A 60948-nucleotide genomic window follows, 5' to 3' on the forward strand; every position below is an offset into this window, starting at 1 on the left:
GGACTCTGTTTTGGATTGTTTGTCCTGGACTCAGCCCCCTGAACACCTGCGCACTATGGACATGCCCCCTGTTTTCATTCCCAACTCCTGCATGCTTTTTTTCCCCTTGTTTTCCTCACTCATCCCTGGATTGTGTCATCTGCATAGGGTCCGGAAAGAACGCTTCGTAACAGGTGGCTCGTTTGAAGGCCCTTAGAAATAAATGTCTGTCTCCAAAGTGGCTTATCTGATAAAGGACAAGTCAGAGAACAAGATCAATGTTTGTGTGGTGTTATAGGTTTTATAGCAATACCCCCATAAAAGTCCATTATACAGAATATATTGTGATACAGTGGAGATCTTCCGAGCCTAAACTCTGCTAGTCACCACTAGAGGGCCCAAAAATAGGGAATGCCGCTCTGCTCTCACCTCTGTGACAGCCAAGTGGGAAAGCGATAACAACATCATTGCAAGCAGCTGTTCCCAGTCAGAGGAGCAGCAATATCAGATGCCTATGAGGATGTCCTAGAGCCTCGCTGGCAGTGAACCAGCTAAGGTGCTATCCTTCATTAGATCAGAAGCTTCCCTAACTGAGCCTTCAAGCTCACCCTTAAATATAAAGCTTTTATTAAAGTGATTCTACGCCGATAGGATCCCCCGGAGATATCGAAAGACAAATTGTTGAGAGACCCAGCGAGAATAAACCCATTTAATTACACTGTGGTGCCCATTCAAAGAAGGGATCACTATGGCTGAGAGAATTGATATACTGGAGGACGCGGTCTGAGCCCTCGCCAAGTCAGTCACTGCACAAATAGAGGCCAATGGATGGCAGGGTCAGGCCCGGGACACTCTTCATCTCTATATTCAAAGACGAAGCCTCAGCACAAACCCGCTACCTGCAGGAACAGGTTGAGGCTACCCACAATCTATGGTGGAATAAATGGAATAAATTAACCCACAATTTGCGAACCGGGCAGCTCCACTTTCTGACATGATGCATCACTGTCCAGCGTGATGCATCACCAACCCGAGGATGGTGCGCTGGACAACTTTGGAGTTGCTATAAACTTAAAGGGAGCCCACTGTGAGAATCCAGATTTTAAACGGCGACTTTTCCTCCAGATGGATGTGTCCAAGATAGGACTCGGCACTGTACTATTCCAGGTATGTGACAGGACTGAGCATCCCGTCGTGCACCTCGGCACCAAGCTCCTCCATGGAGAGAGAAACTACGTAGTCATGGAGAAGGAGCGTCTAGCAGTGAAATGGGCTATTGAGACTCTGCCTGCTTGGTAGGTAATTCACCCTAGTGACAGACCATGCACTGTTCTCCTGTCTGAAGGCTAATAAGGACAAGAACGCCAGGGTAACTCAATGGTTTCTTGCTCTTCAGCCTTACAGGTTTGGGGTAGAATACCGAGCAGGGACTGCACATGGGAATACCGATGCCTTCTCCAGAGTCCGCTACTTGGCCACTCAAAGACAACCTGTTTGAACTGGGGGGAGAGATATGTGACACAGCGGAGATCTTCCAAAAACTTCACTAGTCACCATTTAAGGGCCTGAAAGACAAGGAATGTGGCTCGGCTCTCTGAGAGGCACAAATGACACAACAAATGTTATTGCTTCCAATAATGCTGTGTGGTTGTTTTAAAGGGGAATTGCAGTCCAAATTTCTCAGACTGGTTATTATACTGTATCTTAGTACGAAAACAAATCCATTGACGGTATAGAAAATAAATTACAAATTTCGTATTCAGCACAGAAATTGGGAACTTTGTGAAAGTACCGTAAGTTGCCATGTTGTCGCAAAGCCCTGGTCTTGCCATGGGTGAGAGACAGAGAATTCAGGAGAATTGTGGAGTGACACTGCCTTTCCTGCTCACTAGTCACTATAATGACTGTAATGTGCTGTACAAGCGAATAAGTACAGGCTGTGCAGCAGACTTTTCACCATAGAAAGTTTCCAACATGATCTGCACGCAGAACTAACAAGTAAGTTCCATTTATCAGATAAATTGTCTTGAAGTAAAGAGCAATATTTCTATTGGTTTAAAAGTGGTGTATTTACAAGCCTACATGCTTAAAATGTCATAGGGCCACATCATGTCATCTGAAGTTTTGTTGCCTCATTCTGAATCTCAGAATAAGGCAATCCGCATCCTTGGATTTTTTTTTCTAAAAATGGAGATTTTACAAGTTACTGTGTACATTTTACTTTTGTTGTAGATTCGAAACGTCTTGAAATGCCCCTTTAATGCCTAACAATAGTTTAGCAAACTCTTTATTTTGAAATGTGTTTAAAAATCCTGTTCTGATTTCAACCATCTGGAAGGTTGTCCTCTACTCAATACAGTACTTTCTTTTAAATGTTTCTTGTCATTCAGGAAGCTTGGGGAACTCATCTCTTATAAAGAAATCTGGAAGATACTGTAGCTGCTTGCTGTTTAGCACACAAGGATGAGTCAATTCTTCCTTGAGCTCTGTGCTCACAGGGAGCTTACTGATTAGCCTGTACATGTCGTGAACCAACAGCAGGAATCAAGTTGAAAGATCTGAATCCATTTGTCCACTCTCTATTGACCAAAGACCAAGGGGAGTGAGAGGGTATCCTGCAGGGCTGAAAGATTACCCTCCTGAGCTCACTGGCCCAGCAACATTTATCGATGAACATTAAAGAGTGAGAACACACACCAAAGGTAAAACCAAAGGTAGCAGAATATTTTCGGGCACTCTGTCATATGGAATCTGTGCTGCACGCTGTACAGTCTGGAGTCACCCCAGCTAAAATGAGGTTGAATATATTTCCATGAGCAGAATGAGAAAGTCAACAAAAAAAACACTGCTGTGAGTGAGAACTGTTTTAGCACAGGCAGTGCGGTGCTGAACTCGGTCAAAAGGATTCAATAAAAGTTATTGCTCAGAGGAGGCCATCCATCCTTCTAGTTCAGTGAAGTTACGAGCTCCCTGCTCCCTTGCTGTGAGAGTGAAAGATGTCTGAAGTTCAGACACACAGGGAAGGGATGGGAGTCAATGTTTTTGAGATTAAACCTGGAAATGCCCGAGCACACTGAACCGGAAAACTGTAACCTTGAAGATGTTTTTATATAACACTGCTTGCAAGGTACTTCAGTGTTTTCAGGACACTTAAATAATGCTTCTGTGTAACTTGAATGAAAAGTTTACTTTCACGTTTCTTAGCTTTATGGAAGGGAACACATCAACATATCAGATAAATAGGCACCACATGGCTCCATCATTTGTGAATATATCAATACTTTACAGTATGCAGATTTATTCATACCCCTGATGAAATAGGAACACAAACCTTCATATACCAGAATGAGTTATAGACTGAATAGTACAGTATGTCTCACATAAAAATTCCAATAATGTCTAATCATTATGGCATTACATGGAATGTCATATTTATTATAAATAAGTAATTGAAGTCCAGAAAACAAGAGGGTCCCATTTATTCACACCTTTAAGCATTTCTTTAAATAAAATTGAACAAACACAAATCTACAATAATAGTCAGCGCTTTTGAAGAGCAATAGAAGCCTCTGGCACTATATAGAGGTATCCAAAGGTTTTGTGTTTCCCAGGGATATAGAAGGGGGTTATACAGTAAACTAGTAACATTCAGAAGTAGGAGTATCATTATAGTTAAGGTCAGAGAGCTTCTCTATGACTGTGGGCAAATGGTCACTGAACTCCACTGGTTGTGGGGTAGCTGCAAAGGAATTCATAAAAAGCTGAATCCACTACTTTCTGCTATGGTGTCTATTTTAAGAAATTTAGGGCTACTGGTATAGTGACACCTCACCAAAAATAGGACACAAGTATATCTTGCCTCCTTGAGGTGTGAGACAAGTGGTTTGCAAGACCACCCTAAATTCAATGGCAAAAGTTAGAGATGCCCGCTGGCATCTTCAGGTTACAAAGTGCCATAATACCATTCATAATCACCATTGCCTCATGAATTTATCATTCATAACTAGGTTGCATATAAGAAGCCTATTCTGAGGGTGAACCACGAAAATATGTGAATCAAACTTGCCAAACATAAGTTTTTTGAATGACAACTGAAACAATATCTTGTGATCCAATGAAATGAAAAGTGAGCTTTTGGACATGGTCACCGGTGTTATGTTTGGTGTTATAAAAGATAAAACCAATGTTGAGAGAACACTCACGCCCACAAAACACAGATGCAAGACAATTTCAAATCATCATTATGGTTATTATGTTTTGGGTTTGTTTTGCATCTACAGGTCTTGTCAGGCTAGGGGAAATCATGAATGTACCAGGACATTTTGGCCAAATACCAGGTTTTTCTGCCAAGATGCTTATGTTTCTTTGGATTGTCCATCAGGACAATGATCCAAAGCTACATTCAAATCTACAGGAATGGCTAACTGCACACAAAATAAAATAAACACAAAGTAAATAATCTAATATATAAAGTAATAAATCTCAAATTAGATAGCAGTTCACTAACAGAACCCAGAAGGTTTGAAGAACTCAAAGAAATTCTACATGGAGGAATGTTCACAAGTTTCCCCTCTGAAGTCCCAGAATTTCAGAAGGCATCTAGTCAGTGTAATCTCTGCCAGAGGAGGATTTACAAAATATTAACTACAGGAGTGTGATTAGAAGTCATTCTTGTATTTTCAACATCACAATAATTCCAATAAATATAACTTTTCTTTGCAATTTAGATTTTTAAAGGAAGAACTATTATCAAATCTGTGCTCCTTCCTGTTATTTTTTCTCTGATGATCTTTATTGTTCCTATTTCTTCGGGGGCATGAATACATTTGGAGGGAACTGTACTGTATATATTTAAATCTTTCAACTTGAGATGGGTGAGTAGCAAATCTCTTGCTAACAGTGATCCCAGGCTTTGCCATTCTTTCAAACTGACCAGAAGACTCCACAGGCAATGGAGCTGTCTAAGAAAGACAGGGAAAGAAAGAAGGGAAATTGATGTGTTACAGCAGCCCAGCCCAAGACAAGCAAAAACAGACGTCACAATAGACGAAAAATTAAAATACGTACAGTAATACAAAATAAATATAAAATAAATACATTGGTGTGTGCAAAATATGCTCATAGTCACTGTAAAAACAACAAAATATGTGCACAATGTTCATAGGTATATACAGATTGAGTGTCCAAAAAAAGTACAATGGTGCAACATACTGTCCATAGACGAGCAGATGAAGGGCTAACAGTCCTAGCCTAGGGCAGCGTTATACACCCTGACAGCTGCCAGGAGGAGAGACCTGCGGAAACATTCCCTTAAACACCATAGCTGGAGCAGACTGTTGATAAAAGTGCTCCGCTGCCTAATAACAGTGAAGAGGATGAGAGGTGTTGTTCATGATGGCTGTGAGCTTGGTCAGCATTCTCCTCTCAGCCGCCACCTCCAGGGGGTCAAGGCTCAGCCCCAACACAGAGCCAGCCTTCTTGATAAGGTCACTGAGCCTATTTGTCCTATTTCTCTATTTCTCCTATCCAAGAAATGGATTTCTGTGATATTTTAACTCCAACTGAACTCCTGGGAAGCTTTTTTTCCCCCAGTTTTGTTTGCTATTGCTGTAATAAAATATTGCTGAACAACCTTTTTAGTCTTGATTGTGTTTTTCAACATCTTGCAAGGCATCCAAGATTTCTTCAAGATCACGTGTATTATTAGGACTGGGGATACAAGTAGACAGGAGACACTTCTTTACACAGATAATCGTGTGAATCTGTATCAAGCTCCCTAACTGTGTTGTGGAAGCTGACACTACAAAATCCTTTCAGAAACAGCTTGATGTGATTCTTAATTAATTGAGCCAACCAAACAAGCACGATGAGTCAAACTGTTTCCGAGTGTGCATTATTAGTTCCCCAGGATTAGGGGAGATATAATGGTATTTTGGAAAAATTCTCATTAATTTTGTAGCTCACCCCTCATATTCTGAAAATCGTGGCATTGTCCCTTTATCAGGTTAGTTCAAGTTGATCAAGTTTTGATAAATATTCAGGTCCATAAATACGACAGCATGTGTGCCATTAAATGGCTGTCAGTTTGATTTCTACTGTCAGTCAAAGATGGAAAAGTGGATACCATGTAATTTCCTGTGGCTACACCAACTGCCTTAATTATAGGGTTTGATCAAGTGGCTGCATTAAAATGTTTCACTATTGGGAGAGGAACGTAATGCATTATAGAAAATTGCCCAGGCTGCGGGTGATGAATACATTTGAATGTGAGCAGAAAATTGACAATGGTACATTTTACTGTTCTATGAAGTTTTATATACTGCGCAATGCTCTGTTGCATTTCCCTACCTACAGTACGTGAGCCTTTTAAGTGCGATCCGTTAACCCAGTTTTCTGCTTTTTATTTTTTAATGCGCCGCAGAATTAACCTGGTCTTTCTAATTTCTGTTCATTATTATTAATTGTCTTCACGGTACAAGTGCACTAACTACAGTCATGTCATCCACTTCCCATTTTCGGAACGTCAATGTTGCAAGTTTATTTTTTTAATAAAGAACACAGCCTCTCAAATCATGCAAAAAAAGAACAGCTGTACCCTAGGTCTGTAATTAGTTATGGAAATTAAGCTGATGCTGATTTGATTTTTTATGAACCAATTAAGGCAAATAGTGTTTCAAATCAAAGGTCCAGTTTTTTTGCCCGAAGCTCTATGAACATATGAAAAGTACTTGCATGAATAGAAATAGAAAGTAAATAGAAAGCGATTTACTCGAGTTTGTGTACTTTACAGTTTCCCCATAGTGTACAGTTTCAGTCACGCAGAACAGCATTTTCAGTATAGAATATCCATATACAAAAAAATTATCTAAGATTCAAATGATGGATGTGGTACAGTCTAATGCTTTTGATACCACTTGGGAAAACACAGAGATAAGCACCGTTGAGAACTTAGCAATCGCAGCTCTGTGTTCCTGTATCCATTAATTCACAGCTAACACACTCACACATAGACCTATGTTTATACAAGTTGCATTTTTGATTTTATTAACTTTCTTCTCATGCTTGTTATGGACCTAAGGCAAATTTCATATATGTACTACAAGTTGCTTTTGAAAGGGGCGTCTGCTAAACAGTAAAAATGGCATTTACACCATTTCCCCCACACACATGCTGAAGTGATTTTTCACCAGTGAATCGGCCTCACTGTGTCTACTGGACATTCGGTGCCTCAGGATATCAATGCTGCTTTAGGACAGCGACTGGGTTTGGTGTCTGCTTGAATCTTCAGTACACTACTTCACTTTTGTCAAACAAGTGCTTTGAGGCTGATGATGATTGAATTTCCCTTCATTTTATTTGTTGTTTTTGACGCAAGTCTCACGCGTCACATGCTGCAGTTTAGATCTGATTTTAAAAGTCAGGAAACATTGTTCTTAAAGGTGAGTGGATACTGTATTTTACCTTGTACAACCCAATACGTACAGTACCTTGCAAGATTGATGAAGTTAAATTAGATGAGAACATCTTAAATTCTTATTTCAGATGTTTGACAGTAGGTTTTGCTAAAAGTTATTGTTCATCTCTTAAATGTCAGCAACAGTGAATGCTCATTACAGCACAGAATGCACTGCAGCATTTTATGTAACAAAGGGTGAAATGAAGCAATCAGTTGAAATGTCAATATTACCATTGCATCAGGGCTGTTTTATATCTCCATGTTTATGTTTAACACATTAAATACCAAACTATGCGAAAATAATGTTACTGACATCATGATGTTTTGTACTAAGGGCAAACTGAACTAATGTGAATTAATGAATTTGGGCAAGATACATTTTGTATTGTTGTGGAAAAAATGGTCCTACACCATTAGAGTAAACTGGTTGCAATGTTTGTGACTTTGATGTTAAAAACAAAGGTCAATAGAATTAATTTTACAGACAGATGCACAATTATGAAAAATAACGACATCGCTGATTGCACGTTTGAGCATTTCTCATTAGTAAACCTCAACAAACCCTGTTTCAGTAGCAACAGAAACTCTTAGGCTGCAAACCTGGGGAGAGGAGTTGTACCTTTTTCTAAAGAAACAGATACATAAAATATTGTTACCCCTAAAAAGCAAATGGCTCTTTTAATGAAAATATTTACGAGTCAAATTAGCATTAAAATCATAAATTAGGCAGAGTGCCACTTAATATTCTTTTAATCCAAATTCAAACACAGTATTTTTTACATTTCAGAAAATGTTTTGGTAAAATAATTGAATGCTGACCACAAACATGCCTTATGTACAAATGGAGCTAATTATGACAGAGCTCCACTGGTATTAGATTTTTAAAGAAATTAATTATTTATGTTTTAATATAGACTATGTAAGAAATACAAAGCGCTTAACTGCTGGGATTTGATTCCTCCTCTCATTTGCACCTGGTACTAATAACATTTTAATGACTATACCAACAGATTAAGCATGCAGGATTTAAAATACAGTAGTTTACTAGCTACCCTAAGCTTCTAAACCATGTGTATCAATATATATATCAGATTACGCCTCTTTTTTTCTAACAAAACAGTCATTATTTCCCTGTGCTCCATAATTTCAAATTGCTTTTTTAAAGAAGATTGGTTGATTCACAAAATATCTACAGGCATTTTAAAACAAATGAAACAGACAAATTCTATTGATGTGAACGCCACTGAAATGCTCATTAGAATCAACAAAATAGTCCGCTAAAATTCTAAATAACCAAGTTAGGTCAAAAACAGCACAGTAAAAATATGTTTTTGACAGGATGTACTGTGTAGTCTGCAATACATTACAGACCTTTATTCACATTCTTAACAGGATACAGAGGCTTGTTTATTTAGATGCTTATTAAGTGAAACAGATTACAGATAAGAAGCAACACGTTTCAAGACCGAGTTCCACTCAGTGAGTCTCTTATAAAACAGCTCATTCAAATGGCTCAGGAGGCTTCATTTTTCCCATCACTATTGTGTTAATAAAACCTGCCCACAGGGTGTAGCAGAAATATGTCAATATAGATCGATATCATCATCTCAATCTATCGATATTTTACAGGTTCTATCATGAATGGCAGCTGTGACTATCATTTGGGCTTCTGTTCCCTGCACATCTCATTCTGGCTGCAGTTTGCGGTTTGGAGTTTTCCTGTGGTACTTGTAACTGGGTGACCTGCTGGACCATGTGCCAGTTCGTCACTGGGTCCATCACTCTGTCGTCTGTCCGGGAGGCACCTCTGGCATTTGAATGTGGCAGAGACAGCTGCTGGCAGAGGGTTTAATCTGGGGCCAAAAGAAAGCCGAGCAGCAGGAAGCTCTGTGAACCTTTGCTTTTATTAGTCTGTATCTGTTAAGGGTCAGAGATGATTATCTTTTAATAAACCCACTGTTTACACCTAGAAAGTTGTCAGTGTTCACAGCTCTCTCCCCACCTCCGCTTGCTCAGGGTATGGAAAAGCTTTAAATATGACACAGCTGGATTTTTCTCTTAACTTAATTTTTCAGGCAGGGCTTTTATCAAGTCAGGATATTTGCAAAAATACATGTACCTGTACCACAATCAAGAGCAGAGTCTTAAAATACTGGTGGTAGTACGGAGTACTGGTGAGGATTCTGGAGCTCTGACCTTGTGGATTCAAGCCCCTGTGGACACAGCAGTTTTACTCTTGAGCACAATACTTAATCCAGTTGGCTACAAATCTCAACCAGCTGTACGTGCTGGTGCCAAATTGCACATGTAATAAGAGATGATAATATCTTCTTTAAGCTGTTTTTGGATAATTGCATTAGCCAAATGAGGTAATCAGAACTAAGGATTCATCTGCCTTGAGAGAGTGGGCTCCAGGCATTCCCAGTTTTAGTATTAAACCCATTGGTCATTTCTACATCTCGGCTAGTTAGTTCTCTGTTAGTTTTAAAGATGAATCAAAGAGCAAAAGTAAATTTCCCACTGGAAAGAGATAATGATAATAAACTTGTAAGTGTAATTTCTAGCACACATTTTTCTGGAAAGCTCACTGCTGCCTGAGGCCAGAGGACCTGTTGTTGTTTACTAGCACACACTGAGAATACAGACGCTAGCCCTCCCCTGCAGCACTTCAAGACCTTGCTGGAAAGGGTGAGCTCCTAATCATCTTCTATAAAACTCAAAAGCCATTCCTCCAGCAAAGAGCTGGTGAGTCAGTACAGACTGTAATTCTGCAAGAATCCCGCACACTTTCCCCTGTCCAACCCAGATGGACCGAAGCAGTCTGGTCAACACAGTGGCAGAAGTGACAGTAGAAGTCCCCATTGTCCCTGGGTCACCGTGTCCACACTGGACTCCTCTGATACAAGGTCTTAGTGTGACGTCAGTGACAAGGCACTTGTCCATCAGTGATGATAGCTTTCTGTATGGCACCATTCTTCTGCTGTCACATTTTACACCAAGTCCTCCTGTTTCTGCTCATTGAACACCTGTGACTAGATATTCCTTCTGAAAAAGGTTTGCTTTTGGTGCATGTTTTAAAATTAAACCCTACCTCGTTAATGCGTTCAATAAATGCTGTACGTGTTCAGGCCTATCAATCATTTATTAATTCTGCCCACATTACATGGCAACAAAAGTATATATCCATCCTCTGACTAATGAAAAATGCATTTTTAAGAAAAAATAGATTATTTTTTAGTTATCAGCTAAACAGTGAAAAGAGTTGTCTATCTCCAATAAATAGTTCTGTTTTATTGGCAAACTCCAAACAATAAAATGGGTTTAGTGGCAGAAGAGGAACATGGTTTTTAAACACATAAGATTTATTTTCTCCATTAAAGGATAACTCTTACAAAGAATTTTCTCAAATAAATGACAAAGAGTGTAAACCAATATATCTCCTCATTAATAGGAAGACGTGTTGCCAAACCAATAACAAAGAAGTAACAATTGCAGCAATATTCACATACGGATGGCATCTGGATAGAGATGGAAAAAATAACCCAAATCTAAAAGGCAGAGGGTAGTGTGCGAACAACACAATCTTAACAAAAAAACACTAACCAGACACACCCCCATATAGCCCAAAAATAGTCAGCAAAGGAGTCTTCTTTGGTCTCCCAAAAATACTGTGTTTAGGGCCATTTAGTGAAAGTATTGGTCTCAGGGAAAAACCAAAGATAAAGTCCTGTTCTCAGGTCTTTGTAGTGTTGTACAAAGGAGATCTTCCTCCTTTTGTCTGCATGTCTCTGTTCTCACAGATGTCTTTTTAAAGTTTTGGTTTTGCATCACACTAATGCCATGGGCACAGCTGGTTGCAGTCTTCAGACGCGGTTATCGATACGCTAATGGTGATGCAGTGCGAGGTGGATGTCAGACAGAAAGAAAATAAATGAGGAAGGAAAAAAGACAACACCTTCACGCAGGCCTATGGATTGCCGATTGCCATGCTAATTAAATTAAAATTTCCACAGACTCCTGCCATATCCAGGCACAATGGATGTCCCATTCCATCCTTCCCTGTTTGAAAAAGTCATGTCCCCAAAACTTCAATAAAACTCCAATAAAACATGAATCCCTTAATCTAGTAGGTCACTGACCTTTAGTGTTGCCGGCACACATTCTCCATGTACACCTGGTGGTTCAGGCTGTTCAGGTACAGGTGGATCATTAGTGGTTACCTGTAACAGTGCAGTTGTCTCTTTGAGGAGTTTTGTAAGTTTAGGCATCTGCAGAATGGTGTTAAGGTCATGGTATGAGGGACTTAAAGTTAAGACATTTACACGTTGAATAGCATGCATGTATTTTCACCACGGGTGCAACAGAGCACTTTGGTGCAGCTGTGTCTTATTAGTTGTCTCTTTAAATGGGGTTAAACTCTCAGTGATTAACTTTAATTAGGTTAAGAACGGGCAGTCTCTTGGTTAGAGGACTGGATTGGGGTTAGTCAAAGCAAGCAGTGAAGAGAGTGAGGAACCTTTAGTGCTCACAACTTGATAGGTTAAAATGGGTCTCTCGGTTCAGATTAATATTATGGTTGCTGCTTAATGGACTTCAGAGCAAGACAGAGGACTCCAGAGCAGGGGTAAAATAAACAATGTATCATTACACCTGGCCACCAGTGCAAGGCAGTTGTTTAATCAGTCCCAAGCTGTAAGCTTTGCCCACACTCAAGAAAAATACCCTAGTCATGGGGACTCACGCAGCACACAGAGACAGAAGTAATTGGAAGAAACACAGTTTGCACCACAGCACCCAGGAGAGGACTCATACACAAGGGAGTTGGCAAAGGGCAGTAGAGGAAGGCTCCAGCATTGTCTTCCTTCCCCCTGCCCGAAGCTGGACTTGGAGAAAAATAGGGTAGGGGAGGCACATAAGGGACCACATCGTTCAGGACAGCCAGCGCTGTGGAGGAAGAAGGCAGAAGGAGGCACGCCGGGTCACCAGCTGGTTTTAGAGAATGGAAATGCTAGCCTGCTCCTTTTGAACATTTGGGCTTTGGTAACTTGGGTCCAAATAGTTCTTGTGTTGGTTTGTGAGATCCGTCCCTACATACATGAATAGGCAATCTCAGTGGCAGTTGGTCACCTTCTTTTGCCAGAACAATCCATGAATATTAGACTTACTGAAGACTGGATGTCCATGCAGTACAAGCCTGTCCTTCGCTATCCTCATTACAATCTCAACTAAAAGCAATCCTGCAGAAAGGGTAGAATGGGGTTTGGTTGCAAAGACTCTACCGGATATATGATGGTGGAGTAGTCAGCAAGTTGATAGTAACAGAACACATAAAAAGTCACCTGGTGTTCTGGTGAACAGTGTGCAGTAGTCATCATCTCAGTGTCAGCCTGGGCACTTGAAGGACCTCAGGTGCACTTAAAACATTAATCCGGTTTTGTATTCACTGCATATCTCATCATGAGTGCTTTTCATTTTTCATTCAATTTTCCATTAAAACTTGGTGTTATAATTACCTTCCATTTTTTACATAGCTCCCGAAAAGGCCAGAAATTGTGCAGCAGAATCAGATCAGTACAAAGGAGGGCTGGAAAGAGTGCAGCTAGTTTCTGAAACAATCTGACAAATGGAGGATGAATTGGATCTGTAAATTACAGCGGCACAGTCTCTACAATTTCAGTTACTTTCAGTGGGCTTTTCATCTGTGTGCTTGGAACATCTTTCACACTAATGATGGGGGGGTGGGTGTCACAAAGTGACTAAAGTGGGTGTAAGGCTTTGGCTTTGAGGAATTAAATGATAATTATGTGGTCTAACTGTCTTGTGCTGATCTGTGGTGGTTTTGGGAGACCTGTTGCAGCTGGGAGAAGGGTCCTAGCAGGCTGGAAAATTGGCTACTGCTCCTGCTTATCATGTTTACTATTATGATGTACAGTATGCAGCAAGTATGAAGCAAGGACTGTTCCTATCTGATTTCTGTTGCTAATCAGAGGAGCTAGCTGCTTTGACTGATTTCCATAGTATTGGCAGTTGGGCCTTAAACCGTTGTCTGAGGTGCCAGTCAGCACAAACAAAATGTGGTGTGTACAGGCAGATTTCAGTTTTACGTGTATTTTGGTATTTAACAATTTGGTCGTTCTGAGCAAGAGCAAGAGGTTCTACTGTACTGCCTTTACCTGATAAGAAAGACACAATGTGCAACACAGCGTGATTAGTTTCTGCTTTAATTTGACAAATGGCTCGATTCAAAATCACATGACTCCCACAGGCATGTATTGACAGTTAATTCAAGAGATACAAAACTCCCTTTGAGAAATACACAAATATCATCAAGCTTTGAAGCTACCAACCTCAGATTCCTTTTTCAAAGATTGGTGGTTTAAATAGGATTTTGACAGCTTTCTGGGAGATCATCTCCACAGGCAACATGAAGGTGTCAGACACTGTGGACTGCTACAGGTGCTTCTAAATCACAACTTCAGAAAAGTACGATTCAAACTTTGTCATCACAACAGCAGCTGCAGCAGTCCCAGCTGTTTCCATGGTTACAGAGGGAAATAATCTCTGCATGTGAGGAAAGCAACAGGTTTCATTTTCCAGTTAAAAAAAAGCCCTCGATCCTTTGCGGACAGGATATATATAGTTTTTTTTTTTTGTGCTAATAAATGATGTATGAGTATGGAACATGAACTTGTACACTGACACATTACCAGTATGAATCAAACATAAAAAGTGTTTTAACATTCATAGCTCTGAAAGCAACAAAAATATATTTTGAAATTCCATGTAAGTTGCAGAGTGTATTTTTTTCTACAGTCCGTGAAAGATATTGCTAATGTGGAGCTTATATTGTATATAGCTGTTTACATACTGTACATGTTGAGTTTCTAATTATGAGAATTTATTTAGGAACTTTTGGAACTTTTAATATTTAAGGCTCTTATAGCGACTTGGAGTCTTAATTAAACTTCTTTACCTACAAGGCTGTGCAAGTGTGGAACAACTTCATGTCTCTGAAGCTCATACCCTGGCCTCTTCCAAGAAAAGGTTTGATCAGATCCTCCACTCAGTTAGCTACTAATAACTAAACAGGCAAGGCTGTCCGAATGGCCTCCTCTTTGTTACTTGTGTTTTTAACAATTATAAAGCTGTGACATGTCCTGGTAAAAACATATCAGAGTACAATGCACAGCTGAAAGGGGCAAAAACATTTTCTAACAGTTGGTAAAACATCTAGCAAATGCAAAGATCGATCGGATCCGTAAATTACAACAGTCTAACAATAGTATTAAAATGCAGAGAAATTAAGCTAATAGTATTTAGAATCAGAAGAAGGCATACAGTATTACACGCTGAAATGCAAAAACACATGGTAGCAGACACAGGGCACGTCCTGGACAGGATGACAGTCCGTCACAGGGCACATACACAATTTAAAGATACAAATTAACCTAATTAAGTTAAGCTTTGGAGGAAGGTGGTGTAACATAACATAACATCACTTTATTAGCCCTATACAATTTCTTGCATTAGGGATTCATCTTTTCGCATACCCCAGCTTGCTCTCCATGAGACACAGACACACAGACAGGGAGAGAGAAGCTTGGGGTCAGAGCATAGGGTCAGCCATTGTATAGTGCTCCTGGAGCAGTTGGGGTTAAGGGCCTTGCTTAGGGGCCCAACGGAGTAGGATTCCTCTGCCGGCTGCGGGATTTGAACCGGCAACCTTCCAGCCACAGGTGCAGATCCTTAGCCACCGCTCCATACCATGCAGACTCCACCCCACATCTGCACTCGGCAAAATGTCCAGCTGTGAGGCAGCAACGCTAATTAACCGCACCACCATGCCTCCCTCAAGACACATATCATTCACCTACTGTAATTTGCCCCCTTCACCAGGAGGTACAAAAATCACCCTACAGCTCGGAATTTCAGGATTTACCCCAGCATGATGCACATGTTTCAAAACACCAATATGTCTCCAGTTGTAATGGTACAAGCTAGCCTTTGCACAGTTACGAAAGATAAAGATTAATATCATAATTTAGATTATAAAAGATACGACACAAATGCAAATAATAACAACAGCAATTCTTATATCCCATGATTCATAGTGATTTATACTGGTGGGTAGCTGCGTCAGCATGCGTAGGCTGCAAAGGAACAAGTAATAGGTTTATTCCATGCTGAAAAAAAGAAGAAAGAGAACACAACGTTTCGGCCGTGGAGCCTTCTTCAGGTTCCTCACACCTGAAGAAGGCTCCACGGCCGAAACGTTGTGTTCTCTTTCTTCTTTTTTTCAGCATGTGATTTATACTGTACAAGTGCTTAAAAATACAGAAAAACACTGAAAAGTCTTTATTACAGGATACATAAAAGATAAATTCAAGCCCCTACCAGAACCACAGCCCACTGGGCCAGAGCTTAGTAGAATACATATAAACATAATTCAAGGTTTATTTAATATATTTAACTTTAATTTAATATATTTTTAACTTCATATTTGGTGTACCGTCCTGTACCATACTATCTAGTCTGCTCAAGCCTCTGTCTCTGGTATGGATTTTAATTTTTGATCTATATAGTTACAAAGTCATAAATATTGTAATCATAGAAATCATTTCTGTCAGATCAGTCCTCCTGATAAATCTGTGTAGACTCAGATAGAGGCTTACTCTGGTTTAGCCTGGTTGTCTGTTGCAAATCAGGGGCTTCTGACCTGGTTGCAGAAGGAAAAGAAACTTGAAAGGTTTGAGAAAAGGTTTAGGTTTGAGAGAACCCTGTGAATATCCACCAAAGACAAAGATGAGCTGGGTGTAACTTCTCTCAGCAAACATCTCTGGTGACAGGGATGTATACAAACATTTTTAGACGAGAATATTATTTTTGATTTTCAATACTGAAAGACAAGAGACCCAAGACAAACATTAAAATTTCAGCATCAGACATAACAAAATAATTACAAACCCAAACCAAGTTATTTCATAATCTGAGAAACATTTTGACAAAATGTTGCTCTAGTCAGATACTATGAGCTGGATTTAATGCAATGCACACACCCCTGCTGGACAGCCACAACCTATTTGTGACTGTTTTGAATGATCTCAGCATCAATACATATAGCTACAGCTCCTTAATAACAATTTGTAAAGAAATTAAGTCTCCGTAGACATGACCTTTTAATGCCAAATTATATTCTCATGAAGTATAATACACTTCCTAACAGAAATGGAGTAACCTATATCAGGGATTTAAAAATAGCAAATAATTTCTCCTTCTGCAAGAACATGAATCAAAAAGACCTGTAAAATACAGGTATTATTTATACAGGTAAAATACAGTATTATTTTGCCCAGGACAATATCAAAGGTTTCAGGGGAGTATTCAGCAAATTCTGAAGAAGCAAAATCAAGCATTTTTAAGCACTAGGCTTGTCACATTTCAGCTGGCTCATACAAAAAAATATATAGAGGACAGTATAGTCATGTCTTATTGTGTAGTTTCAAGTTGTAAATGGAAACAGTTATGTGTAAATCATTTTTAAGGTTTGGGTTCTGGTTATTATTATTATTTGAAAGCAACTCTAAAGGTTTTCCAACATCCGTGTGTCAGGATAGTATTTAAAGCTGATATCTGTGAATAGTGACTTTAATGATTGTCCTAACTACCTAATGAAAGATTTCTAGTTTTCACTAGATTCACTTTTTTAAGTCTTGCTCTCCAGAAAAAGCAAAAGATAGATCAGTATATAAAGTATTTCATAGCTTTTTGAAGTGAGTGTTTTAAGAAGCTGTTCACTGTTCAGGTCTGGCACACAACAGATGCTTCACATCAAGAGTCACTTATCATTGTCTTGAGTTTAATTAGTTAATTAGATCAATAAAACATAATTTCCCAGAACATCTCTCTCTTCAGTTGGTGTTGCTTGGAGTTCAGAAGAGCTTATTTCCACCCCCATTTGATGTCAGAAAATACAGACATTAGTTTTTTTCACAGTGGCAAAGGGATTTGAAAATCAGTCAATAGCTTTATCTTCTTGGTTTTCAGTCTAATTAATGCACATGTATTTCCAGAAAGTCAAAGAAAAAGCCACAAAGATTTTTCAAGGCATCATATTTAACAGGAACTTTAAACGTGACAGTTCTAAATTCTCTTTTCTGTTTAAATAATGGCAGTTTATTGTGGCTATAGTTTCCCTGTAGTATTTCTTCTTTCTCTCTTTAGAAATAAATATATTTGTCACTGGGAATGTTGCAGACAGTGAGTTAAATCCTATAATAAGCATTTTCTACTAAGATTTACTTGGACGATAATAAATGAAAAAAAAATCTTGAACGCTTTATTAATTTATTGGAGGCGTTGTTACAGCCGTAAGAATAAAATCTTGAATGTATCAGGCTTTGACGCATCACCATTCATTATATGATGAAGCATTAAAAAGGCTTTTGTAAATCTGAATAAGTGAAATTTCTGCCAGCAATCTCAATACATAAATTGTTAACAGAGAGAAAAATGTTATTAATATACGCCTTTGTTTTCATAATCTATATTTTCTGTTTTTTTCAGCCCATTTATTAAAGCAGTGCTGAATTTGCCTTGCAATTTAAAAATCACATGTTCCATCTGAAACATTTTTTACATTTTAATAAACAAAGTGCATCTAACTCCTATATCCACATAGAAAAATAGGTTGTTGTATAAAAATAGGCTTTTCTTAAATAAGAAAAATGAAGAATTTTTTTTTCATTTTTCTCTTCTAATAGTTTATTTACTGTCAGTTTGTTTCCTACCTTTATCTACTGTTCACTTCCTTAGTGGTCAAAGTGCTGCAGGACCCTACTTTACGGGTTAATCACGGGATAAAAACGAAAAGGACTTAAAGCAACAGCTCTGCACAGGGGGAGCCAACAAACAAATCGAATGAGGCAGAATCTTTTATTTGCACCGGAAGCTAAAGCTCATTCCGTAGCAACATATGATCTCTTTGAAAGTCTTGCGCATTTCCAAGCTGCGAAAGGCATAGATGATGGGGTCGATGACCGAGTTGCACATGATCAGGACTAAGTAGGTGGTGAAGTGAGACATGTAGCAGAGGCAGTACGGGTTCTTCGGGCAGGTGATTATCAGGATAAGGTGGAGGAAGAAGGGAGCCTGACAGCAGATGAACACCCCCAGGAGGATGGTGATGGTGACGGCTCCCTTCATGCAGGTCCGCTGCTGGACGATGCCCTCGGCCGGCAGCGCCGCGATCCGCTTGATGTGCAGGCGGGCCAGGAGGAACATGTGCAGGTAGAGGGTGGCCATGAGGACCAGCATGGTGAAGAACATGGTGATCAAGCATATGATCACGGTCTTGCTCTCAGAGTAGACGATGAAGATGATGCCGCAGATAATGCAAGCCAGCCAGATCGCCCCGATGGCGAGGAGGGCTTTCCTGACAGTCATGATACTGTGGTAGCGCAGGGCATAGAAGATGGTGATGTAGCGGTCGATGGCGATGACCAGCAGGTTGCAGATGGATGCCACCAGAGAGATGCAGATCATGGAGTCAAAGACGTTGTCCATGATCTGGATGAAGCGGTCTTTGACGACCAGGTAGCGGTTGTTGAGGATGGCGATGACAATAGTCTCCAGCGAGTTGGACACACTCACCAGCATGTCGGCAGCAGCCAGGCTGCAGAGGAAGAAGTACATGGGGGAGTGTAGGTTCTTGTTCTTGATGACGGCCAGGATGACGAGAATGTTCTCCAGCATGCTGATGATCCCCAGGGTCAGAAAGACTTCTGCCTTGATGAGAACCTGCTCACAAAAGCCAGGCGTGCTCCGGTTTCCCAGCGCCCCAGTCTCATTGATGTCACCTGTGCTGTTGAAGAATGGCTCCGGCACTAGCAGTGCTTGGTGTGTGCTGTTCATGGCGGAGTTGTAAGGCATCTGTCCTCCAGCCCAGCTGGCTCCCCTAACCCAAGAGAGACTTCCTCCAACCCCTTAAACCGAACCAGAAAGAGCCTCCTGACTCTGAAGCTCTTTATGCAAACCCATCACCTCCTGGTTTAAAGATCCAGAGCCTAAGTTTTTTTTTCCCCTCTGGCTGTGGCTTGACGCAACGATCCGATCTGTTTCAAGTCTGAAGCCTTTGCAAAGGATGGAGACACATGCTCTGAAACAGTCTGAAAGTGTGGGCAGCTCCTCCTTCCAGCATCAGCATGTGTTTCACTGAAGGAGTTTGTTTCATTGGCAGGCAGAGCCCTGCACAGCGCTCGACAGCTGTGTGATGTGCAGACTGGTTGTCCTCGGGCTGTGTGAATACTGGAATAGGGATTTAGTGCCCTCTTCAGTCACCTCAGCCCTCCTCATAATATGATGCAAAATGCTGACTGACTTCAGAGGCTGAGTTGATTTGCCTTGTGTAAAAGATGATTATTACTAATATTCTTATCACTTCTACTACTTATTATTATACAACTGTAACGGTTATAATCCTAGCAGTTCTGACCCCATGCTTACATTGTTAAAACTCTCTATGAAATACCATTATTGGGACTTTTGAGTCATTCTTCATTTTTATTTTTTTTAAATCAACACTTTCTCCTAATGAATGAAAGAATCTGTACAGAACACTGTAATTCCCAGGGATTTGAGGTTTAAAGTTAGTGACAGCTAAGGGGAATACGAATGGCAAAAGCTTAGAATGTCAAATTTAGATGCATTAAAGTTATTGGTAAGGTAGGCTTTGCCTAGTATAGGTCAAGCCATGAGGAGAAGATTATGAGCCATAGTGTATACCCCTGTCTCATGTACTGTAGCAAATGTTTTTTCAGGACTGCGGAAGTGTAAGAAGACACACAGTATTTCTTTAAGTATAACTACAATGTCTTTATATTGCTCTATGAATTATGGTTAGTTTTGCTATATATATGCGTGTATACATAAATGCATTTATACAGTTAATATAGCGCATGCACCCGAAAAAAGCACATTGTACTGCATATTAGGAAATCGTGGCAATTACATTAATGAATTATACTCATTTCGGTCCTGTGCTACTGTGAAAGCAGCAGAATGTTGCCCTTTGCACAAACCCCTGTGGCCAGTGTTTGCTTTCAGAGCTCAAACAGACTTAGAAACTCGGGGTCAGATTAAAAAGTTATCACCCCACTTTAAAGTGCTTGCTCCTCAGTGACATCACTTGGCGTGATTGGGGGAATATAGGGCAGGATGTGGAACATTAACAACTGGTAGAACAACTGGGGAAGAGATGGAAAAAAAACACTGAGGTTTTGTAGTTGCATAACCTGCAGTTATGCAGGCATCTGACTCAATAAGGTCAGCATTAACATCTTCAGATTAAAAACAAGTTGTAAATAGCAATTGTGGCTTTCATATATGCCTGTCTAGAGAGAATTATTTCAATAGGTCATAACCAAAAAAATAATCTTATCTCTTCTCTAAAATCCAACATATATGTTATGTATATACTGTACAGCTCCATTAAATTTGGAATTAGTCTCCATTATTGAAATTGCTTTTGTTTTGTTTGGGGGAGGAGCAGGGAGCCTGAAAACAATATTGTATTTTTTTATTTGGATGGATAACAGCTTTACTATATGCGTGTTACTTCTCTGAATCTCCTTAGAGAAATGGAAATACTTTTACCTAATACAGTAGTACTATGCCACTTGTAGCCTGCTCAGAACAGAAAAGACTCTCTTACATCAGAGCGCTTGTCTGTATCACAGTTTGCAACTCCACTTTCATTTCTGCGAGTCTGCTCCATAATTAAGATCCAACATCCCCGAGACAACTTGTTCCAGACACACACGACTCTTTAAGTAAATACATTTCTTTAGTCTGCCGAAGATATACAGCCTCTCTAATGGATTTATGACGAGGGAAGCATTTAAATAATAAAAAATGCAAAGGAAGAGAGCTCTAAGATGCAGGGCAGTGAAAAAAAACTTCAATAAATAAAACATGGACTTACAATAGAAGACTAGGATAAATACTGAGCCTCAGAATTTGTATGCTGGTATTGTATGCTTTTTGAAAGAGAAGGGGACAGAGAGAGAGCTAGATAGGCAGAGGAAGAAACAGATGAAGAACCATTATTTTTAGAATCAATCTGAACAAAATTGTACTTTTCTCCATGAACAGCATAACAGCTCTAAACCACTTTGGCAATGTAGAGGACGGAGACAGAGATTCAGAAAGAATGTCTTTCCCTTCTTTTTAATTTCTTTTGTCATTGAAGCTTATAGTAATATATGAGCTTATCACATCTGCTGTGTTAAGTCAACTGTACACACATAATCCTGTGGCTGCACAGTCCCCCAAACTGATTCTGACTTCTGCGTTGATTTTATTTAATTTAAAGTTCTTCTTTAAGCTGTAATATAATCAACAACATTTCTTCTTTTACAACACAGTCGCTTTTTTAAAGAACATCATTTCTATCATATACTTATACTCCCGCACTGCCATAAAGAAGCACTATTTCTTATATTAAAATAGGTGAAAATGTGTATGAACTTGTGTTATATCCAGGCTACAAGAAAAATGAAATTCATAAAATGGTGAAAATATGCTAGCAATGTGTATGTGGGTGGAGAGGGAATCCTAATTCGAAGAGCAGTAATTTTGGGAGTATCATTGGAGAACAGAGCTGAAGGAGCTAGATTAAGCTGGCAGGGAACTATATCTTTAATTATTCAAATAAATTATGCACTGAACCCACATGAGATGGAAAATATCAGTAAATGTGAGACAAACTGTAAAAAAAAAAGAAATAATTAAGAGCAGTCCATCCTGACAAGAGAAACCTCCGTTATGAAGACAGACAATCCTACAGAAATGAAAAAAAAAAGAAAACTGGCTTTAGTTTACACTGGGTGTAATAGTTATCTACCTATCCAATTTATAACCACTCTAATACGGGATCACAGGGGAGCCAGAGCATATACCTGCAAGCAACAGGCACAAATCAGGACACCCCCTGAATGGGACACCAGTGCAATGCAGGGCACAGACACACACTAACTAGGGCCATTGGTTCTCAGAAGCCAACTGAGATACTAGTATATCTTTGGACTCTGGGGGGAAACTGGAGTAGGTGGAGGAAACCCACACAAACATGGGGACAATGTACAAACCCTATGCAGATAGCAACCAGGTCCATAAATGAACACATATCATTAGGGCTGCAAGGCAACAATGTTAACGACTGCAGCCCTGTGCCACCTTATATAATAGTTCGATATTTGTAATCTAATGTCACACTGGGAATATCATTATCTAACTCGTGTAGCATCTATTGTGGCAGCTGATAACTGTAGATTCTAGTTTGAAAAAGTGTGTGTTTTGTACATTTAGCTTAGTGACATTTTTGAGGACCTCAAGTCTAACCTCATGAGCATTTTGGTATTTATAGAGGATGCTGGTACAGCCTGAAGGTCAGATGAAATAGGAGGACATAGCAGGGGAATAACAACTAAAAGTGACAGAGGAAAGACAGCAAAGTCATCTAGACGCTCAAACACAAAATGCAAAGTTTGTTTGCTGAGAATTGTTTACATCAGCGCTAACTCGGCGTGAAAGAGAGCTCTTTGGAGATGCCTCTGGTGACAAGTGTGGCTACCAAACTAGCCATAGGGTCCACTGTAGAGGACAAAGTGGTCAATGTTACCAGGAATACTGTGAGACATGTAGTGAAAAGATGTCAGGATGACTAGTGGCGAAACATAGGAAAACACTGTGTCAAAGTAACAGGACGGGACATGTCACCAATATCACAGCCGACATAGATGACTAGGTGAAGAACACAATCCCCCCCATTTTTGACATAGGTCATTTCATTTTTTGATGCTCAATTTACAACATTTTAAGCCATATTATGGCTGTATTGCAGTGCCAATTCACTAAGCACTTCACCTGGAGCTCGGCGTCCCCCAAAATCTGCCTCTGAGCACTGAACTTCTTCCTGTTCCTGCTTGGTCAGTGATATATTTGGGGAGTGATATATTTATGGACTATTCGTATGACTTCCCCTATATTCCATGAATTAAACAGGACCAGTCACTTATTCTAAAATGTTACCTAAAGATGAAGCACAAGCCCAGTAAATTTAGATTTGAAGGCTGAGGATTACACTTTGTGAAAATGTTAGTGTTAGAATGAAAACTCCTCAGGATGAGTCTTGGATACCTGTGGTGTAGATTTTGCAAGCTTTTGCAACTGTTATAAACAGTGTAATAAGCATTAGACATCCTCCTACAGTGTGTTGATTCAGTATACAACCATTTCTTTCAGCTGTAGTTGAACTTATTTATGACAGGATAAACAAACTTTGCACAAGGACATTGCTATTGTTAATCCAATAACTGGGTTTGTTACAGTATATTGAATTATATGAAGTGGAACTCAACAGAGGCCTGTTTTTGTAAAGAGTGGTCAGATGTCCTTATGAAATCCACATTATTTTTCCTGAACTTTCCCTCTGTCATGCTGTTTGTCTGGGTGAATGCTGGAGCTCCTGTAAATAAACGTGGTATCCAACTTAGCTGTCAGGACATGTTACCATTTCTAGAGCAATGATCGCTCTCTACAGCCTCCAGGTAGCTCTCCTGCATCCACAGCTACACAGCCCATAGAAAATTAGAAAGCTCAATCCCCGATTTAAATATAGATACTATTTGTGCGACAAATGCCAATTTGTCTCTTTCTGCCACCCATTAAATGAGCCTTACTGGCTGTATCCACTTTACCTAAAATGTAGCTCATGGTTTTTTTTTACAATTTTCTAGTCAATTATTTTTTTCCAATGAGATTGAACAGGAAAAACTGCATTGTGACTGTGTGGCAGCACTGCTATGCTGTAGTCTTACAAACTCCTCTCGGTGCTCTGAAAGCTTCAGTGGCCACTGATCATGGAAAAAGAAATAATTCGAGAAATAAAAACGCACCCTGAACGGAGGAGAAAAATATGCTTCTTTTATTTTGCTTTAAAGTATTTCTGAAATAAAGCATAAAAACATCTGCTCACTTGTCCAGAAGTATTATTATTATTGAGGACAGATAACATCTTAAAACTCCTGATGTCATTACAATCTGAACCATTTTCTGTATATCTGCGTGTTTGCACAGTTTGTGTTTTGCAATATGATACTGCACAAAACAATGCAGTACTGTGAGATTTTAACATTTCCAAAGCTGTATTAAGAATGTCGTAAAACATGCTAAGTAGATTCAGATGGGATTATTCCTGTCAAACTAACAAGTGGTATTAAAAAAAGAAATAATAATGTAAAAGGGCCAGATAACAAAAAAGGTAGAGTTTATATTAATCAGTGGCTGAAATGTCTTCTATTTTATTCCAAATGGAAGGAATAATGATAATTGAAAAGGATGTTAAACTAATTCAATTGTCCCATTGTGAGCGAGACAATTTAGCACAGTCTGTTCTCATCAAAAAATTACAAGAAACGTGCTCCATCGGTAGTCACAGCAGTTACACCAGCACAGATAATCCCTTAAACTCTCATTGCTAATGTTCTGATCGATAGTAATTTTTTAATAACATTATCCACTGCCACAGACAAATCTTTTCACCTAGTCTATAAACTGGCTGTTGTTCCCTCTCTTACAAAGAAATTCGTTTTGTCTGGCTTGCGTTCATGTTTAGAGTCACACTGGGGAGGTTGTTGGATTACTTGGGAGGTTGCAAGCTTACTTGGAGGAAAGGATTATTCGGGTTACAAAAGTTACACTTTACAGTAACGTTTTCAGATCAAAAGAAGACATTCAGCATATCTATCTTTTTTCTTTACTAGTAGCTAACTTCTCAGATGATCTCATCCAGCCATTTCTCAAAAGAAGCCAGTTTTGACCATATACAGTAGCTGAGAAGCTTGTTTTCGTGTCTCACAACACCTTATGTAAAGACGTGCCTCCTGTTCTCAGTTTTTACAGGCCTGCTTTTTGCAATCATACATAATATTAAATGTAACCTAATCTATTTAACTCACTTTTATAGACATATTGCCCCCTGAATATTCACAAGGCATGGAAGTTATGGTCTAAAAGAAATGTTGCCATCTTTTGATGCAAAACCAAAAGGAAGTTTGAAGTTTCTGCTGAATTTGAGAAGAAAGCCACCCTTTTGATTCGAACTGACTAAAATCATTTCCACACCCTGTTTCATAGACGCATAGGCTGACACCCGTGTTACCATTTAGAAAAATACCTGTTACTCTGTGTGATCATCACAGCATGAAATTAACAGCTCATGATGTATCACTGCACTGTTTCTGTTTGTTTCAGTTGTTGCCCAGTGCTTTTTCAGAAAAATACAGGACTATGTATTCTACATGTCTTGTGTAGATGACATCAAATGTGACAAGCTTAATGCACTTGAAGAAGATTTGTTGTTGAGGTTCCACATACAGTATTCCCTGGAGCTGTGTCTTGTAGACTGGAGTTAATCGGGTCAGGAGTAAAACACAATCATGAGATTATTGATTGAGCAGCAACTTCAAAAATAAGAATAAAACTTACTTAAATCCTTGCTTACATTGGTAAAGAATTAGCAGGATGCAAGATGCCTCCTGAAACATTTTAGTTAAGTGAAATCTTTCATAAACCAAAATTCACACCTGTACACATTTTTCAAAATGGTGTAGCGAGTCCTAGGTACTGTATTAATTTTTGGCAGTGAAATGTAAACAGAAGTAGGTGCTTGAGAGAAAGCGTCGTGCTTGTGTTATTCCAACGTTTGATGCTTCGGGCAGAGAAAAGAAGCTTTTGACACATTTGAAACTCTTGGTCTCTTTTCATGCCTGAGAGTGGTGAGTTTGATAAAGTCTTTGAGATATTGTCTTTGAAAGACTCACTTCCTCTGTTGGTCTCTCTATAATAGTGTCCATTGACTTCAGTGAATCATAATTAGCAGTTCAGTGTTTCTATAGAGATTAGTCTTCATACATCATACCTTTGCCGTTTCCAGGAAACTGAGTTAGGAGCAAAGCCATTTTATATGGTATCCACAGAAACCTTAATAATTTTCTTCATTTAGTTACAGATCTATTACATCTGCTTCAAAATAGTCCTGCCCTTTTTTTACCTTTACCAACCTTTTGTCTGAAAAGTTTGCAGAAATAAAAATGAAGTTTATAGTTTAACTAATTAAATCAGTGTTGAGGTTACTGCCTTTTGATTATTTTTTTGAAAAGGTGAATTGAAAGTGTTATAGAGAACGAAAAACACAACGTGGTGTGTTTGTCAGATGTGCACTGAAAGATGCTGAGAAAGATGTCACGCGTGTCATGCAAATCGATTTCATACCCTCAGAAGTGTCACAACAACATCTTCAGGAAGATATGAGCTATTTAAGGAGCTTCAAGCATAAAATGCTGTTAAGTGTAATAACAGGGTTTAGTTCTTCAAATGGCATCTTCACCCCTTCCTTAGGGCCGTTTATAGGAAATCAGTCAAAGCTTCTACAATACTGTATATTCTTTTGAACAGCTTTAGGTTAATTTATATCTTTTCAAAAACATATCTTTAAGCCTGTTGTCCTACGGGACCCTGTATTTAATGTTTTCCCATTCTCTGATGTCTTTATTGACTCATTCCGTCTGTCCTGTGTAATTTGTAATTCTCATGAGATTTTATCCTGAAGCTGACAGGTTTTCTTCTGAGCTCCCTTTTAAGAATGGATCCAGCTTCACTTTGGACACCATGATCCTTCAGGCAAAATTGCCTTTAAAGGCCAAAAAGGTGTTCGAAGGAAGAGCACTTTCATTTTTTTACATGCCGAGTTGACAAAATACAGTATGTTACAGTTGGCGATTCTGAAGGCTTTACAGGAATTACAATCTCTCACTGAGACAGTGAAGACACAAACAGGGGTGATGCAGAGTGTTCGACGGTCATTTCTGAATAACGGCTTGAGCACCGTTCAAAGATATTCCAATATACCAGTGGATAAAATATACTGTAAATGAGGCAGATTATTAAATCAATTTCCCAATGAATACATTAGGAAAAAAAGTATTATTGTTTAAATTAGTTTAACTGCACCTTGAGTTAAAAGAATCATTTGATTTAGGATACAGTACCTGAAGAAATCCCTAGGTAGCTTTGGAGATCACACAGCGTGGGAAAAAAACATTACATCAACGGGAGCACAAAGTTTTCTAATCTGGCTTTTTTAACTATCAAATGCAGTGCTTCAGTAAGAACTAACTTTTAGGTCCTGGAATAAAACTGTTTTAGGCACCAGCTGAAATGGCATTTGGCTTTCTATTACAGTATGAATAAAGAACGATTCACTTCTTTAAAAAAAAAGACTGATCTTCCAAACAAAATGATTAATTGTGGAACCTGAGCCCACAACTGAGATCGGATCTCAAGACAACGTTGTTGTGATAGCAATCGCTAATACATTTCATAACCTCCTGATCACGTCTGCTTCAGTTCGTCTTGGTAACCCATGCTGGGTATCTGTCTGACTGTGGCTATAATTAATAAATAAAAGATATAATTACAGTAAGTGTGCCATTCTCCCTGGGCTTCACAGCCAGCTACAAAAGGAGCATGAAATTGCTGGTATTCAAATGTCTTCCTTACATATGCACAGTGTCTGCATGTGCCCCTGCTGTTACTGTCCTGCCACAGATGACTTTGAAACCAGACTCTGCCAAGACCTTATTAACCAGTAATGTGGCAGTGGAGGAAAGCACATTAACCACACAGTACACAGGTCTTTTCTCCATTTATAATCCTAAATGGAATATCACCATATGGGGAACCTCTGGCCTGGGCTGGGCTGGGCCCTGGGGTCCGGATGGTTCCTGGGAGATTGAGCTCACCTGAGGTAGCTACACGTCTTAATTCAGAGAGTGAACCATGCTTCTCCTCTCCCAAATTCATACCACAAATAACCTGTGCCCTAACTGGTGTTAGCAGTTCTATTTATATTGAGTTTGATTTTATTTAATTTTTATCACGCTCTTATTATGCAACTTTATTTAGTAACTTTTAATTTTGTGCTTTTTATTTTGTCCCCCCCCCCCCCGGTGAGCTTGCAGAAAAGACATTTCATTGCCAGCTGTTACTGCTGCACGCTGTACTGTTGTGCATTTGATAAATAAACTTTGGGTGATTGAATGAACCGCAATGAAACACTGCCACTGTTGAACCATTTCATTATTGAATAAGACCAGGAGCAAGCGCTGACCATTCAATACTCACTCTTAAGAAGTGGTCCAACTGAAAGACTCTTCCCCTTCCTCCGTGCTCTTTACCTATTCTAAAACCTAAGACCCGCCGTATCGTATCCCCCTGTTGCCCCAGCATGTGAATACTTGCACTTGTTTTCACTCAACTGTCCTAAAGGCGCCCTCTAGTGGCGGAAACTGCCATTGTCAGATTACGTGTAAAACAAGCCCCCCCCCCCGAATCTTTTTTCCCCAAAAGCTCCTCTTTTGAAATCACCATGGTGAATCTGCGACTGCAGGCTTCAGATAAATTCCCGTCACCCACACATTAATTTTTGCTTCGCTCTTTTTCTGTGTACATGTTTATGCTTTTAACAGCGCAATCTCACCATCAGGCCTGTCCACGATGGGAGAGCCCTGGAACATGCCGAGATATGCGGTCGAGATTGACTGAAGAGTCATCTTTAAGTCATCTTTAGCCATCTTTTATAACCATCCGCATTCCCTTCTCCTCTTGATTTGCCTTTTTATTCTTGCCCCATGTGGCACTCCATTCGATTTGCCCTTCAGACATCAAATTATTTAACTCTGAAGTGAAAAATAATAATGTAGTCTGAATTTAAATTGCTAGAAGGTTTAAATTGCTAGAAAAGTAAGATTAAAGAGAGAAAACTGTCTCTAACAATGAACAAGACAGGTCCATTTAACTAGCTTAAATGCGGCAAGCTCTATTTTATTGGTGCCTTGAGAGAACTCGCAGCTGTGGATCGGACTGACAGAATACTGACAGAATTTAATTAAATGAATAAATCACAGAGGTATTTGATATTAATTGTTACAAACTAATGATAGGACAGGTCATGAAGAAAAAGAGGAAAAAAAAGCCTGATGACAGAAGCATTTTGCATTTTGATAAAGAAGCCTAATAATGTCTTCAGGCAGCATCAATTCTCTGTATGCACGTTTTTATCTCCACCAAAGGGAAAATATTCAAAGCGCTTCAACTGCAGCTGGTTTACTCAGACCAAGCCTTCATGAGGTAGCCATGGAAACCTTTATAAGACCCCCTTTCTGTTATGGATCTGTACGTGTGCCGAAGAGATGAAGGAGTTCCTTGCTGGTTTAAGGAGGGTTCTGAGCAGTGATCCTGACATTCTATCACATCGCTCAATTCATAAAAAGTCTTTTTCCTCTCAATGAATGGAACTCGTGTGAAACGTACAAGGCTATACACAATACAGTAGAAACACACTCTCATTCCCCACCAAAGCACACCCCGCTTAGTTACAATCAATATGTAAAGGTGCTGAACTCTTTGGATCAGTATTATCTTTGGTCTTTTGTTTCGGTATGCAACGATAGCAGCCTCTCTTGGCTGAATGGGTTCATTGAACAGCACTATTCAATATCTGCATTGATTACTCATATCTATTCCTGAATGTTGTCAAGTCAGACACATCGCACCAAATGTAGTGTACTATGCCCCAAGTATTAAAGATGGCTTATCATGCACTGCAGCCTGAATGTCCCAGTTTAGGTTGTATTCTGGCATTAAATGTATATTTTGAGTTACAGAATCCAGGACAAACCTGGACGCAGCAGATCACAAAAAATTCACAAATTCGGAGGTTCACAGGCTAAACAACGGCTGTCCCATTATAAACCCAATGGATGATATCCTTGGATGAGTTAACTACTAACTACTCAATGGGCTGAATGGGCCACATCTCATTTCTTCTGTTTTTACGTTCTGTATGTACAGTAATTCACTTCAGATGTTTGCTCAGACTGCCATCTTGTATAAAATGTGTATAAATACAGGTACATGCAGAATAAATCTTTTCTTGGCCTTTTTTTTTATTAGGTATTTTAAGAAATAGAAAAAATAAACCTTTGTGATCTAAATCACTTCGGCTAACACATACTATTCAACTTATTGCACTTCAGGACAGGAAATCTTCTATTGCACATTATATGCAGAAACACAGCTTGAGTTCGACAGGCTGCTACTCTGTTGAGCTGGTGAGCTCCACTCTTTGATATCTGGCTGAAGAAATGCTTTCCTTGCCCCAGTCATAGCCGCACCAACCTCTGTTATACAACCTACAAAACACAACAACCCAAACCAAGATTAGAATTTGAGTCAATAAATAACGCAGCTAGGTTCATGTAATGCTTTCCTCATTGATCAAGAAAATGAATCATCTTGTGCTGTCATGTTTTCACAGGTGGAGAGTTCTTAAAAAAAACATTATGATGCCGTCAGTGAAGGATTACCATTAGAGGACACTAACCAACATCAATTTATAAATATGTCTGGAAATCTCCTTGAGCATTAAAAACTTCATGCCACCGTTGGGCTTAATTTTTTTTTTTAATATTCTAAGCAATTGGACTGCAAATGTCAGAGCATAAATACAAAGCAGAAAAGTGTGACTCAGCTGTTTCAGAACACTCAACTTAGCCTTTTATCGATTTTAAGTAGCTCTAAAGCAGGGGTATTTCATCCTGGTCCTGGAGGAGCAGGTCTGTTGATTTTTTAAAGTCTCTATAAAACCACAGTGCTTACAGAAACTGTTAAATCGGTCCAGTATGCCAGACTCCAGCTGGTCCAGCTCATGAAGAGCTGAGTTAGTATGAAAACCTGTAGACACACCAGCCCTCAAGGACCACGACTGGACAGCTCTGCTCTAAAAGGCAGCTTCCCTTTGCACTTGTTTGAGATGCTTTGAAATCATAAGAATAAAGGTTAGGAACCTGGTCTCCTGTTGCCTCATCCAGACATTTCCTTGTGTATAAATGTCCACACAGTTACAGACAAATACACACAAAGCTTTGGCACGCAGGTTTGTACAATTTGGTCCCATTTGTGAATAAAATGTTAGTCTCACGCAATTTGGAGTTAGTGGTTGTTGAAGGCTTGGGATTATTACATAAGGAGAGCATGAGGACTTGCAGATGTGTTGATCTGATACGCTGACCCGTCAGAGCCATTTATCCATTGATATGCTGTAAGCTCTGCAGTGCCCAATACTTTGCATGCATACATTTACTTGACTGGGAGACTCTCTGTAATATCATACTGGGCCGAAGAACCTCAACACAACAACAAAAATCAGCAGTTTCTGCAGTAAGGACTAAAACCCACAGCCTTTCAGTTTGCAATATCAAGCTGGACCCATTATTTTATAGTCCACATTGTTTATATGTACAATTCACTTATCCTGTCTTGTTACTTTTGTGTTACTTTTCAAATATTATGTACCTTTTTCCAGACAGCTCCTTATCTATCTCTTCCAGGGATTTCCCTTTTGTTTCAGGCAAGAGGAAGTAGATGAAGAGAACAGCAAGGACTCCAGTCAATCCGTAGAGCAGGAAGGTCCAGGACAGGCCTAGAGTATCTAGTCAAAGGAATAATACAGATGGTGGGCTCTGCACTCCATTCCAAAAGACCTTGTTAAATCTGAACTGAATTACGTCTTTTGCTGTTGGACAAAATGACTGATATTACTGAAACAACTCTGGACTCCTTTGTGGGGAAAAAAAGATAATGCAACAGCTTAAAGACAGTTATGCAACGAAATGGGTTGCTCATGCCAAGAAAGGCAAATTACACTTCCATAGTCCTAAATTACTTTTGTGCCTCTCAACTGACAGTATAGTCCTAGCAATGGCTGCAAGAAGGAAACTTTCTATTCTTAATGGCATTCATCAAGTACAAACCTAAGAACATTTCACAAGGCGGTTACTGCTAGCATGTACTTGTGTATGACTTGAAAAGCATCACACACGCTCCACACACAGACCCCTTCAGAGGCCACATTACCATGAATACGCCTGATAACTCACCAATCACGTTCAGGAAGGTAAAAGTAACAATTAAGTTGGCTGCCCAGTTGAAGCAATTAGTGAAGGCAAAGGCTCTTCCCCTCAGCGAGGCTGGAAATATTTCGCTGAGGACCAGCCAGGTCACTGTACATTCCAGCAAAACAAAAGCAAAGGCACAGTGTTTACATTGCGTCACACAGCATTACATCCTGGGGAAAAAAAGGACATTTGTATTTAGACCTTTGAAACAGAAAAAACTGAATTAAATGTTTCTCAGACAAAAGGAGCAAGCTGCCTTTTTTTGAATTAAAAAAAAAAGTAAAGCTTTAATTTCAGCTTTTAGTTGCTCCTAGTCATGGTATGACTAATATGAATAAAATATATAGATACTGTATGTGGTTCTAGTCCAATATTTTGGTTTTTGGTGATGACCTTGGATAAATCAATAGGATTATTCAGGCTCTGTCCTCCCACATCTCACAAGAGAAAAGAGAGTGTGATCCAGCTGCAATAAAAAGTCTGACCTGCTTGACAACTGCAAATTAAAAATCTCGTATTATACCTGAGAGCAACTTTTGACTCAGTAGAAAAAGAAAAAGCAGCCTCGAGCAAAAAGGAATTAATCATCAAGTGCTGGGCTTGTAACTTGTGTTTGGCGGATGGGTTGGAACATTGAACTGATCTTGGATTACGCTGCTCAGTGTGATCTTCCATACGCTGACCAACACTGCTTTCTCATGACTCATTTGGTGGCAACTGACCAGCATTAGGTAATGCAGAGGTCTACCGTGCTGTATGTCATAAATTAGATTCCAAACACGAATGGAAGCAGATTGTGTTTATTCCTTCAGGTGCATGACATTCTGCTTGTTTCTTTCATATCTGTGAAGGTCAGTTGCTCAGGTTGAAAAATTAAGTAATTAATCTGCAGCACTACTTGGATCTTGACTCAGCCAGGCTATATCCGACTTTATGCTTTTACATCCCAGGATGAAAACTACTGCTCTCACCCTGTGAACAGTTTTACATCATTCGAAACTAATTTGATCTCCTTCCCACCCCATCCCGATTTCTGAAAATCAGAAATCAACTGAGAAAACTCTGAATAAATGTCATATGTTCGTTTAATATAAAAACTTCCAACACCTCTTTTTGCTTCCAGATAGTTACCCCTCCCTTCACTTCAGAATACTTCACTACATACATTTGTCTGCCACTCAAGAATTTCACATTTCTCTTTTGCCACCTTAAGAAAAATGGACTGCTTGGGTGTAGCTAATTTTAAACTCTATTAGCAGAGCTTTTCAACTTTCAACAGCAATCAAAGTTTGATTTAGTCAAAGGCTTTAGAACCGTGGTGACATTCAATTATTCCTATTCCTACTTCCTTGTCATTCCTTACCAGCCTTACTCTCAGATCAGGATGTAGTTACTGCTTCTTATTTAGAAAACTCTTTAAGTACCATGAAGTGGTTCCAATTGAAAACAACAGTTTCACTGCTATTTGCTTTAGATTATACTACAGTATGGTGTTTTCAGAAATATTACTGTGCAGGAGGCAGCACAGTGGTGCAGTGGTTAGTATTGCTGTGTCATAGCACTGGGGCCCTGGGTTCAATTCCTGCGGTGCTATCTGTGTGGAGTTTGTATGTTCTTCTTGTGTTTGCATGGGTTTCCTCCCAGACTCAAAAGACATGATGGTAGGTTAATTGGCTTCTGGAAAAACTGGCCCAGGTGTGAATGTCTGTGTGTGTCCTGCGATGGACTGGCATCCCCACACTGCATCCTGCCTTGTGCCCATTACTTGCCAAGATAGGCTCCGGCTCCTACGTGACCTTGTACTGGATAAAATGGTTATAAAATAGATGGATTACTGTGCCATTATAATACTATTACTACTATTTAAACATGACAATAATCAACCAGTGATTAATAAAGTTACTTGACAGACCTGTTCAACTCCGAAAAAGACAGAAAGAAACATCAATGTTGATGGAAACTTACTTGGTCCAAATCCGACTGAATATGCACTTACAAATGCCATCATACTGAGCAAGCTGATCCAGTTCAGTATTCCATATCCCACAGGGCTGGTGGAAACCGATGTCTCTGGAGTCTTATCTGTTGAGAATGACTGAAAGGATGAATAGGTTTCCGAAACATCCAGTGATCCATAAGATTTCTCACTGCCTTTAGGTTTTTCCACGCTGCTGTTGCTCAGAATCAAAACCTGATACACAGAACTATTTGAGGGTGTAGGTTCAGTGGATTTCACAGTGATAAATATGCTGCTTTTAAGGTGATCACCATCACCGCTGCAGGTCTTATTGGCATGGATGGCGGTGTGCTGGCTCAAAAGTCCAATCACCGTCACGGATACTGACATCACAACACATCCACCAATCAGCAGTGCTCTTCGGCCCACCTTGTCGGCGCAGCTCATGGAGACTAGAGTCGCCACGACCTTCACAGCGCCCAGCCCCACCGAGGCCAGGACTGCAGAGGCGTCGCTTTGAAAACCCACAGAGTGGAAAATGGTGGAGGCGTAGAAGAGCACATTGGGCTGGCCAGTGAACTGCTGGAACAGCACCAGGCCCAGGCCGATGACGGTTCTGGTTCGCATGTTGTCTTTGGATTGAAAGAGGTTCAGGAAACTGTAGTACTGGTCAGAGACTCTGGCGGAACCGCCGTTTTCCATCTCTTCGGCTGAGGACAGCTGGATGAGGCCACTCTGGCTGGGGGCCTCCTGGGATACCTGAAGTGGCATTCCAGATCGGGATGGGAGGAAGAGAACAGCGAGGAACTGTACCAAGGATGGGACAGTGGCCAACCCAAACATATACTTCCACCCCTCTTTGACCTCGGAGAAGGCGTAGTTCATGGCGTAGGCTGCCAGAATGCCGACGGTGATGCCGGCTTCGTACAGAGTCACCAACAGCCCCCGCCGCCTGGGCCTGACCATCTCCGAGACAAAAATGCAGCAGGACATGGATGAGATCGACATGGCGAAGCCAACGGCGATGCGGCCGCCCACCAGCGCCGAGACGGACCTGCTGAGAGCCAGAAGGAGGCTACCGCCCAGGATGAGCAGGCTGCCGAGCAGGATGGAGTTCCTCCGGCCGTGCCGGTCTATCAGGATGCCGCCAACCAGGGAGGCCGAGAAGGCCCCCAGCAACAGGGCGCTCACGACTGCTTCCTGCTGGAAACAGCTCAGCTGGAATTCCGGCTGCAGCTGGAGGAGGGCTCCAGAGATGATGCCCAGCTCGTATCCAAAGACCAGGCCGCCCAGGACAGACACTGCTGAGGCCAGAACCAAGACGGAGCAACCTAACGGCGGGAACACGGCAAAATAATGGATGGAATTCTGAGGTCAACAGTAAGGAATTTCGAAAAGAGATTCGCTCTCCAAATCACTTATCTGAATTTAAATCAACATTTATTGCTCAGATAAGACTCAAGGTCTCCAACATGCATGCCTTTCATAGTTCAACATTTGCAGTCAAAGGCTTTATAACAGAAAGTAAAGACAACGCACGCCTACAGCCTAGGTTTATGAAGGCAGATCACCTATATTTTGAGGTCTTAATCAAGGACTGCTGTTGTTCATCCCCTCTCTAGGTTTGTACAGAGTATTTGGTAACAGTCAGTCCAGTTCTCGATCTCGGTTATATTTGTCACTGTGTTATATCACATGTGCAAGACTTGAAAGTTTATTAACACAACAGTCACGACTGATCCTGGCCTTGAAACACCTCTGCAGACTACCAGGCTCAAAAGCTGCACGACTTAAATGTTAAAATGGGACTCATGTTAGTAAAGTTTAGAAATATTTCATTATAGCACAGTATGATAGGATTCTCGGTTTAAAAAGAAATTTTCAATCACTAATAGATAAGTGCTATATATATACACAGGGACTATATATATTTATTCATATACATCATTTCCCCCTATAATCAGCATTGCTAAAACTGATTTCCAATGACAACTGCATGTTGCACAGCTTTCTATTTGAGAGTAAGACATAAGAACAAAAAACAACAACAAAAAAAAGAATAAGAGTGACTTACCCATCGTAACTGGCTTCAGAACTCTGTAACTTTAAAAACGGGCATTTCAAGCCGTGTCAGCTTTTGTCAGAGCCCGGTGTTATCCAAGAAACGATAAACCTATTGAGCAAAAAAAAACAAAAAAATATAGATTTAGCAAAAGGGCCCAAATAAGCTAGACTTTCTTTCTTTGTGCACAAAGAGGAATATTACTGTTCTCTTTTTCTAACCTCTTTTTAGAGGTTTTTAAAAATATCACAGCCTAAAGAATTCTAAGTGGAGAAGCAGTGATACTCTAGTTCAAATCACAGACAGGGCTGGGAGAGAAGCTAATGAGATTGTGAGGCTTTGTAGCTATGACAACTCACTTGTTGATGCTCATAATTTAATTAAACCCGACCACTTCAGAACAACTATCACTCAAAGGAAATGCGGCTAATGGTTTAGTTTTTAATTTTGTTTTTGAAGAGAATTATACAACAGTGTTTGCGCCCATCTCAGCCAAGGCCCTTGTTTTCCAGGGTTATTGAGTCTAGTTGCCATAGCACCTGACTCAGGCCAGGCATCACCGAGGAAGAGGAAGAACAACTGCTAATCCCTACAATGTACAGTATTATAGTTGTCTTTTGTTTTGACAGTCTGTTTTATTTCGTTTTGTGTAATACCACACATGCAAACACGGATATAAAGTTGCTATGTCAGAGAACATGCGCCATGTCGCACATTAATTTTACGGCGCAACTATGAACACACGTTTTCATGAATTAGAATCACTGAGCTTTTCAAAGCTTATACTTCACAGGTTTATTAAATTAAAATAAAAAATATTTTTTAAAATAACATTAAAAAACAATATTCTTATAAATAAAAACATTAATAAGAAGTCTTTTGTCCCCTCTGCAATAAAACTGCTCAATGAATGTCCCCCCACCACCTATTTATTTATCCATTTATTTATGTATCACATACTGTTGTGATGTTGATTTTACTGTTGATTTCACGTACTTTGTGTGATTTTATGTGACTTTTTTGTTTTACTTGTGCGTTTTGTATTTTTATGGGAGAAGCCAAAGACTAAATTCCACAGCAGGAGACAAAGTATCTATTTATATTCACAGAGATGATCTTGCTCAATGGTGCAACAGCAGCGTCCAATTCAAACCCAGGAACTTCCACTCCAGAGACTGGAGGCCCCAAGCTTTTTTTTTTATAACAAAAACAAATGAGTACTATCCAAACTATATATATTTTATAATGTATACAGGTGAGGGAAAATATTATAAGTAAACTTCAACATATTGAGGAGAAATCGTGCCGTTGCTTATTGCTGCTTTTAAACTGCTATACACGTACTGTACAGTATCTCCGATCAGAAAGCCCTTATTCCCGATTAGGCATCCCAACCTATTTCTGAAGAACAGTTTGTTAACATACAGTAAGTACAGCACTAGCTATCATTAACAGTTTTTAGGTCATTAGGTAATACATTGCTAACAGAATTAGAGTGCTTTTTTAGAACGCGATTACATTGAGACATCCATACACTGCTTTTTCTCTTCAACGAAAGGTAGCTTACTCCAGTTAGATTTTATTTTCCTGGATGTAACATTAAACAACTCAGTATATTGTTAACTACAATAAATTGAATGATACACAGTTACGTGTTTGTTTTCTTTTAAATGTATACTGTTAATGCACCTTTGTATGTTTGTTACTTATTTTCAACAACATATTTTCCTATATATTTGCTAAACAGAACTATTTTCTTGAACATTCAGGCCTACTGTAAATGACTTACATTCTTTGATGCCGGCTAGCAAACCCAAACGCAAAAAGAGCTTTTCAAAAGCATTTACATTTTCCATCAACTGTAAACAATTTCCTCAAAAACAGTCCATTAACCGAAGGTATTTCATGAGTTTGCATCAAGAGGACTCAAAACATTATCCACTGTTTTTCCTAAATATAAAAAACCCAAATGGTTTGCTATTTGTACAAGAGGATAAGAGGAACGTTGCAAAGCAAAAAAGCTGTTTGACCAATCACTGCTTAGAGGTAAATAGAATAAAAAATATTTCTTTCAGCCTGAAGAACAGTTCAACATATTTTTAAACAAAGATAAGTCTTGTTACATTTTGTTCTGACGCCAAAGGAGCAAAATTACACAAAACAATTCAAATAAACAATAGGCACAAACTAAACAATTTGCGCTCGTCCAGCAAAACTCTTTAACCGTTAAAGAGAAAGAGTTTACTGCTGTTAAAAGACATATCATTTAAAGCAGTTCTAACTCCACCTTGCTTCAAGTTTGATGATTATTGCAGTCATCACAGAATTTTGTTATTTTTGTGCTTTCAAAAGGTTTGTCTTCAGGACATGGAAATCAAAAGATGTTGCACCGCCAACAACGCAGCTTCCAACCGCAGTCCCCAGCTATCCGCTAATCCATCAAACTTCTTCAGGAAGTTGATGCTACGTGGCACAGACCCCGACAAACTTCTTCTCGGATTGCAAGATGCCAATGTGAATGTTGCCCGCAAGGGGCCGACATTTTGACTTCAAATTCAAAGGGATTGTGTGACTCCTAGCCTCCTTCAAACCGGGGTTTTGCAAGCATTCTTGTGTTGGCTGGAGACACCGCCACACATAACCTGTAATTGTGCAATGTAGCTGCATCTTCTCTAAGACAACCCAGATGTCCATTCCAGCAGTTTCATCTGAGATATATCGCATAACTGGTTAATAAACGTGACATCAATTGTTTATTATTGTTGTAGCAGCGTCTACAACAATTATGTTTTGCTCCGTGTTATTAATAATACAAAACTGCGCCGTAGTAACACATCTCATCAGAAGTAATAATGTCACCTATTTTTTTTTTATTCCTGAAAAGTGATACTTTAAGCCGCTGCCTAGACTTTATGCAGAAGACAGCGTGATCTGTTTGAACAGCAAGCCAGCACGCCCACTGTCGGAAACGGAAGTAGCGCGAATGCGCAAGCGTGCCTGGGTTCAAGGCAGATGGAGAAAGTAGTGGTTGTCACTCAGGGTTAGATCACAGCAAAAAGACAGGGTCGTGCTTTTTCCCTCCAGCAGCAACGCAACGGTGCCGAGAATGGCTCTTGAGAAAGCGAGCGGCGCGGCCCGGCCGTTTCTGGACGGAGTGGAGGTGGTGAAGCAGGGAGCCGAGGCGCGGCTGTACCGGGGGCAGTTCCTGGGCAGAGCGGCGATCGTGAAGGAGCGGTTCCCGAAGCGGTACCGACACCCGTCCCTGGACGAGAAGCTCACTCACCGCAGGACCGTCCAGGAGGTGCGGTCCATCCTGCGCTGCAGAAAGGCAGGTGCGAGCAGACGGAGGGGTGTAACACTGCCGTGAGGCAGACCCGTGTGCACTTGTACATGCGGGTCAGCCCAGGGCCTGTTGGGTTAATGAGAGTACTAACGAGCATTTATAAACACCTTTTTTTCTCACTGGATCATCCGGTCTACTTTCCACAAGCTGTTAACACCGTGATCCACAGTTTCTGGTGAAAATCCACGGACGTTTAGTAAAAGCATTAAAGAAATACCACATTTGAGCGGTCAGCTCCCCAATAGTTCCTGGTGACTATTACTGGTACTATAGGGGGTACCACAATTAGGCAAATTACGTTTTTTAACAAGTGCGATAACAGCCCCCAGAATTCACCCCCTCCAGAAGCATTGTAATCATGGAATCTAAAATAAGCTGTGCATAATTGTAAAAATATACTTTTCACGGATGTACAGAGGGTCACCAAAAGAGAAAGGTAAAAACGTGATGTGACAGGTAGCGTCACGTCTGTTCAACTGAAGTCATAACATGGGACTATCCTACTTTGGTTATGTTTTAAATATTGCAATTAATTTCTTAGCCATATGATACAATAGTAGCACCCATTCCTAATAATCCTGATCTAAATAATTAATTTCCGTAACACTATTTTATTCAGTTGTTTCAAACTCTTTGGATAATTCAATTTGTAAGGAACAGGATTCCACGTGTCCTTTTTAAAGCCTGTATTGCAGACATTCAGGTAATGAACTGGTGCATTTAGTTCAGTCTAGGCAAAACATTGATTTGGCCCCACTAATGTCTGCAAGTGCATTATACATTGAAATCTCTGTAAATACGTGCTTGCCGTTATAGATGAGCAAGTGATTTTGATAAACAGCTCTGATGTTGTGCTGTGGGTACACATTTCCAAAACGCCCTGTGGTCTGCAGTGTTTTTTCCAGGAACTATTGTTGTTTTTGCAGTAGTCTCTGAATTAAACATCTTCAGAATTACCACTTAAACGAGTATGAAGACCTTTGCTGTTGACTCCACTTCTGTTTTTGTGAAAAGCACCCACAGGAGCTTGTCTATCAAAGTACACAGCATGCGTTTCCATTATTAGAATGAAGGGAGATGTGAAGTATCCCATTACCCAGCTCAAATGTGTTGGAGACTTAAAGGTTTAGAGTCCAATTCATCTGATGCATTTCTCCCTTTTAAAATTCATCAACTTACTCGCACTCATGTGTAGTCCAGCAGAAAAACGGTTCGTTTTAAAGTAGCAAAACCAAATGGACATTTTTGAGCTATTGAGGTATTATTAGACAGCCTTTTAAGAAAAAACAACAACATTTAGTCCCATGAGTGGCTGGTTTCCTGGACTGGACGTATTTGCATCTGTTTTATTTTTCCTTTCATTCAGGCATCGCTACTCCGGTAGTTTATTTTGTCGACTACACCTCCCACTGCATCTTCCTTGAAGAGATTGTGGGCGCGGTCACAGTGCGGGACCATCTCAACTGCGCTCGGGCCTGCGGCAGAGACCCCGAGCATCTTCACGCTCTAGTGGAGAGGATGGGGCAGATTCTGGCCAAGATGCACGACGAGGATGTGGTCCATGGAGACCTGACCACCTCCAATATGCTTCTGAGGGGGGACGCCGACGGCGGCCACGCAGAGCTGGTGCTGATCGACTTTGGGCTGAGCTACATCTCGGCCCTGCCGGAGGACAAAGGGGTGGACCTGTACGTGTTAGAGAAGGCGTTTCTGAGCACCCACCCCAACACGGAAGAGCTCTTCGAGGCGCTGCTGGAAAGTTACGCCGCTTGCTCAAAGAAGTCGTCTCCCGTCATCAAAAAACTGGATGAAGTGAGACTCCGTGGTAGGAAAAGGTCGATGGTGGGCTGAGACGAGGGTCTCATGGGGCGCTTTTCCCAGGGGCATGAAGAGATCAGGATCAGCACTGGGGCTGTGGGACAGTTTGGGATCAGGAGACTTGATTTTGGTGACAATAAAAAAAAAACATTTTATGTACTCTTTGTGTTGCTTCGCTTTTTGGGTTGTTAGAAAAAAAACAGGCAGCTAGCTCTTTAATGGTTGTCGTTTTGCCCTCCTAAAGTTAAAAAAAAAGATTTCTTTGTAAAAATGGACTTTGGTAACACTGTAAGGAGAGGAGTAAGCCTTTTCTTTGAACCTTTAAAACTGGCAGTAGACTTAAAGTGCGGTTCACTCATTTTTGTTCTTTGGAGTGTCCTGAAATTGTAGTGGCCTAACCCGATTTTTTTTCCTCACAGCATCAAGAAACGTAATGTTTTGATCCACTGCTTCCTGCTCACAGAACATGTTTTTAGAAGTTGCAGCCTGGTCAATCTCTCTGAGTTTCCAGTGTTAATACTATTAAGTCATCTTTATATTTTGATCTGGATGATGTCGACGAAGGGAATGTGGAGCAAAATGTAAAATATTTCCTGTTTCTTTTACTAGGAGAGAAGACAAAATGTATTTTTGTATTTGAAACCATTGTGTGCCTATTACTATTTTAAAATCTAGATATATAATACATTTTGTCATGTCACAGTTCGGACAGAAATACTATATTTCTATACTATTTTCCAATACTATATTTGATGATATGTTGTTCTCTGAAGCTTGCTTGGAAACTAGATGGGCACATCTTGTACAGAACTGCTGTTTTTCTCTGCAGCAGCTTACAGGTGCTTTTGTAATGACAAGGTCACGTTTAGACAGTAGATCTTCTCAGAGGTCGTATATTCAGAAATTACAGCAAGTGATGTCATGCAGAAATGGTCAAAAGGGTTGTGTCTAAGAACGCCGTATCCTTTGCAGAACGTAGCTACATCACCAGGTTCCCTGGCTCTTCACGTCTTTCACTGGGCTCATTCGCTTTCTGCTGCTGTTGACCCTGAACCTCGCCAGCTGGCAGCTGAAAGAATAGAAACAGGAATGAGTGTGACAGCAGAGGATGTTTACAACCTGTCATAAAGCATGCCTACGCAGTTGTCGGTGTGGCTTATTTAATGCAAATGTAACAGTTCTTTTTGACTATTGCAGTTAAAGGAGACCACGCGCAGTGAAAGCGTTTTATAGCCTTTCAGTTTTGTTCCATTGCAGTTGCTAAAGGCCAAGGTCTTGTTTCTGTCTTCTTAAAGCCCATTGTTAGAATCCAAACACTAAATCAGAGAGGTGAGGGAGGGAATTCAACAGAGCCAGCTTTCTTCACTCTCCAGAGCGGAAAGATTTACAGTGACAGACTTCACCCTCACACCACCAGTTCTTGAAATTCAAAAGCAGATGCAACTGCTTATATACACTTTTACAAAATGATTCCTAATAATAATAGCTTACATTTATATACCGCTTTTCTGTACACTCCACTCAAAGCTCTTTACAGGTAATGGGGACTCCCCTCCACCACCAGCAGTGTGCAGCCCCGCCTGGATGATGTAACAGCAGCCATAGTGCACCCGTACACTCTCCACACATCAGCTCCATCAGTGGGGAGGAGGACAGAGTGATGACGCCAGTTCAGAGATGGGGATTCTTAGGAGGACATGACTGGTAAAGGCCAGGGGGAAATTTGGCCAGGACACCAGGGTCACACCCTCACTCTTTTTGGGAAACACCCTGGGATTTTTAACGACCACAGAGAGTCAGGACCTTGGTTTTACATCTTATCTGAAATTTTTTTTTTACACTATAGTTTCCCCGTCACTATGCTGGGGCAGTAGGACCCACCCAGAATTCAGGGTGAGCGAGCCCTACTGGTCCGACTAACAAGTCTTCCAGCAGTAACCTTAGCTTAGATCTCCCATCCAGGTGACCAGGTATCACACATGCTGAGCTTTCGTGGCCTGCCAGTGGTGAGTTGAAGGGTGTTATGGCCACTGGCTAAAAAAGGCTGTATATTCTAACAGTTTATTTTCACTGATTGTCATCATATCTCAAGTTAAGTACATCCTGTTTCCTACCCCACTGTTCCACACCTACTGTAGGTTCCTTTCTAACCTCGGTTTGCCACGCACTCCTAAGTGTTCAGTCTGCACAGCCCTGCCTCCCTTTTCACCTTCTGTCCCATATCCATAGAAATATCTGTGGATTGCGTTGTAGGTACTGACAGTTTTGTTTTGAATATCTCGGGACCAGCCTTTGTGGTTCACTGAAACCAGGTAAAACTTGAATTAGAAAATAGAGATTTGTTAAGAAATGTTAGGGAAGGCCTGGAGGTTATTAATTGGATGTTTATAAGGGAATGGGGTGGCAGTAGCAGAAGTAATGTGTAAATCAGATGATCCCAGCCACACTTGTAGCAGGGCTATACCTTCCTCTTTTTCTTTTGATCTTTCAAGGAAAACTCAAATTTACACGACAACAATATTAAAACATTTAAGTACCTTCGGGGCATTAAATGGGGGGACAAGTGAATTAGTTTAGAAATACACTAAGAAGCTTAGTTAAAAACAAACAACTTTACATCTGAGACACATTCAGCTATCCTCATTGTAAATGTTAGAGAATTCCATATGCAGGGCAAAACCTATTAAGATCACTTTATTGGCCATATATAATTTCTTGTATTAGGAATTTGTCTTTTCACATACCCCAACTTGCTCTCCATGAGGCACACAGGCAGGGAGAGAAGCCAGAGTGCAGGGTTGGCCGTTTATACAGCACCCCTGCAGCAGTTGGGGTTAAGGGCCTTGCTCAGGGGCCCAACGGAGTAGGATTCCTCTGCCAGCCAAGGATACAAACCAGAAACCTTCCAGCCACAGGCGCAGATCCTTAGCCACAGAGCCACCGCTTTGCCCGCAAGTAGACTTAGTCTTTCAATCCAGGAACAAACCTACCATTTCATGTGGTAAAGTATGGGGTGACAGAGTGGGAACTAAAGTTAAGCTCGGGATTAAGACGCTAGACAAGTGTTATTCAAAGCCAGTAGAGGACAGTGTGTACTTTAAGCCTGTTCAGAAAGGGTAATAAACCACAGTCACTATGCTGAGAGTGTGCATCGGTGTGAGATTTGGTCAGCTTCCATGGATAGTTATTAAGATTTATAATAGACAATAATCAGGTGGTAAGAACTATGTTATGTGGTTACTATGTAAATTAAGCCTTAGCAGGGTGCAAAGTACTGGAGGGCCAGGAAGTTTCTGGTTTATTTCCATCTGAGTTCTTATTTTCAGAATTGAGCATATTTACGTAACTGGATAAGTTGAAATCTTTTCTTGTTCTGAAGAAACTGGAGATTTTACCTAGAAAACCTGCTGATTAGAAGTTCCTGAGTTTGACAGCCCCACGTTCTGGAAGGATGTACTGTGTGAGCTCCTCACCATGAAGGAATGAGAGTGAAGGATGAATTTTACCTTCTCTGTATTTCTTAAGATTAAGGAAAAATGTTTTCCGTTCTCCATTTAAGATTAAACAGCACACTTCACTGCCTCATTCTTCATTCACCGAAAATTGTCTGCGGTTGTTTTTTTTTCCCCCCCTGTCATTTGGAAACTTCTCAGTTACTTTTTTTAAATGCTCTTGATTAGTTAAGAGCATTTCTCTGGCTTCCATTAGCCAGCAGAACTTTCTGTGCTTTACTGAGAACACATTGTCCTAGCAGGAGAAGAACTAAAGCTTCTCTTCATGGGTTATAGGGTTTATACAGTAACTCCTACTATCAGTGGCGCGTTACCGTGTAAAGAAAATTGCAGGTAATTTTTCCTTCCTACACATGCAGCTTTTTTTAATGGAATCTGTGCTTTAAGCAAAGAAAACATCCAGCCATCTGGCCACTTATAATACAGGGTCACAGGGGACCCAGAGCCTATCCAGGCATGTGATGGGCACAAGGCAGGATTCACCCTGAAGTAGATGACAGTCCATTGCAGGGCACCCACACACAAACATAGACACATACACACCAGGGCCACTTTTCCCAGTAGCCAGGTAACCTACCAGTATGTTTCTGGACTGTGGGAGGAAACCTACACTAACATAGGTCTAGAATCAAACCCAGGGCCCCAGCACTGTGAGGCAGCAATGCCGACCACTGTACTACCCCAGAGAGAGCATCTTTTTGCAAAACAGGAGTTTCTGAGAGGGACAACCTTTATAAAAAACAGGTTTTTGCTCCACATGCCCCTGTGAATTGCAATCGACTGGTGTCCGAAACCCGGGGTGTAACTGTGACTTGCACCCTGAGATTCTAGGAATGTTTCTTCATTTCCACAAGACTTCGCTTCATCCAGGTGGGGGCTGGTAGAGGGGAGTCCCCATTAACTGTCCAGAAAAGCACTATATAAGTGAAAAGATTTGAAAGTGTAGCTTCAGTTTTCCTTCAATAATATTCTCCTTGGTTTTCAAATAACACCTTAAATTATGATGCTTTAATGTCAGCCTATTTTCATTAACATGGACAGGGTTCTTTTCTACACAGAAGATAAGATAATCTTTCATCCTGTCTTGTAATTGACACTGAGTGTTCAGTTACAAAGTGTGAAGAATTTCTGAACCGTTGCAAGCCAAACTTGTTGTTAGATATGAGATTTTACAGCTTGATTTGATTGAAAAAAAACTATTATATGGGTTGAATCAGTGATGGACTCATTTTCTTTGATTATTATATGAGAGCTAAGGACAGGATGATCATAAATCTTCTACCTGTTCTTTGGCTCCTGCCAAATTAATAGTTAAATTAATAGTTCTCTGTTATCAGGGATATTTTCAGCTATCTTTAAAATACAGTAGCCCTGGTGATGTTCCTATTTTAAAAGACATCAATTTAAATGCAATTTTAGACGTTTACAATGTTTTGTTTTTTAACCAAGTTGTTGAGAATGCAGAATCAAAACAGTTTCCTGGATATGGGTATTATTTTGTACAAGATTTGTTTAGGCATTTGATCCATTCATAGCACAGAGACTTAATCAAATGGTGAACGAATAGCTTGTGTGCAAATTATCAAATCAAATATCACAACCTGAAGTAAAGCTATAAACTAATTTCTCAGCATCAGAAAAGCTGAGAATCCAATATTAGCTATGATTCTCACGTAATTAAGTCTAGCAATGGGTGATGTAAATTCTGAGTCAACCACCTCTCCCACACACACAAAGATCTTATGGCTTTACTTCAGGCTGAACTTGGGTGTGCGGTTTTCTTGAATTACAAGTCACATCCTGTCGTGTTTATAACTGTAGCTTATGCAGAACGCGAAGACTAAACCTCTATCAGCGAGGCATCTTGCTCAATTGTTTAAACAGAGACTCGAGGGACATTTTACAAAACAGTTGTTTTTTGTTGGATTGTCGTTTTTATCTGGTATTTGTAAATTATTTTATTTTTGTTTATTTAAAAAAAAAAGATTTTCCCAAGCAATCTGAGCTGTATATAGTGTGGAAGACACGATATATTAGAGAGTGTTAAAACTGAACACTGAGAAAACTGTATGCTTTAAGATTCTCGATTCACACGGTAGTACAGTAAATTCTTGCAACGCTAGTTATCACGCCTTTCATATTTAACATGGATCCTGTATAGACTACAGACATCACTGTATACGGCGCATCTCAGAATAATAGGAAGAACCAAAAGTTAAATTTTAGGATGCCGAAAACTTTTCCTAATTGAGCAATCACAAATTCACATAAAAAGACAGCGAATTCGACTGAAGAAGTACGAAGCCAGTCCCTTGCGGAGGAACAAGACTCTTTGCCGCAGGTAGGCGGTGCTGAACTCCGGTGGCGCACTGGGTAGCGTCCTTGACATAGTGACTGCGTGGATATCGGTTCGAATCTCCCCCGTTCAGCAAGATGTCCAAACACGATAGGCTTGAACCCGTGCCTGTGGTGTATTTACACGCTTGCGAGAATACATGTGGACCAAGTGCTGCGTTTCGATTGATCCCGAAACGTTAGTTCCACCGGTCCACTTACAGGCTTCTAGTTTTGCATTTCAGTACGTCGCTCGTGTGCATATCGGCAGCTGCAAATAAGAAAATCATTACTCAAATAAATCTTACTCAAATCAAAGAACACGGTTTGAGTAAGAATTCTGCACGATCACGAGCCCCTTGTTTAAATACCTTCCTGTGTTATTATTTCTTTACATTACCATGCTATGTTATTTTATGCTTTGTATGCATTTCTAGTCGATGTTTGCTATTGGCAATTAAAAAAAAACTGTTTTAACAGTATTTTTACGATATCGCTAATAAAGTGGTGCCAACAATGTAAATGTTAGAGGTATGCTTTGTAGGAAAACTGCGTTAAGGCTCCTACGTCGCTGTAATATCGATTACAATTGTCTCTTGTGGCACCGTGAAAATAGCGCCTCCTCCCGGACAGTCAGGTCAATTATCAAACACCACTGAAATTGTTCCCAAGTGCAGTAGTCAGTAGTCCTGGGATTTTACACAACCTTTTATTGTATCAGTCTGGCGGGATAGCTTCGTTTGCTGCTGTTGTAAGGGACTGTAGTGAAGAGGTGTGTCTTGCGCGGCTGTGAAGTGGGTGTGTTATCAGTTCCAGTCTGGGGGATAACCGACACTGGCCCGAGTACTGGGAACCATGAGAGCGCCCGGGCTGGAATTAGGACCAGTTCTTCATTGCCTGTGCGTGTGCCTGATCTGTGAAGGTACTGTAGGATACTCATTTTAGAAATGTTCAGAAATGTGAACGCTCTTTTGTGCTCTTGGGTTGTTTGCAGTACTTCGCACCTGTAGTGTAAGGTACAGTACGAAGGTCAATTCCTGATACAGGTTATTCTCTTGGCGAACTTATGCACTGCTTTTAAAGGGATAGGCTACCACAGGACGGCTATTTCAAGTAAACTACTTTTAACTTTACAAAATAGCTGCATGAGACAAAATCGGCTGTTTTACGTTAGGGCATTGCGATCTTTTTTAAATCTGGAAATAAGTTTCTTTTAGAAAAGTATTTTAAAACTAGGATATCCTGCATACACAAATTGATAACAGACTTGGGTTGTTTGAGCTGCTGAAAGATAGCGTCAACAGTCCTAAAATACGCTTGAGGGGGGGGGGGGGAATTTAAGTTTAGAATCGTTAATTGAATCTAGGTGCCTACAGGTGTAGTACATTTTCATTTTATAGCATCTCACCATCCGCGAGGATTTAGCTTGGCACAAATCTAAATATTTAATTAAAATTGCTGTTAGCCCACAGCTGGAGATACACCACAATTGAAATACAATTTGTTTTATCTCTTTTTTTACTTTTAAAGGTGGAATTAACTGAAGTGTCCCAAATTCCTATTATTACAGCTATGCGCAAATCTAAGCAAATGTTATTGTTCTTGGTCATTTTCGTGTATAACAACCCCGATAAAAATGGGTGCATTTTTATTTTTTAAACGGGAGAGATCCTGGTATTCAGATCGGATGTACTGTAATCACTGTTATTGCATCGCCAAAATAATTTCCAAATAAAAAAAAAAACACGTTAAAGTTTTTTGTAAAGCGAAAGTCCCAAAATATTTCATAGTCCCAGTATACATCTGAAAATAAAAGCAAAACGTCTAACATATTTTTATGTTATTTAGTAGAGGACATTGATTTCAGACGTTCATTTAAAAAGGTTCTGTCCATCGGCCATATGGACATTTTAATCAAATAATTAACAACACGAAAACTAATTTCACATTAGCTGCTGGCAGAAATGTTCAGAGTTCAGACGGGTAGCTGTGTCAGCATGCGTAGGCTGCAAAGGAACAAGTAAAGGTTTATTTCATGTTGAAAAGAGGAGAAAGGAAACACAACGTTTCGGATGTGGAATTTTTTTTCGGGTGTGAGAAAGCGAGGGTATGCCAGCAGCCATATCACCCTACAACTCACAACTGGCAACCCCCTGAAACTAAGCAGGTGTGAGCCTGTTCGGTACCTAGATGGGAGACCTCCTGGGAAAAACTAAGGCTGCTGCAGGAAGAGGTGTTAGTGGGGCCAGCAGGGGGTGCTCGCCATGCAGTCCATGTGGGTCCTAATGCCCCATTATAGTGATACACTATGCTGTAAACAGGCGCCATCCTTGGGATGAGATGTAAAACCAAGGTCCTGGCTCTCTGTGGTCATTAAAAATCCTAGGGCATCTCTTGAAAAGAGTAGGGGTGTAACACCCGTGTCCTAGCCAAATTTCCCATTGGCCCTTACCAATCATGGCTTCTTAATAATCCCCATCTCTGAACTGGCTTCATCACTCTGTTCTCCTCCCCACTGATAGCTGGTGTGTGGTGAGAGTACTAGCGCACTAGGGCTGCTGTCGCATCATCCAGGTGGGGGCTACACACTGGTGGTGGTGGAGGGGATCCCCATTACCTGTAAAGCGCTTTGAGTGGAGTGTCCAGAAAAGTGCTATATAAGTGTAAGCAATTATTATTATTACATAGCATAGGAGAGGGGAGCAGGGGGGAGCCAGAGTGGCCACTCAGGTGGTGTGAAGTCGAGAGTATGTTTAGAGTGCAACGTCAGAGACCCCCTGCCTACACACATTAAAGTGGGTGTCCCTAATCAGACAGGGTATTCTTAGATTTCCATTGTACCATTGTGGGGCTGGATCATTCTTTGTCTGGCCGCTCTCCTTAGACCAATTTGCCAAAAGTAACCCGACCAGGAGCGCAAAGCTCTATAACACAACCTGAAGTTCCCTCAGGCAGCTGACTTGGCTCTGGCATCTGGTGAGAATGGGGGTGCAGGTTTAACCTCACACAGCCCACTGGGAAGAGACCCCAGGGCAGACCCAGGCCACGCTGGAGGGATTACCTTATATCTCTCGGCTGGCCTGAGAACAGCCAGGCATCCCTCAAAAGTAGCTGGAGACTTTTACTGGGGAAGGGGTAGTCTGGTCTGCTCTGCTCAGCTAGTGACCACCGCGACCCTCACCAGTTAGAAAATGGGATGGAGGAAAAACTGTGTTTTATGTTGGCTGCTTTTTACTCTCAACTCGTGTCTTTAGCAATGATTATAATGCAGCACGTTGCAATTAAATGATGCCATATTATTTCATGTTTGAGGTGCGCTGGAGGTGAAGACAGACACCCTGCCAGTATCCTGTCTCGCGGGCCAGGAGGTGCTTTTAAACTGCTCGTTTTCCAAGCCTCCCCGTGTGCAGCTAAGCGCCATCGCCGTGGAGTGGAAGGTCGCGGCGGCAGACGGGAGAAGCCGGGCGGTGTACTCTTTCGACGGGAGCAGAGAAGCTCACGGTCGCCCCGGCTCGGGCGTCGCTCTGCACAGACTGGTAGAGGGTGACGCCTCGTTGCGTTTGCCAAATGTGACACTCGCGGACGTGGGACTGTACACCTGTACCGTCATGATCACGCCTGAGGTCGGTTATGGAAACATTCAGCTGGATGTATCAGGTAAATATTTTTTAAAAAAAACGTTGATTTTTAATTGTTAGAAGAATCATTTCCGCCTCATTCTGAATTGCATTCGCCTTGTGCAAAAGGTCACATTAAAAAAACCCGAAATAAAACGTAAACCCAGGTTTTGCAAACTCCTGGGTCTTCTTGGTTTGTTTTGTTTGGGTGCTTTTTAGTCAACGGGTCTACGCACCCGATCTCTCTAAAACCTGTACCGAGGTGTGTGTGTCTGTATATTAAGATCGCACTAGGTCTCTCCATACCCAGGAGCTAAACCGTTGGGAAAAGTTGATAAATTAAGGCAATAATTAGTTCCATTAGGAAGCCTCAGTGGAATGAAAATGAGAAGACACTGATTCTCAATCTGAAGCTGTGTATGTTTGTGAAGATCAAGGGATATGTGCTTTGCATGAGTACATTACTGTTTTAGCCATTTATTTTTATTACAGTTTTTTTCTACTTTGAATTTCATGCTTCCCCAATTTGAACTCTGAGTGTTTTGATGAGTCATGGCTTGCATCAGCAAGTCCTGTACAGTACACTGTAGGATGAAGACCTGCCCAAACATTTGCTGTTCATCTTCTTCACATGCTACCACAGTGCCTTACAGCAGAGTCAGCACTGATTGGAGTACGAGCGTGTCTCTCAAGGAAGTCACTGGGAGCAGTCATCACCAGGCCCTCCGAGAGCTCAGAGGAGGCCCGGGCCATTTCACAGTGTGAGGCCCCCTCATTGTTTGGGAAGAGGGGTGAAAAATATTGTAATGTAAAGAATGGCATGATGGGAAGATTAAGGTGGGAATTTTGAAACACCTAACAAATGGTAGTCCAAATTTGACTTAAGTCAGGAAACTCAGCCAAAGGGTTGAAGTGGGGGACCAAGCACCCTTGGCTGAGGTGAGGCCCCCCTGTGAGGTGAGGCCTGGGCCAAATAGCCCTGCTGGCCCCCCCTCTCATAGGGCCTGGACGTGTCTTGGTAGCTGAGTGATCATGATGGAAAAATATTGTTTTCTATGGAGTGGATTTAAAGGTGGTCAACTGAATACGCTAATTATTTTCAATAAAACTGGACACTTTTCATCTCACAGTACTGGCGGCCTTGGGTTCAGTTTCAGACTTGGGGTGCTATCTGTGTGGAGTTTGCATGTTCTCTGCATGTTCGCATGGGTCTCCTCCAGGTGCTCCGGGTTTCCTCCCACAGTCCAAAGACCTGCTGTGCTGGTAGTTTAATTGGGTTCTGGGAAAAGTGGCCCTGGTGTGAGTGTGTGCGTGTCTATGTGTGTTTGTGTCTGTGTGTATCTTGTGATGGACTGGCTTCCTGTCCAGGGTGTGTCCTGCCTTGCAGCAGTGGATTGCTGGCTTAAGAATCTTGTTGTGGCTTCCTTGTGATCCCGTACTGGATGAAGAGGATAGAAGATGGATGTCTGTAAATTGGAAGTTTTACAAGCTTCTTTGTGCATTTTGTTTTTATCGTGGTTTGAAATACACTCATCAATACTAATTATTTCTAGCTCCCAAATATAACAAATAACTTTGCAGTTCCCCTTTAAAAAGACTAGAGCAGGGGATCCCAACTCCAGTCCTGTACAGGCAACATTCCTGCAGGTTTTCTAGGCCTCTTTATATGATCAGCACGTTAAGATCTGGTAAAATCTCTTATGCTGCTGTGAATCAGCAAATTAAACTGCTAGGAGTTGCTCTGGAGTGAATACGCGCTGGTCTGCCTAAGAGTGTTTGTTTCCCTTGGATTCAGCTCTTCATGGAGAGGCAGATCAGTTTGGGTTGTAGGCCAGCTAGCTAAAAATTAAATCTTAAGCTTATTTGTATCTAGTTTACCTCAAAGTACAATACCTGCTGTGAGCTACATCAAGTGCATGAATATAAACGATAAGGATTCATCTATGAAGAGGAAAAATAATCGTTTCGAAATTGAAAAAGTATATCGTTTGCGCTTTTTCCAAGATGTAAATGAGCAAGAGTGACTTTTAAGCAACACTGTTTTTGCTAGTTACTGTTTGTTATCACACTATCTTTGTACAGACTTGTTTTGTCTTCCTTTTGCATTGTAATGGTTTTCAGGTTCTCTGCATTGATAGTCATGCATGTTAGTATTATTTATTTTCATTTACTGAGATCACTGGCTTTTAAAGAGTTTTTACATTTGGAAGCACACTTACCTGTACTTTCCTTTGGATTTAGTAGGATAAATCACTATATGGGTTTCATCCCTTGTCCAAACTAATACAATCTGGCTGGCTTTTGGACTGGCTTCCCCAAATGGTTACTGTATGAGTAGTTAATGCTGTCTTTTGAATTTTTATGTTTTATTGAAAATGAAAGCCTTAAGTGTAATCACAAAACATGCTGTTTTTTTTCTTTTTAAAAAAAATGTTTTGCAACAAACAGTGCAGCCTTCTGTAACAGTGCTTCCTGAACTGGCCACCATCACCGTGGGCGAAGAGAAGACAATCCTTTGTGAAATCACCAGATTTTACCCCAAGCTAATGGAAGTGACTTGGCTCGTTAAGAAGGACCTTGCTCCGGAGCTCCCTGCCGTTTCACGAGACGTCTGCACTGGAATTCCTGTTCCGAACGGAGACCAGACCTATAACGTCCACAGCCGTATTACAGTGCTGGCGAGTATGGAAGAAAATGGGGCCGTGTATGTCTGTCAAATCAAACACAGGTCCTATGGCACACCCCACAGAAGAAACGCCACACTTAAAGTTGTAGGTGAGAGATTCGTCTTCTCCAGGTGCAGTCAAACCTTAGAATACTTTGCATTTCTCTTTGCTGTTGTGAGTTACTATCTAAGAAGGAGTCTTGGACTCAGTACCTGGAGGGTATTGTCTCTTCTGTTTAATTGTTCCAACCTAAGCAGTCAATTAAACAATTGATTCTTTTGTAAGTCAGAAATATATACTGTAGGATTATTAAGGTCTTTTACACTTGATTACAGGACATTCATTCAATTATTGGTAAATCACCTCAGCGCCTGTGTCACAGAATTAACAGTTACGATTATTCTGCTAATTCCCTAACTAGATAAATTATGCAACTGAGAGCACAGCTGGAACAGAAACCAGAAGACACTGGGCTCTTCAAGAACTGAGTCTGAGACTCAAAGGGTACTTTAAAGGGTCGTAATTTATGATGGACCAGAATGATTAAATCAATAAATGGATTAATCAGTGAACTAACAGAGAAGCACAGAGTACTGTTAGTTCTATTATTAAAGAAATGGGAATGTGATTAAGAGCTGAAGAAAGCTTTGCTCCAGTGCCAAAAGGTTGTAATGTTTTTATTAGGTTTAAATAGCTGTATGAAACCTTGCTTTGTTTTCAACAAATGTGGTCTCTGCCTAGCCCCAAGGCTGCCTTCTGATAGCACAGCAGTGATAGCTGGCACCTTCTCCACGAGTGTGCTTCTCATCCTGGCAGTCCTGGGAGCAGTGTTTATATACTTCAGGCATTTCCAGAGAGGTAAGCCTTATTTTGTTCCATATAAGCAATCTGCAGCATTATTTAATATGGCCCAGGGTTGTCTACACTTTCCTCTAAAGCAGAGGGGCCTAACAGGTTCTGGAGCGCTGCTGTGTCCATAGGTAGGTTTTATTTCAGCTTTTTACTGGCTTAATTGGCCTGAGCTAACATTTTCTGCCAATTATTTAAATACTGTGACCTAGAAAACCTGCAGACACTTCAGACTTCCTGGACAAAGATCAGGGTCCCATACTTTAAGGAATTCTCTGTGATAGCCATTTAATGTCATACCCTAGGAGCCCCACATTGGTGCCACTAAGTAAGTATTAATATGAGGCAATTCCAGGTGGCACTGCCACACAGGTAACTGAGGATACCCTAACTTAACCAAGCCCAGCCATCCCTAGAGGCTCTTCTCTTATAAGAGGTCTTTTTATCACATTCTTGTCACCCATTGTCTACCCAGAGAGCTCTACATCACGAGATACCATTTTTAAATTTTCACCTTTAGTATTACAGTATGTAGTCCAAAATAAATCAAAATGCAGTTGCCAAGGTTGTATTAGAAGGGAAATGGGCTATTTTCAAATGCATGAAAGTGTGGATAGCTTCAGTATTCATTCAGGGAAACTGCCAGTATGATCTTATGCTTTTTTGTGGTCTGTGCTGATCTTCAAAGGGATAAGACAAGCTGATTTATAAATTAATTACTAAATTAACCGCCAATATTTTTTTCTTCTTTGTAGTTCCTCCAAATGTTTCTGAAATTATCCAGCCTGCCATTATATATGCCAACGAGACAGCAAAATTAAAATGCAACATCACTGCGTTCAGATCACATGCTTTCAAAGTGCAGTGGCTGAGGGTGAAGCAGCATCAGTTCCTTGACCAGGCAGAGGGTCTGGGCGGCTCTCCAGAAGCTATTCCACTTAACAGGTGTGATGACGTGAGCGATAAAGCTGAGAACCAGTTTGACAAACAGCACGGGCTCTGTGTCTCCACTATCCCCATTCAGCTGGCTGTCGAGGATGACAACACCGAGTTTCGCTGCATTGTGCGATGTGGCCGAACAGAAATCTCCAGGACAGCCGTCCTCAAAGTTACAGGTGAGGACACGGAAGGTGACCCACATAATAAAACTCAAAGTTAAGATAGCTAAACCGTTACGACACTGCACTGACCTGGAGAAGTTCACCTCTGTGAGACAGGCTAAGGAATCCAGTCACTAGTTCTGGGCGAAGGCATGCAGACAGGTGAGGTGGAGAATGCACCAGACAGACAGAGAGAGCTGGGAATAAGAGCAGACTGGCAGGGGTCGTGCCGCACAGCTAGGCAGATCAGAAAAGGTGCTATATAACGCTGTCAAAAGCTGTATAGCAACCGGGAAAAAGACGCGGATCCAGCTCTTGGTCAGGTCCTGGCTCAGACTCAGAACTAGATGGTTCTGACAGTTTCAGCTGGAGTGCAGGACAAGTAGCAGACAGGCTGGTTTGTAAGAGGAGCACTAAGTATCCAGTGCTGATGTGGAAATTACCTGTTAAATGGCAGCAGGTGGCATGAACAGCCAACCCAATCGCGTTCTCACGGCAACAGGAGGCATTTGACAGTTACTGTGGAGACCAGGGTGTAACATAAATTTGATTTTGAACTAATACTCTTTATATTTATTATAATAATAAATAATAAGTTATAATAATTTATAATCCCAAAATGGTCAAAAAGTACATTATAAACAGGAGGGGACCCACCTCAACCTCCACTAAGCCCCACCTGCCATTGTGCATCAGCAGCCCTACTACATGGCGGATGAGGTGGAGAAGGGAGAAATTGCTTCACCAGTTGAATTAAAGGGGAACTGCAAAGCTATTTTTAGCAGAATTGATGAGTGCATTTCAAACCAAGATGAAAGTAAAATGTACATAGTATCTTGTAAAACCTCCAATTTACATCACAAAATAGATTAAATTTCTAGGTACTGTATGCACAATGCCATGTTCTGCGATTCAGAATGAGGCAACAGACCTTCTGGTGACATGATGTGGCCCTATGAGATCGGAAACAAGCAGGCTTCTGAATACATCATAATCCAATCCAATAGAAATATTGCTTTTGACTTTGAGACAGTTTTGCTGACAAATACTACTTACTTGTTAACTCTGCATGCAGATTGTGTTGAAAACTTTATGCAGTGAAATATCTGCTGCACGAAGGGCTGCATCACGCAGCAATTCATGGGAACATGAATGCAAGTTTGCAATTTACAGTATTTTCACAAAGTTCACATTTTTGTGCTTAATTCGAAATTTGTCATTTTTTTTCTATTACATCAATTAATTGATTTTGTTTCCGAGATTAAATAATCGGTCTGAGAAATTGGGAGTGCAGTTCCCCTTTAAGGGGAAGCTTTTGGTGTGTCAAATTGTGCAAGCCCAGAGTGGAGATTAGTCAGGACACTGGGTTAACATCCTTTTGTGTCATGGGATTTTAAATGATCAAGTGGTCAGGACTTTGGATTAATGTCTCATCCGCAGGTCACTACATTAAGACATTACTTTTGAAACTTCTAAGCCAATAAGGAAGAGTGTTGCCAACTTGTGCACAAACACCCCTTACAGCTACAACCTGGTTTCCCACTAATGTTACCTATCCCAGTACTGACCAGGTACCGAATTCCTCTAATATTTGATGAGTTTATGCTAGAAGGTGTTAATACTGCTTAAAAGCTTTGACAGAATAAGTTTGTTGTTTCAGCCAAACACTAGTTTTATATCGGTAACATGTACAACATGTATAGGTGTGCTTGCCAAATATACTTTGTGTTATTCAGAACTATAATAACAGGTGATAGAAATTTAGAAAAACAAAGTGGGGGGTGTTTACAAGCATCAAGGAAAGAGGACGTAAGAATATTCACAGTGGGAAAAAAAGCAAAGAGAGGGTTGAAAAGAAAGAAAAACAAATTTCCTGCTTTCACTTTAGGTTTGTGAATGTGAGATAATGCCCTGGAATTTACAATCTTCCTTGTGAGTCCAAATTAATTTTGTTTTCATTTTCTTAGTGCGTCCATCCTTTTTTCAAATATCCAGCCTCCCTCCGATCCCCGAACTGCAGAAGCCGCTCGTCCTGTGTTGCAGGATGGAGAAGTTCTACCCTGGGAGTGTTTCCCTGGAGTGGTTCCGAGACGGGCAGGCAGTGAAGGATGTCACCCAGTTTGGACCCTTTGAAGACTCTGGGCAGCTATACAGTGTTTGGAGCCAAAGTCAGCTCACTGTAACCAAGGAAGACGAGGGCGCTGTCTACACCTGCTGTGTGCGTCACGACAGCTTCCCTGAGCCGGGCTTCAGAGAAATCTCCTACGAGCTCAACTTGCAGGGTAGGATCTTGCTTGAGGTGCCATCTGGCCCTATACTCACCAGAGATTTAATGTGCGGACAAGCTTTGAGACTTGGCCGCAGAGCTTTTTTCACAGCAATTAACTTTAAAACCCCCAGTTTTCCAAAGAAGGTCTGATTAAACTTTTTGTTTTGCTGTCTTTAGCCTTCAAGTAAGCACAGAAGTTGTTCCTTTCTTCTCTTCTCACTTTTTGCACATTAAAACAATGATTGTCACACCTAAGATGGTACCGGCCTTCCACAAAAAGTATCAAAATAACGAATTTTCCTCATAACAGTGTTTTCTGTCTTGTCAGGCACGGCCCCGAAAGTCATGTGGATCAAGTGTGACCCTCCTCAGCCTGGGACAGGTCAGGAGTGTACATTGAACTGCTCGGTGAGCAACTTCTGCCCCGATAGCATCTCTGTAAAATGGCAAAAGAATGACCAGCCAATACACGCTGGCGTTTCCAACTCTCCTCCTGTTCTCAACGCCAGCGGGCTCTATTCGTTGTGGAGCTTCCTGAGATTCACGCCGGAAGAGGATGACGATGGCAGTGTGTTTAAGTGTGTTGTAGAGCACAGTACTCTTAGTGAACCAGAGGAGCGAATACATGTATTAAACGTATCTAAATAAAGCCAAAACTCATCTTGTTTTAAAACTAAATGTGTTTTTTTTTTGCTTTGTAAAAATATAGAAACGTCTACCTTGGCTTGAAAGAATGCCTAAACATACAGTTAAAACAGAACCCTGGAGTGATTTGCGGGCACTCTCTGTGCCTCCCCACTGGGATTTTCATTTAGAAGCACTGCTGTAAAAGACAAGAGTTTGCAGCTGTGGGACAGTACGGTATGTATCATTAGCATGGAATAAATGCTTGGAATTGTCACAGGAAGGTATCATGACCGGTCGTGCCATAGGATCGCCAGTCGCACTGAAGACACCACAGCTGACAGATTTGTCTATCAGGTCATTGCAATAACAACCAGTAATAGACAGGAAAATTAATTTCACCTGAACATACGTAGTACATGATATTTAAGCCCTGGTAATGCTAAGGCGCTTAGTCTTAGCGTGTTTTTCACCTGGTTTGTTACTTGTGCTTGCTCCGGCTTTTGAACTTTGCTTTCTTCTTTTTTCTCTGTTTTTTTTTTGATTCTGCTCAAAACTTTGATTTTTAAGCTTCTGCGGATTAGAATCATGTCTGCTTACTTCTGCCTTCGACTGTGTTTCTCTGCTTCTTCGCCCGCCTTTCCAGCTGTTTGTCTGCCTGCCATTGGATCCATCTTCTAAGTATAGCATGTTACAGAAGGCTCTGGGTTCAAATCCTGGACAGGTGCCTTCTGCGCTATCCTTGAGCAAGGTCCTTCATTTTCTGCAGTAAAAGACCCAGCTGTATAATAGGAACGGCTGTAAGGCATTCTGGATAAAAGTATCTTCCAAATAAAATTGTGAAACGTGATGCCACCAATTACAATCCTGTGACTAAAGATGGGTGAATGGGAGCTGGTAAGAGACCCTTCTCCTCGTAGAAAACCATTTAATACAGGAGGAGCAAGACTGAAACTGGTCCGAGGCTGAGTGCTGGAACACTTCGACCTACATCTGCTGCAAAGCAGGAAGCTCTCTCTTGGAGGAACGAGATCAGGAAAGTCCGGAACAAACCTGTTGCTCAAACCAGATCCTTTGGAATTGGTCAAGAAAGTGTTGAGTGGGATTCTGAAATCATTGAGCTGCAAATACATTTTAAACAGGCATGTTAACCTGTATGGCCTCCTTGGGGAGGATTGTCAAACTGTAAGAAAGTCATTGGTGCTGATCTTTCTTCCCTTTGCCACTTCTGGCAGTCACAAGTCTTGCGCAAAACACATTCCATCCTAAAGGACCCTTTACAACCTTGGTCTAATGAATTACTCCCTGCCGAACGCAGATACAGATTTCCCCACTCTAAAAAAAAAAAATGTGTTGACGTTCTTATGAATACCTGCAGTCTTAACCCTGCTCAACAGGTCAGTCTCTTGTGCATTACTGTATATGTGTATTGCTTATTTGTGTGTTTTTCTTTATACTGCCCAATGCTGCAAAACAAATTGCTCCATGGAGATGGTAAAGACTCTCTACTCTCTACTCTACAAGGTGAAGAGTGCAGTTGGACTGACAGAGAGAATTTGGGTAATTATTTATACTTAATTAAAAATAGTGCCCGTCTGATCTTGAAATTCAGACGTATTTACGTATTAACATTAGTTGGCCTATAATTGTATACATGGACAATAGGAGTGGACACTGATCAGCTTTGTAGAAGTACATACTATGACCTTCTACATGTGCAGGAGACACACAAAGTGGAGGTCACATTGAGCTAATGGGGTCCCCTCAGGTCTGTACTATGATTATCCAAGAGACTCTTCCCTTTTAATGGGCACCAAATTTTCTTACTCCTCAGCTGATGGTTTTGTGATTTAATTGTTTGAAGAGGCCAGGCAACAATTTTAAAACTGCCTTGTGTAACATTACAACAAAATTATGTCTTATTTTATCATATTAAGATAAGATCACTTTATTTGGCCACATACAATTTCTTGCATTAGGAATTGGTCTTTTCACATACCCCAACTTGCTCTCCATGAGACACACAGACAGGGAGAGAGAGAAGCTTGGGGTCAGAGCGCAGGGGCAGCCATTCATATGGCGCCCCTGGAGCAGTTGGGGCTAAGGGCCTTGCTCAGGGGCCCAATGGAGCCTATAAAAAAACATGTTGACCTACGTACACTTCCAGCATTCTCTTCAAGGCAGATGGAAGTCAGGAAATGAATTTTATATTGATAACATGTACAGTTCTTTTGGTGTGAGTCTCTGGACCTCAGCTGGAATCACTGCAGTAACACTCAGCATCATCTA

The 60948-nt window shown here is 40.8% G+C and overlaps 4 protein-coding genes across 4 annotated transcripts; 2 read left to right on the forward strand and 2 right to left on the reverse strand.

Moving 5' to 3' along the window:
• Positions 1-18367: 18367 nt before the first annotated feature.
• Positions 18368-19363, reverse strand: mc3r (melanocortin 3 receptor). Its single transcript, XM_088937433.1, has one exon. It carries the CDS (start codon positions 19361-19363, stop codon positions 18368-18370), a length of 996 nt encoding a protein of 331 aa, XP_088793559.1.
• A 10805-nt stretch (positions 19364-30168) lies between these two features.
• slc2a10 (solute carrier family 2 member 10) lies at positions 30169-36543 on the reverse strand. Its single transcript, XM_088937247.1, has 5 exons — positions 36540-36543; positions 34474-35796; positions 32491-32613; positions 31907-32042; positions 30169-30744 (listed from the first exon to the last, which is right to left on the reverse strand). The coding sequence occupies exons 1-5, from the start codon at positions 36541-36543 to the stop codon at positions 30648-30650; spliced, it is 1683 nt and encodes a 560-aa protein (XP_088793373.1). The 3' UTR covers positions 30169-30647.
• Positions 36544-39531: 2988 nt separating this feature from the next.
• tp53rk (TP53 regulating kinase) lies at positions 39532-41845 on the forward strand. Its single transcript, XM_088937442.1, has 2 exons — positions 39532-39859; positions 41237-41845. Exons 1-2 carry the CDS (start codon positions 39634-39636, stop codon positions 41719-41721), a joined length of 711 nt encoding a protein of 236 aa, XP_088793568.1. The 5' UTR covers positions 39532-39633; the 3' UTR covers positions 41722-41845.
• A 6499-nt stretch (positions 41846-48344) lies between these two features.
• LOC148818095 (uncharacterized) lies at positions 48345-58683 on the forward strand. The gene is made up of 7 exons (XM_088937248.1): positions 48345-48456; positions 50847-51191; positions 53600-53926; positions 54559-54675; positions 55422-55781; positions 57734-58048; positions 58364-58683. Exons 1-7 carry the CDS (start codon positions 48390-48392, stop codon positions 58681-58683), a joined length of 1851 nt encoding a protein of 616 aa, XP_088793374.1. The 5' UTR covers positions 48345-48389.
• Positions 58684-60948: the final 2265 nt, after the last annotated feature.

Source organism: Atractosteus spatula, chromosome 19 (genome assembly GCF_055471065.1).
Source record: "Atractosteus spatula isolate fAtrSpa1 chromosome 19, fAtrSpa1.hap1, whole genome shotgun sequence".
NCBI classification, from domain to species: domain Eukaryota; kingdom Metazoa; phylum Chordata; class Actinopteri; order Semionotiformes; family Lepisosteidae; genus Atractosteus; species Atractosteus spatula.

Bases quoted from the DNA above. Each gene is read 5' to 3' on its own strand.
- mc3r (XM_088937433.1), bottom strand. From the start codon at position 19,363: ATGCCTTACAACTCCGCCATGAACAGCACACACCAAGCACTGCTAGTG.
- LOC148818095 (XM_088937248.1), top strand. From the start codon at position 48,390: ATGAGAGCGCCCGGGCTGGAATTAGGACCAGTTCTTCATTGCCTGTGC. The intron at 54,676-55,421 runs GTAAGCCTTATT...TCTTCTTTGTAG, and splicing joins CTTCAGGCATTTCCAGAGAG to TTCCTCCAAATGTTTCTGAA. The intron at 55,782-57,733 runs GTGAGGACACGG...TCATTTTCTTAG, and splicing joins AGCCGTCCTCAAAGTTACAG to TGCGTCCATCCTTTTTTCAA.
- tp53rk (XM_088937442.1), top strand. From the start codon at position 39,634: ATGGCTCTTGAGAAAGCGAGCGGCGCGGCCCGGCCGTTTCTGGACGGA. The intron at 39,860-41,236 runs GTGCGAGCAGAC...CCTTTCATTCAG, and splicing joins CCTGCGCTGCAGAAAGGCAG to GCATCGCTACTCCGGTAGTT.
- slc2a10 (XM_088937247.1), bottom strand. The intron at 32,614-34,473 runs GTAAGTTTCCAT...TGGAATGTACAG, and splicing joins TTCAGTCGGATTTGGACCAA to TGACCTGGCTGGTCCTCAGC. The intron at 32,043-32,490 runs GTGAGTTATCAG...TCCTTTGACTAG, and splicing joins TACCTTCCTGAACGTGATTG to ATACTCTAGGCCTGTCCTGG.